The sequence below is a fragment of the Plecotus auritus genome (genome assembly GCF_963455305.1).
Source record: "Plecotus auritus genome assembly, chromosome: 14".
Taxonomy (NCBI): domain Eukaryota; kingdom Metazoa; phylum Chordata; class Mammalia; order Chiroptera; family Vespertilionidae; genus Plecotus; species Plecotus auritus.
In genome coordinates this window covers 16,760,066-16,830,619 of record NC_137780.1, presented here as the reverse complement: position 1 = coordinate 16,830,619, position 70,554 = coordinate 16,760,066, and the positions used below count along the sequence as shown (strand labels likewise).

At 62.8% G+C, this 70,554-nt stretch overlaps 3 gene segments (V, D, J or C); all 3 read left to right on the top strand.

Annotated features, from left to right (window-relative positions):
* Positions 1–28,997, top strand: part of LOC308238770 (immunoglobulin gamma-1 heavy chain-like) — a 143,042-nt gene extending 114,045 nt beyond the window's left edge. The window contains exons 4-7 of the C gene segment in view: positions 27,462–27,746; positions 28,022–28,072; positions 28,166–28,495; positions 28,582–28,997.
* A 13,438-nt stretch (positions 28,998–42,435) lies between these two features.
* On the top strand, positions 42,436–47,467 carry LOC308238752 (immunoglobulin heavy constant epsilon-like). The segment is given in 5 exons: positions 42,436–42,445; positions 43,123–44,301; positions 44,390–44,719; positions 47,129–47,262; positions 47,360–47,467.
* A 2,636-nt stretch (positions 47,468–50,103) lies between these two features.
* Positions 50,104–56,326, top strand: LOC308238751 (Ig alpha-1 chain C region-like). The segment is given in 4 exons: positions 50,104–50,158; positions 54,851–55,153; positions 55,347–55,682; positions 55,873–56,326.
* Positions 56,327–70,554: the final 14,228 nt, after the last annotated feature.

Genomic DNA, 70,554 nt, shown 5'->3' with positions numbered 1-70,554 from the left:
TAAACAACAGAAATTCACTGTCATAGACCTGGAGTCTGGGAGTCGAGGTCAAGGGTCACAGGGCCGGTGAGCCCAGGTTGTAGGGGGATGGCCAGGCCCTCCCCACCGCTGCTCTGGGAGCTGCTGACGCCCTCCACTTGTAGAGCTCCTCTGTGCATGACCCCTCCCTGTGTGTGTCTCTGTGTCCAAGTCCCCCTCCTGTAAAGACAAAGTCCTATGGGGTTTGGAGCCACCTGACTCCAGCAGGACCTCATTACCTTATGGGGAGGGGAGATAGCCCTGCTGAGAAAGCCCAGGAAAAGATGAGAGCAAGGTCACCAGACACTTGGGAGTGCCGTGCAGTGGGCTCTGCCACCAGAGGACTTGCAGAGAGGGCATGGTGCCACTGCCCAGCCAGATGGCTTGCATGCTGGCTGAATCACAGGGACCTGTGGCCCTGTCCCAGCACCAACAGGCAGTATGGGGGCAGGGACATGGGAAGAGGTGAGGGCTTGGAGAAGAGGTGCCATGAGACTAAGATAGAGCAGTGCCCTTAGGGACCCCATATGGGCAAGTCCACTTGGCCACCCGGTCCCCACAGAAAGGATGAGGAAGCTGTGAGTCAACCCACCCGGGACTGCCAGTCCCAGAGCCCGGCGTCCATGAGTGACAGCCCTACAAGCATTCAGACCTGAAGCACTTGCAGGGTGTCATTTGTCTGAACATTGGCTAATGGAGCTGTGTGCCCCCAGATTCCCCCAGGACAGGGCTGGACACCCCCTCTAAGACCAAAGTCACTGACAGGCTGGTCCCAAACAGCAGAGCCCTTGGGAGCAGGAGATGGGTACAGGAAGGGCTGACCTCACTGCTGCTCGGGTGATGACACACAAGTCCAGCCATGCTCTGCCTCACCTGCAGGGCAACTGAGGTCCCAGGCTCATCACCCAGGGCACACCCTGACCTGGGGTATCCCTTCACCTCTCGCGGCTCCATGGGAGGAGTTACAACAGGAGGTGCATAGAGCAAGGGGACCAGGGTTTGTCTGGGCCTCCCCTCCAGAGCTCTGCCAGGCCTCCCAGGACTGGGACCTCTCCTCTCACACTGCCCTGTGCCCTGGGGAGTGCCCGGCCTCAGAAGCACCACCTGTCTGTCTTCCAGGTGTGACTGTGCTCCCCATGGTCAAGGAGTGCAAGGCCCCAAAAGCAGGCGTGTCCGTGATCCTGGCCTGCCTGGTGACAGGGTCCGGCTCAGCCACCTGGCACATAGGGACAGAGAAGCTGCTCGCAAAGGACGTTGTGATTGGGAATTTCAAGCAGAGGGTCACCTACCTCTTCTACCAAACCGTCATCTGGAAGCCTGGTTCACACGGCTGCAGCGCCAATCACACGTCCAAGACCTTCCAGTGGCCAGGTGGGTGGCCTCCAGCATGTCCCAGCATCTTCTAGGGCCTGACCTCAAAGATCAAAGCAGGGACTGGTCCCGATGGGCACCCAGCCACCCCTCAAAGCAGCTTGCTCCTTATCCCCCATTCTGCCCTCAGCCACTCCAGCTCCAGCATTCGAACCCAGTCCCTTCCACCCCTATCCCCAGAGTGCTGGAGGCAGCAGCCCAACCCGGCCCGTCCTCTGCCCCTCCCCTGCCCTACCCATGTCTTCCCGTCCACCCTGCAGCCTGTCCCCGCTGTGTCCACAATGCTCTCTGACCTGGGCTGCCCACTGCCCCTCTGATTTCAGCATCTTGGGAAACCCAGGCCCTCTCAGTGACCCACAGGCCACGTCTCTCAGAGAAACTCACCCCAGCCCTCACCACTGCCAGAGACCCAGGTGAGGAGCCCCTCTGTCAGCATACCCCTGCCCGCCTATCCATGCCTTAGGCTGCCTCCTTCGGCCAGCCCTCCATGATTTCTGGGAGTCTTCAGTCACATTCAGGTCAGGAAGGTCGGGGCCCTGAACTTAAGGCTACTGAACACCTACCATATGCCAGGCCCTGTGTTGAGTGCCACTGGGGCATTTTAGGTGCCAGGGACCCGCCTAGGTCACTCTGCAGAGAGCACGGTGGATGAGGAGGGCCCCAGGCCAGCACCGGGACGCACCTGCCAGTGGGCCTGGCTGAGACATGTGCTTGTTCTGGAGGCTTTTGTGGGGACTCATTGCCAGAGCAGCCAGGAGCGCAGAACCCGCCCCCCTGGCCCTCGCAGAAATACAGGGCGCCTCCTGAAGGCTGGGGTCTTGATATGCCCAGGGTCTGCCACACCAGAAGACGGTGCTCCTGCTTCGAGCAGGTTGCCAGTGCCAGCAGAGGTGTGCTGGGCAGACACAGGGCGTCCCGACCTGCGGTGGCCCCACCAGGTTGCTGGTCCGGACGCCCACACCCTCAGCTGCAGTTGGTGCCTGCTGTCGGGTCCAGAACGCCCTGGGGATGGGCCTTCCAGTGTCAGACGGATGGAGACACATTTACGATGTGTCCTTTCATTTTATCATTTTTTTCGTTGTTGTTGTTAATTCTCACCTGAGGATTTTTTCCATAGATTTTTAGAGAAAGGGAAAGGGAAAAAGAGACAGAGAGAAACATTGATGTGACAGAGACACATCTATTGGTTCCTCCCCCACACACCCAAAACTGTGCCAGGGATCAAGCCTGCAACCGAGGTACATGCCCTTGACTGGAATCGAACCCGGGACCCTTCAGTCTGTGGGCCGACGCTCTATCCACTGAGCTACACCAGCCAGAGCGAGTCCCTTTACAAGTGTGCTGCTCCTGGCCTGCTGTCATTCTGTGGCCCGTTCACCTGCTGGTTGTCCACCAGGCGTCCTCAGACTACGGCCCGCGGGCCACATGCGGCCCGCCGAGGACATTTATCCGGCCCGCCGGGTGCCGCTGCCTGTCCTGCTTAGCAGCCGACTTGCCCCGGGCCCACAGTGCGCATAGGAATTTGTTCATAGTTTTTTTTTAAACTATAGTCCGGCCCTCCAACGGTCTGAGGGACAGTGAACTGGCCCCCTGTTTAAAAAGTTTGAGGACCCCTGCACCATAGAAGATGTTGCCGTACGGATGGTCCTTGAGCACCTGGCAGTCGGTCACTGCTACCAGGCCAACAGGGTCCTGCCAGAACCGGAGGCTCACTCCGGGCACCGACGCAGGGAGGATGTGGCTGGGGTGGGGCTCAGACCTGCACCTCACAGCTGGGCCATGGAGAGGCCACAGCCCCGACCATGGGCGGACCAGGAGGTGACCCCCCCTCACCCACTCACTTCCCCTTCAGGGCCCCCGACGCCCTGAACCCAGGGGTCATGAGGGATCCAGTCACCATGCCCAGACCCCAGCCTGGGTCCCAGCCAGAAGCTGGGGTGCTGGACTCCTTTCTCCGAGGCCAGTCCCTGGGGGCACAGACCAGGAGGAGCAGAGAAGGAACGGGCCCGGGGCCTCCCATGTCCTCTCTCCACAGCCCTCCTGGCCACCTCCGCCCACAAGGACACGCATTCTCCAGAGGCTGCCCGTAGCCCGGGCACCACCGGGCTCCTCCCCGCAGCCGCCACGGCGCCCAGCAGCCTCGCCGTCCGGGTCCTGGCCACGCCGGGCACTCACGCCTCTGCCGGGGAGGCCTCCTGGCTCCTGTGCGAGGTGGCGGGCTTCTCGCCCCCGGAGCTGCTCCTCACCTGGCAGGAGGGCCCGCGCCAGGTGGACGCTTCTTGGTTTGCCATGGCGGCGCCCACCGCCGAGCCCGGAAACAGCACGTTCCGTACCTGGAGCGTCCTGCGGGCCCCGGCCGCGCCCCCGCCCCCCGCCGGCCACCTACACGTGCGAGGCCAGGCACTCGGCCTCGGGGAGGTTGCTCAACGCCAGCTGGAGCCTGGGCACTGCAGGTGAGCCCCCCCGGGCACAGGGCTGGGGGCGGGCACTCGGGGCAGCGGCCGGGGGTCTGTGCCGCCCCCGTGACAGCCCCACCCGGCTGACTGGGTATCTGGAGTTTGCACTCGCTGTCCCCACACTCGGGGATTTGGGTGACCTGACACCTGTCCGTCTCACCCATTCCTGGTGTCCCCACACTGGGTGCTGACCCAGGAGGGCGGGAGTCGGAGCAGCCATTTCCTGTGAAGACACACCCATCGCTGGGCACAGTGCAGGGCCTCCTCCGGGGTGGACATGGGGTGGTCACCGCAGACGGCTCTCCCTCCAGGGATGTCCAAGCCTCTCCAGGCCCCCAGGGTGTCCAGGACCCGTTCCAGCACCTTGGGAGCCGGGTGCACCCAGAAGGGAGGGCTGGACCCCATGCTGACTGTGGAGGGCACAGGGACCCGCAAGGTGGGGCTCACCCTGCCCTCTGAAGCTTCCTGCCAGGCCGCCTGTTGGGCACAGCACCCAGACCCTGCCCCGTCCTCGCCCTCCAGGCCCCAGGAGGACGGGACGGGCACGCTGGGCCAGGCCGCGAGCAGGACACCATCAGGCCGCCCAGTGCTCACCTGTCCACAGCGCCACAGACTGTTCTATCCGGTTCTCTTGCTCTCCCCTCCGCTCCTTTACTTTGAATTTATATTAGTTCACACAAACACTCCATCCATGCTTTTGTTCCGGCCCTCCGGTCCAGTTTAAGAACCCATTGTGGCCCTCGAGTCAAAAAGTTTGCCCACCCCTGCCATAAACAGTTCAGGCTCCTTGAACCTGCCTCCTGTTTCTGTCCCGGCCGTCATGATCCGCCTCTGGCCACGGGACCAGGGTGCTGAGAGCCCGCTCACAGCAGGGCTGCCACGGAGGACCCGGGGGCCCGTCCACGCAGTGGACTGGGCTGGAAAGCCCTATTCCACACTGACCACACACATGCAGGCTCACTCTGCAGGTGCACAGATGTATACGTACACACAATTCTCACAGAAGCAACATGCACAGTGCACACATGCAACATGCCCCTGTACACAGTTCACACACAAATGCATACATGTGCATGTGCACACACGCACAGGCATACATGTGCCAGCCTACAGGCAACATACAGACTTCACACGCACATTCCCGGAACCTGTCAGTCAGGATACTGAGGCGGGAGGGCTCTTCTTGTCGCTGGGCAGCGTCATCACAGAGAGAAGCTGGCACTTATCGCTGCGCAGCCAGCTGCGTGGGGACAGCCATGGGGGCAGCCACAGGGACAGTCATGGGGGACGGCCACAGGGACAGCCATGGGGGACAGCCACAGGGACAGCCACAGAGACAGTCATGGGGGACAGCCACAGGGACAGCCACAGGGAGAGCCACAGGGAGAGCCATGGGGGACGGCCACAGGGACAGCCACAGTCATGGGGGACAGCCACAGGGACAGCCACAGAGACAGCCACAGGGACAGCCATGGGGGACAGCCATGGGGGACGGCCACAGGGACAGCCATGGGAACAGCCACGAGGACAGCCATGGGGGACAGCCACAGGGACAGCCATGGGGGACGGCCACAGGGACAGCCATGGGAACAGCCACAGGGACAGCCATGGGGGACAGCCATGGGGGACGGCCACAGGGACAGCCATGGGGGACGGCCACAGGGACAGCCATGGGGGACGGCCACAGGGACAGCCATGGGAACAGCCACAGAGACAGCCATGGGGGACGGCCACAGGGACAGCATGGGGGACGGCCACAGAGACAGCCATGGGGGACGGCCACAGGGACAGCCATGGGGGACGGCCACAGGGACAGCCATGGGAACAGCCACAGAGACAGCCATGGGGGACGGCCACAGGGACAGCATGAGGGACGGCCACAGGGACAGCCATGGGGGACGGCCACAGAGACAGCCATGAGGGACGGCCACAGGGACAGCCATGGGGGACAGCCATGGGGGACGGCCACAGAGACAGCATGGGGGACGGCCACAGGGACAGCCATGGGGGACGGCCACAGGGACAGCCATGGGAACAGCCACAGGGACAGCCATGGGGGACGGCCACAGGGACAGCCATGGGAACAGCCACAGGGACAGCCATGGGGGACAGCCATGGGGGACGGCCACAGGGACAGCCATGGGGGACGGCCACAGGGACAGCATGGGGGACGGCCACAGAGACAGCCATGGGGGACGGCCACAGAGACAGCCACAGGGACAGCCACAGAGACAGCCATGGGGGACGGCCACAGGGACAGCCACAGAGACAGCCACAGGCACAGCCACAGGGACAGCCTTGGGAACAGCCACAGGGACAGCCATGGGGAACGGCCACAGGGACAGCCATGGGGGACAGCCATGGGGGATGACCACAGGGATAGCCACAGGGGCAACCACTAGGGACAGCCACAGGCACAGCCACAGGGACAGCCATGAGGGACGGCCACAGGGACAGCCATGGGAACAGCCACAGGGACAGCCATGGGGGACGGCCACAGGAACAGCCACGGGGACAGCCATGGGGGACGGCCACAGGGACAGCCATGGGAACAGCCACAGGGACAGCCATGGGGGACGGCCACAGGCACAGCCACAGGGACAGCCATGAGGGACGGCCACAGGGACAGCCATGGGAACAGCCACAGGGACAGCCATGGGGGACGGCCACAGGAACAGCCACGGGGACAGCCATGGGGGACGGCCTCAGGGACAGCCATGGGAACAGCCACAGAGACAGCCATGGGGGACGGCCACAGGAACAGCCATGGGGCACAGCCACAGGAACAGCCATGGGGCACAGCCACAGGGACAGCCATGGGGGACGGCCACAGGGACAGCCATGGGAACAGCCACAGGGACAGCCATGGGGGACGGCCACAGGGACAGCCATGGGGGACGGCCACAGGGACAGCCATGAGGGACGGCCACAGGGACAGCCATGGGGGACAGCCACAGGGACAGCCATGGGGGATGGCCACAGGAACAGCCACGGGGACAGCCATGGGGGACAGCCACAGGGACAGCCATGGGAACAGCCACAGGGACAGCCATGGGGGACGGCCACAGGGACAGCCATGGGGGACAGCCATGGGGGATGACCACAGGGATAGCCACAGGGGCAACCACTAGGGACAGCCACAGGCACAGCCACAGGGACAGCCATGAGGGACGGCCACAGGGACAGCCATGGGAACAGCCACAGGGACAGCCATGGGGGACGGCCACAGGAACAGCCACGGGGACAGCCATGGGGGACGGCCACAGGGACAGCCATGGGAACAGCCACAGGGACAGCCATGGGGGACGGCCACAGGCACAGCCACAGGGACAGCCATGAGGGACGGCCACAGGGACAGCCATGGGAACAGCCACAGGGACAGCCATGGGGGACGGCCACAGGAACAGCCACGGGGACAGCCATGGGGGACGGCCACAGGGACAGCCATGGGAACAGCCACAGAGACAGCCATGGGGGACGGCCACAGGAACAGCCATGGGGCACAGCCACAGGAACAGCCATGGGGCACAGCCACAGGGACAGCCATGGGGGACGGCCACAGGGACAGCCATGGGAACAGCCACAGGGACAGCCATGGGGGACGGCCACAGGGACAGCCATGGGGGACGGCCACAGGGACAGCATGAGGGACGGCCACAGGGACAGCCATGGGGGACGGCCACAGAGACAGCCATGAGGGACGGCCACAGGGACAGCCATGGGGGACAGCCATGGGGGACGGCCACAGAGACAGCATGGGGGACGGCCACAGGGACAGCCATGGGGGACGGTCACAGGGACAGCCATGGGAACAGCCACAGGGACAGCCATGGGGGACGGCCACAGGGACAGCCATGGGAACAGCCACAGGGACAGCCATGGGGGACAGCCATGGGGGACGGCCACAGGGACAGCCATGGGGGACGGCCACAGGGACAGCATGGGGGACGGCCACAGAGACAGCCATGGGGGACGGCCACAGAGACAGCCACAGGGACAGCCACAGAGACAGCCATGGGGGACGGCCACAGGGACAGCCACAGAGACAGCCACAGGCACAGCCACAGGGACAGCCTTGGGAACAGCCACAGGGACAGCCATGGGGAACGGCCACAGGGACAGCCATGGGGGACAGCCATGGGGGATGACCACAGGGATAGCCACAGGGGCAACCACTAGGGACAGCCACAGGCACAGCCACAGGGACAGCCATGAGGGACGGCCACAGGGACAGCCATGGGAACAGCCACAGGGACAGCCATGGGGGACGGCCACAGGAACAGCCACGGGGACAGCCATGGGGGACGGCCACAGGGACAGCCATGGGAACAGCCACAGGGACAGCCATGGGGGACGGCCACAGGCACAGCCACAGGGACAGCCATGAGGGACGGCCACAGGGACAGCCATGGGAACAGCCACAGGGACAGCCATGGGGGACGGCCACAGGAACAGCCACGGGGACAGCCATGGGGGACGGCCACAGGGACAGCCATGGGAACAGCCACAGAGACAGCCATGGGGGACGGCCACAGGAACAGCCATGGGGCACAGCCACAGGAACAGCCATGGGGCACAGCCACAGGGACAGCCATGGGGGACGGCCACAGGGACAGCCATGGGAACAGCCACAGGGACAGCCATGGGGGACGGCCACAGGGACAGCCATGGGGGACGGCCACAGGGACAGCCATGAGGGACGGCCACAGGGACAGCCATGGGGGACAGCCACAGGGACAGCCATGGGGGATGGCCACAGGAACAGCCACGGGGACAGCCATGGGGGACAGCCACAGGGACAGCCATGGGAACAGCCACAGGGACAGCCATGGGGGACGGCCACAGGAACAGCCACGGGGACAGCCATGGGGGACGGCCACAGGGACAGCCATGGGAACAGCCACAGAGACAGCCATGGGGGACGGCCACAGGGACAGCATGGGGGACGGCCACAGAGACAGCCATGGGGGACGGCCACAGGGACAGCCATGGGGGACGGCCACAGGGACAGCCATGGGAACAGCCACAGGGACAGCCATGGGGGACAGCCATGGGGGACGGCCACAGGGACAGCCATGGGAACAGCCACAGAGACAGCCATGGGGGACGGCCACAGGGACAGCATGGGGGACGGCCACAGAGACAGCCATGGGGGACGACCACAGGGACAGCATGGGGGACGGCCACAGAGACAGCCATGGGGGATGGCCACAGAGACAGCCACAGGGACAGCCACAGAGACAGCCATGGGGGACGGCCACAGGGACAGCCACAGGGACAGCCACAGAGACAGCCACAGGCACAGCCACAGGGACAGCCTTGGGAACAGCCACAGGGACAGCCATGGGGAACGGCCACAGGGACAGCCATGGGGGACAGCCATGGGGGATGACCACAGGGATAGCCACAGGGGCAACCACTAGGGACAGCCACAGGCACAGCCACAGGGACAGCCATGAGGGACGGCCACAGGGACAGCCATGGGAACAGCCACAGGGACAGCCATGGGGGACGGCCACAGGAACAGCCACGGGGACAGCCATGGGGGACGGCCACAGGGACAGCCATGGGAACAGCCACAGGGACAGCCATGGGGGACGGCCACAGGCACAGCCACAGGGACAGCCATGAGGGACGGCCACAGGGACAGCCATGGGAACAGCCACAGGGACAGCCATGGGGGACGGCCACAGGAACAGCCACGGGGACAGCCATGGGGGACGGCCACAGGGACAGCCATGGGAACAGCCACAGAGACAGCCATGGGGGACGGCCACAGGGACAGCCATGGGGGACAGCCATGGGGGACGGCCACAGAGACAGCATGGGGGACGGCCACAGGGACAGCCATGGGGGACGGCCACAGGGACAGCCATGGGAACAGCCACAGGGACAGCCATGGGGGACGGCCACAGGGACAGCCATGGGAACAGCCACAGGGACAGCCATGGGGGACAGCCATGGGGGACGGCCACAGGGACAGCCATGGGGGACGGCCACAGGGACAGCATGGGGGACGGCCACAGAGACAGCCATGGGGGACGGCCACAGAGACAGCCACAGGGACAGCCACAGAGACAGCCATGGGGGACGGCCACAGGGACAGCCACAGAGACAGCCACAGGCACAGCCACAGGGACAGCCTTGGGAACAGCCACAGGGACAGCCATGGGGAACGGCCACAGGGACAGCCATGGGGGACAGCCATGGGGGATGACCACAGGGATAGCCACAGGGGCAACCACTAGGGACAGCCACAGGCACAGCCACAGGGACAGCCATGAGGGACGGCCACAGGGACAGCCATGGGAACAGCCACAGGGACAGCCATGGGGGACGGCCACAGGAACAGCCACGGGGACAGCCATGGGGGACGGCCACAGGGACAGCCATGGGAACAGCCACAGGGACAGCCATGGGGGACGGCCACAGGCACAGCCACAGGGACAGCCATGAGGGACGGCCACAGGGACAGCCATGGGAACAGCCACAGGGACAGCCATGGGGGACGGCCACAGGAACAGCCACGGGGACAGCCATGGGGGACGGCCACAGGGACAGCCATGGGAACAGCCACAGAGACAGCCATGGGGGACGGCCACAGGAACAGCCATGGGGCACAGCCACAGGAACAGCCATGGGGCACAGCCACAGGGACAGCCATGGGGGACGGCCACAGGGACAGCCATGGGAACAGCCACAGGGACAGCCATGGGGGACGGCCACAGGGACAGCCATGGGGGACGGCCACAGGGACAGCCATGAGGGACGGCCACAGGGACAGCCATGGGGGACAGCCACAGGGACAGCCATGGGGGATGGCCACAGGAACAGCCACGGGGACAGCCATGGGGGACAGCCACAGGGACAGCCATGGGAACAGCCACAGGGACAGCCATGGGGTACGGCCACAGGAACAGCCACGGGGACAGCCATGGGGGACGGCCACAGGGACAGCCATGGGAACAGCCACAGAGACAGCCATGGGGGACGGCCACAGGGACAGCATGGGGGACGGCCACAGAGACAGCCATGGGGGACGGCCACAGGGACAGCCATGGGGGACGGCCACAGGGACAGCCATGGGAACAACCACAGGGACAGCCATGGGGGACAGCCATGGGGGACGGCCACAGGGACAGCCATGGGAACAGCCACAGAGACAGCCATGGGGGACGGCCACAGGGACAGCATGGGGGACGGCCACAGAGACAGCCATGGGGGACGACCACAGGGACAGCATGGGGGACGGCCACAGAGACAGCCATGGGGGATGGCCACAGGGACAGCCACAGGGACAGCCACAGAGACAGCCATGGGGGACGGCCACAGGGACAGCCACAGGGACAGCCACAGAGACAGCCACAGGCACAGCCACAGGGACAGCCTTGGGAACAGCCACAGGGACAGCCATGGGGAACGGCCACAGGGACAGCCATGGGGGACAGCCATGGGGGATGACCACAGGAACAGCCACAGGGACAGCCATGGGGGACGGCCACAGGCACAGCCACAGGGACAGCCATGAGGGACGGCCACAGGGACAGCCATGGGAACAGCCACAGGGACAGCCATGGGGGACGGCCACAGGAACAGCCATGGGGACAGCCATGGGGGACGGCCACAGGGACAGCCATGGGAACAGCCATGGAGACAGCCATGGGGGACGGCCACAGGGGATAGTCATGGGGGACAGCCAAGAGGGACAGCCACAGGGACAACCACGGGGGACGGCCATGGGAGATGACCACAGGGACAGCCACAGGGGCAACCATTAGGGACAGCCACGAGGACAGCCACAAGGACAGCCACAAGGACAGCCACAGGACAGCCAATGGGGACAGCTGGGAGGGCAGCCAAGAGGGACAGCCATGGGTAGAGCCATGGGGGACAGTCACAGGGGACAGTCATGGGGACAGCCACGGAGGACAGACAAGAGAGACAGCCATGGGGAAGAGCCATGTGGAAAAACATGGGGGGTTATCACAGGGCATGGCCACTGGGGACAGCCACGGGGGCAGCCATGGGGACTGCCAGGGGCCCAGGGGTGTGGGTGCCCCAAAAGTTGGAAAAGGCCAACCGGGTTCTCCCTGGAGCCTGTGGGAGGGGAGAGGGGTGGGCCCAACCACACCGTGAACACTGCCCAGTGAGGCTGGGCAAGGACCCGCTGGGGGCCATTTGCCCCAGCAGCCGAGGAAAGGAGCACACTGCTGCCGCTCCACCCTGTCCCGTTTCGCCAACGCCCCACCTGCTCTCCTCACCTGGCCACGCTGTCTCCCTGCCAGAGGCCCAGGGTCACACCCGCAGAGTCTCCCTGCCCACCCCCGGAGCCCTGTTTCAAGATCTCAGATGAGACCCCAGTTCCCCAGAGTCCAAAAGGCCCTCACATTTTATCAGAAATCAGAATGGGGTCCTTGTAGAGCCTGGCCTGCCCTGGCCTCCTGTCTCTCCATCCCTCTTTGTCCCCTTATAGGCTGTCCCAGGCCATGAGGCTCCCCCTCATCCCCTTCAGCTCTGCGTGAGGTCCCACCACCCTAATGGGAAGCCCAGCCCTCAGACCTCCCACTGAGCCTCCTTCCAGCACCTTCTGTGGCTCACTTATACCTGTTGGTTATTCTCAGCTTCACCTAGAAAGTTGCCTCCAAGAGAACAGAGCTCTCTGCTGCTTCCTCATGACCCCCAGCAGGTAGGACCCTTCAGGCAGGTAGGACCCTCCAGGCAGGTAGGACCCTTCAGGCAGGTAGGACCCAGCAGGCAGGTAGGACCCTCCAGGCAGGGAGGACCAGCAGGCAGGTAGGACCCTTCAGGCAGGTAGGACCAGCAGGCAGGTAGGACCCTCCAGGCAGGGAGGACCAGCAGGCAGGTAGGACCCAGCAGGCAGGTAGGACCCAGCAGGCAGGTAGGACCAGCAGGCAGGGAGGACCAGCAGGCAGGTAGGGCCCTCCAGGCAGGGAGGACCAGCAGGCAGGTAGGACCCAGCAGGCAGGTAGGACCCAGCAGGCAGGGAGGACCAGCAGGCAGGTAGGGCCCTCCAGGCAGGGAGGACCAGCAGGCAGGTAGGATCCAGCAGGCAGGTAGGACCCAGCAGGCAGGTAGGACCCAGCAGGCAGGGAGGACCAGCAGGCAGGTAGGGCCCTCCAGGCAGGGAGGACCAGCAGGCAGGTAGGACCAGCAGGCAGGTAGGACCAGCAGGCAGGGAGGACCAGCAGGCAGGTAGGACCCTTCAGGCAGGTAGGACCCAGCAGGCAGGTAGGACCAGCAGGCAGGGAGGACCAGCAGGCAGGTAGGACCCAGCAGGCAGGTAGGACCAGCAGGCAGGTAAGACCAGCAGGCAGGTAGGACCAGCAGGCAGGTAGGACCCTCCAGGCAGGGAGGACCAGCAGGCAGGTAGGACCCTTCAGGCAGGTAGGACCCAGTAGGCAGGTAGGACCAGCAGGCAGATAAGACCAGCAGGCAGGTAGGACCAGCAGGCAGGTAGGACCCTCCAGGCAGGTAGAAAGCGCTCAGCAAACATGCAGGAGTGGCAGCGTCAGGATGCCTTTGGCTCAGCCACAGCCTGGTGCACCGTCCCTGCATGCTCACCTCGGCTGTCACAGAGGCAGCCACTGTCCTGCTCTCAGGTGATTCCCTCTGAGCCTGCTTGCCCCCTCTGCCATCTCAGCAAATGACCACCTGCCCCATGGACCCCCGGCCCTCCGTCCGCTGCTGTGTGCAGCCAGCCTCCTGCTTCACAGCCACAACACCTGCTGCCCCTCCAGGCTGCCCCCTCCACCCACAGCCAGGGGGGTCTTTTGAACGCTGACTTGTCCTGGCAGCCACGGCTCAAACCCATCATGCCAGCACGAAGTCAGAGCTTACCCAGCCAGCCCACTTCCCACCTCCCCATGGTTCTCTCCATCCAGGGCAGCATAACTTGTGTGTCCCCTATTCCTGCCTCCATGTCCACGCTAAGCTCTGTGGGAGCAGGGACAGGGCACCCCAGCACCCACACCCCCTGAAAGGAGGAACGAAAGAACAAATGAACAAACAAACAAACGAATGAATGAAGAAGGTGGAGGGCGCCGGGCTGGGGGCTGTGGGTCTCAGAGCCTCGAAGGCATCATTGCTGGGCCTTCTACCCCGAGCCCCGCCCTCCAGCCCCACCCCACCCTCAGGAGCCCCCCATTGGATCACAGCTGTTTCCTGGCTGTTCCCAAGGGAGCAGGTCTTGACTTTTCCCTCTGCCCTTGGATTTGCATCCTGGAGCCCTATCCACAGGCCCCTGGGCGGCCAGGAGGGAGTCCAGGCACCACAGTCTGTGGCCCATGCTTCCCGTGAGTGTGTGGGTGCCTGGCTGGGCCAGGAGTCGGTTCTTGGGGTTCATTCTGTCTGGGAAACACATTTATAAAACAGATCCTACCCAGCCGGCGTGGCTCAGTGGGTGAGCGTCGACCTATGAACCAGGAGGTCATGGTTTGATTCCTGGTCAGGGCACATGCCCGGGTTGTGGGCTCCGTCTCCAATGTGGGGTGTGCAGGAAGCAGCACATCTATGATTCTCTCTCATCATCATTGATATTTCTCTGTCTCTCTCCCTCTGCTTTCCTCTCTGAAATCAATAAAAATATTTTTACAAATCAAAACAACCCCTGACACTGGGCGTGAAACACATTGTTATCAACACACACCTGACCTCACAGCTTTCTGGCGCCCCAGCAGGACCCTGCCTGGACCACAGCCCAGCGGCACCAGGAGGCTGTCCAGTGGTTTCCGAGAGCTGGGGCCGCGTCCAGCACGACGTCCCTTTTCGTTCCCAGTGAACAGCTGCTGGCCCTGCCGCTGGGCTGTGGTGGTCTCGTGGGCCCCCATGCCCTGAGATCCCCATCACTATGGCCTCCCCCCGCGGTGCCCCCCCTCTCAGCACAGAAACATCTGTCCCAGCAGTTGTGACAACAGGACACACGCCCTCCACACCTCAATCAGGCCTGACAAGCTGGGTCCGCAGGTCAGTGGCAGCAAGCGTGCTCCTCACCTGGGCCCGGCTTCGCCTTCCAACCCTGAGGACTGCCGCCTCGCTCTGCTTTCCCAACACTGTGTGACTTCCTGTCATGACCACCCTCCTCTGGGGCCTCCCGGGAACAGAGTCCTGAGAAGTGCGGTGAGCGCTTAGCTAAGATGGCAGACCAGACTCACCACAACACCACACACGCTCCTTGGACTCCTGTTCGCAAATAAAGAACAACACGGCCTTCCCCTCCGCAGAGTGAGATGTCTCACAGGCAGCAGAAAAGTGCCAGCCCCCTCTCAGAGGACACGAAGCCAGCACCCCCTTTCCCTGTCCCTGGTGCTGCCCATTTCTGTCCTTGTTGGAAACAGCCAGACCTGGACAGCCGCTTAACCCTGAGCCACGGTAACTCACACAAACGCACCTTACGTTAAATGGTAGCAGAACGGGGGAACGGGAAAGAAAAGAATTGATTAATATATATACGGATTTCATATCAAAACTAGAGGCCCGGTGCACAAAATTCATGCACTGGGGGGGGTGTCCCTCAGCCCAACCTGCACCCTCTCCAATCTGGGATCCCTCAGGGGGTGTCCCTTTCACAATCCGGGACTGCTGGCTCGCTCCCAACTGCTCCCCTGCCTGCCTGATTGCCCCTAACCGCTTCTGCCTGCCAGCCTGATCACCCCCTAACCACTCCCTTGCCAGCTGATAGACGCCTAACTGTTCCCCTGCTGGCCCGATCATCCCCAACTGCCCTCCCCTGACAGCCCAGTCACGCCCAAATGCCCTCCCCTGCATATTCCCTCTTGATTAGATAGGGTTTTTCCTTTAACATATTGGACAGTGTACCTGCCGTGGTCTTGACAAACCAGTAAAAATGTCAACCCAAACTAAAAGTGTCACAAAATAAACTCCTTAAACAGGAATTTCATGAGACCTTGGAAAGGTGATATCATGTGGTTGTTTCTTCCTTTCTTCCTTCTCTTTTTCTTGATGTTTCATCTTTTGTCCTTTCTTTCTTTTGTCCTTTTATTCCTTTTCTGTTCTCTCTTTCTCTTAACGTTTCCGTTGGTAGAATCTTCAGTACTTGAATCTGTCTTGCTTCCAGAAGACGAAGAAGAGGGAAACACACCGTCCTCTGAAGAAAAAGATGATCTATGTGGGGATCGGTGGTGTTTCTGGTTTTGCTCTTTTCCCGGTTTGTCATTTCTGCCGGCCCTGGCATCTTCAGGACTTGTGCGTGGGCACTTCTTATTCATGTCTACGAAACCTCCCTGCCTTGGTGAAAACTGTAGGGGAAAAGGCCTTCCTGGGTGGGCTCAAGCCCTGCCCGAGGTGCTGAGGAGCCAGGGTGGGGAGCACCCGCCACCGCCCTTGCAGAGCCACCCTCCGGACCTCGGGGTGCTCTCCAGTAATGTAACTGCAATGTCCCCGTTTGCCTTCAGAAATTAGTTGTACGTTACTTCTGATGTGAAACCCTACCTCAGACATTTCCTTTGCGGTTTCGAAAGGTTTTAAACAAAAACCATTTACCTCCCTAACCTGGTCAGAAGTTTCTACCTAAGGGGAGAGGTTTGCTTGGCAGCATCGCCCAGATACCCGCCCCCCCATCTCCAATCACTGGGCTGGGGGCAAGGGAAGTTCCAAGGCTATAGGTGTGTTGGGGGGATCACTCCATGGGGGCGCAGGCCCTTTGGAGGCTGATACCCCAGGCTGCCGCTGGGAGGGGATCACTCTGGGGGTCGCAGCTGCCTCCCAGGCCTACACCCCCCAGCACCCTCCAGCTGTGGCTGGGAGCTGATCTCTGGGGGGGGGGGGGGGTGGCACAGGCGCCTCCCAGGCCAACGGCCCAGGCCGCAGCTGGGAGTGGATCGCACTGGGGGGAGGGGGTTGGGCGCCTCCCAGGCCGATGGTCCGGGCCGTGGCTGGGAGCAGATCTCACGGGGGGCCGCGGGCACCTCCCAGCCGACAGGCCAATGGCCCGGGCTGTGGCTGGGAGTGGATCGGGCCGGGGAAGTGTGGGCCCCTCCCAGGCTGACATCCTTGGCCGAGGCTGGGAGCGCATCACGGGGGGGGGGGGGGGGGGGCGCACAGGTGCCTCCCAGGCCGATGGCCCGGGCTGAGGCTGGGAGCAGATCTCACGGGGGGAGGGGGCGGGGGAGGCGCAGGTGCCTCCTAGGCCCACGGCCTGGGCTACAGCTGGGAGCGGATTGCGCCAGGGTGGTGCCGGTTCTCATCGGCAGCCCTCCCTGGGACTGGGGGACTACGGCGGGCCTGAGAGGACTGGGCGCCGCCATCTTGTGTCTATGGGCACCGTCATTTTGTTGCAGAGTGATGGTTAATTTGCATATTACTCTTTTATTGGATAGGATACGATGAGAAACCAGTGTTGCTCAGTGGTTAGAGCCCTGCCCCACACACCAAAGGGTCACACATTCCATTCTCATGGACCTGGGTTGCAGGTTCATGCCCATTCCTGACTCCAGTGGGGGCACGTGCAGGAGGCAATGGATCGCTATGTCTCTCTAACGTCAGTGTTTCTCTCCCGCTCCCTCCCTCCTTTCCACTTTCTCTAAAACTCAATGGAAAAATATCCTCAGGTGAGAATTAACAATAACAAAAAGCCCGGCCAGTGTGGCTCAGTGGTTGAGCATTGCCTATGAACCAGGAGGTCATGGTTCAATTCCTGGTCAGGGCATATGCTCAGGTTGTGGCCTTGCTCCCCTGTGTGGGGTGTGCAGGACGCAGCCCATCGATGATTCTCTTTCATCGTTGATGTTTCTGTCTTCCTCCCCCTGTTTCTTCTTCTCTGAAATCAATAAAAATATAATTGAACAAAAAATGAGAGACCATCTGAGAATTCCACCCACCACACTGCATGCACCCAGTCTTCTCTGTGGGGCACTCATGGGTGATGCATGCATGACTCCTAGACTACACATGGGTGTAGCTGGTGACCTTAAGGTGCATGAGGTCACGGCACAAAGGTGAAGATGCTTTCTTCCTCTGTAAACTCCCGCTGTAGGGCCAGTGCTGTCCCCGGCAGCTGCCTTTCCACAGGAGACAATGGCTATGCGGTTTCTGTCCCCACAGCCTCGGGACCGCTGTCCACGGTGCTGTTTGGCCCGCCTGCTGGGTGAGTCGCTGTCCATGGTGATGCCCAGCCCGCCACCTGGGCGAGTCGCTGTCCGCGGTGCTGTTCTTATTTTTCTGAATGGCATACTCTTTGGGGCGGGTGTGGGAGGGGGGTTAGGTTTACAAATGAGCTAAGCAGGCAGTACAGAGTTTCCATATTACAGTGACCCTCAAACACCACATTTTTACCTATTGTTTTTTGTTTGTTTTTTAAAAAATATATTTGTATTGATTTCAGAGAGGAAGGGAGAGGAAGAGAGAGATAGAAACATCAATGATGAAAGAGCGGGTGCCTATTGTGCATACCACACTGGGGAGCAAGGCCAAAACCTAGGCATGTGTCCTGACCGGGAATCAAACCGTGATCTCCTGGTTCATAGGTCGACACTCAACTACTGAGCCACACTGGCCAGCACATCTTTACCTATTGTAAGTATCTTGCATCAGCATTTAGGAATATCCTCCTATCTAATAAAAGAGTAATATGCAAATTAACCATCACTCTGCTACACCCACAAGCCACACCCACCATCCAATCAGGAGCGGGTATGCAAATTAACCCAACCAAGATGGCTGTGGCCACGGAGCGAGCAGGAGGCTTGAGTTTCCCCGGCAATGGAGGAAGCCAAGCTTTCCGCACACCCTGGCAGGCCCAGGCCTCCACTCAAGGCTACAAAGTTTCAATTATAGAAGATAAATAAATCCCAACAAAAATGGCTGCAATCACAAAGCAGGAGGCTTGGCTCTGCTCAAGGCTACAAAGGTTCAATTATAGAAGATAAATAAATCCCAGAAACCAGGGCCTCCACTTGGGTCACTGGGGGGCATGGCCGGCCTGAAAACCACCACAGGCCCCTCGCCCAGGCCATCCCATGCCCCAAGGGAACCCCCACCCTGATCCAGGACACCCTTCAGGGCAAATCAGCTGGCCCCCACCCATGCACCAGGCCTCTATCCTATCTAATAAAAGAGTAATATGCAGATTGACCATCACTCCAACACACAAGATGGCTGCCCCCATGTGGTCAAAGATGGCTGCCCCCATGTGGACACAAGATGGCTTCCACAAGATGGCCAGCAGGGGAGGGCAGTTGGGAGGGACCAGGCCTGCAAGGGAGGGCAGTTGGGGGCGATCAAGCCTGCAGGGGAGGGCAGTTAGCGGTGACCAAGCTGGCAGAGGAGGGAAGTTGGAGGTGACAGGGCCTGCAGGGGAGGGCAGTTAGGGGCAAACAGGCTGGCAGGTGAGAATTAACAGGGCCTGCAGGGGAGCAGTTAGGCATCAATCAGGCTGGCAGGGGAGTGGTTAGGGCAGGGGTGGGCAAACTTTTTGACTCGAGGGCCACAATGGGTTCTTAAACTGGACCGGAGGGCTGGAACAAAAGCATGGATGGAGTGTTTGTGTGAACTAATATAAATTCAAAGGAAAGGAGTGGAGGGGAGAGCAAGAGAACTGAATAGAACAGCCAGATCCAGCCCGCGGGCCGTAGTTTGCCCAAGGCTGGGTTAGGGGGTGATCAGGCTGGCAGGCAGAAGTGGTTAGGGGCAATCAGGAAGGCAGGCAAGGCAGGCAAGCAGTTGGGAGCCAGCAGTCCTGGATTGTGAGAGGGATGTCCGACTGCCCGTTTAGGCCTATCAGGCCTAAACGGGCAGTCGGACATCCCTCGAGGGGTCCCTGATTGGAGAGGGTGCAGGCTGGGCTGAGGAACACACAACCCCATGCACGAATTTTGTACACCGGGCCTCTAGTATCTAATAAAAAGGGAATATGCTAATTGACCCTCACGCTGTCACAAATATGGAGGTGCCCACAGCCAATAAGGAGGGAATATGCTAATTGACTGCCCTGCCCTCAAAGATGGTGGTGCTCAGTCCCTTCAGCCTCCCAGTCGCCCAGGGCTGGCCTGAGGCACAGGCAAGCCTCAGATGGCGGCTGCCCAGCTTCCCAGGGCCGCCTGAGGCTCAGGTAACCAGGACGGGCCGAGGCTTGCACTGCCGGCAGTGGCAGCAGCAGAGGTGTGATGGGGCGTCACCTTCCCCTGATTGCCTGGTTGCCTCCTGCCCTGAGGGCTCCTGGACTGTGAGAGGGGGCAGGCCGGACTGAGGGATCCCCCCTCCAGTGCATGAATTTTCATGCAGCGGGCCTCTAGTTTGTTATAAACAAAGAACCAATATTAAAACAGTATTGCCCTGGCCGGTTTTCTCAGTGGTTAGAGCGTCACCCCTCGCACAAAATGGTAGCAGTTTCCATTCCCAGTCAAGGGCATATACTTCAATTGTAGGTGTGATCCCCAGCCCCAGTCGGGGCATGTGCAGGAGGCAACCAGTTGATGTGTCTCTCTCACATCAATGTTTCTCTCTCTCTCTCTCTCTCTCTCTCTCTCTCTCTCACTCTTTTTCTCTCTCCCTCTCTCTCTCTCTCTCTCTCTCTCTCTCTCTCTCTCTCTCTCTCTTCCTTCCCTTCCATTTTCTCTAAAAATCAATGAAAAAAATTTCTCAAATGAGGATTGAAAAAATAAAGTAATTTTTTAAAAAATACATTAAAATATATATTTATTATTATTAACTAAAGTCCAAGGTTAAGATTGTGGCTCATGCCTTACATTATACAAATCTATGAGTCTTGTTTTTTTCTTAGTTTAGTTTTTAATTTATCTTTATTGTTGAAAAATTACAGATGTCCCCTTACTTCCACCCATTGACCCCTTCACACCACTCCTGCCCCCTCCTCAGGCCTTCACCGCACTATTGTCTGTGTCCATGGGTTATGCCTATAGGCATATAAATTCTTTTTTAAAATCTTTATTGTTGAGAGTATTACAGATGTCCTCCTTTTATTCCCCCCATATCACCCCTCCACCTGGTTCCTACCCCACCCCAGGCCTTAATATAAAATCCACCCTCTTAACAGATGTTCAGGTGCAGGCACTATGGTGCATAACTGAAATTATACACATTGAACAACGAAGAAATCAAAGGCTATCACCACCAAAAAAAATTAATGAAACACCGAGGAAGACAGCAAGAAAGAAGAGACAGACAGAAAACTAGTAACAAAATGGCCAGAGTAGGCCCTTGCCTATGTACAATTAAATTAAATGTGAATGGACTAAATTGCCCCATCAAAATGTAATATTCCCAGGTGAGGATTAACAAAAATTAAGAATAAATACAAAAAGGAGTCACAGAGACAAAGAGGGCCCTTAGTGATGATGAAAGGATTGATTCCCAAGTGGGGACAGGGCCAGGGAAGGGGCTCCTGTGATGCCCTCAGAGCCCTGAACGGTAGGCACTGGGCCGAGGTCACAAACCAATGACATGAGGCCATAATGTATCAAAAGGATTTGATTCCAGGCACCTGGGTGCAGGCGTCTGAGTCTGGGAAAGAAGTCAGCAGAGACTGAAGGGAGAGTCAGGTTTTTACTAACTTCTGCTGCTGCATGACGCTCTGCTGACGTGAGGGTCCAGTCCGTCCTTGACTCCTCCCAGCGCCAGGTGGCTAGTGGTTATCTGTGCTATGCGGTGCTCAAGGCTGTAAGCTTTCTGCAAGGCATCTGCTAAGCACAATACATTTTTCTCTGCCCCGTTTTATTCTCTTTAACCCTTTCAAGCCTCTCTTTTCTCTTGTTCCTGAAAGCCAGGCCCAGATCCAACACGCCGGCTCACAACCCACTCTAGGCAAACTCAGTGTCATTGACCTATTGATGTAAGAGAGGAAGGGAGAGGGAGAGAGAGGTAGAAACATCAATGATGAGAGAGAATCATGGACTAGCTACCTCCTGCACAACTCACACTGGGGATCGAGCCTGCAACCCAGGCATGTGCCCTGAGCTGGAATCAAACTATGACCTCCTGGTTCATAGGTCAATGCTCAGCCACTGAGCCACAAGCCTTGCTGACTTTCTTATGTGAGAGGATCTGTCTGGAACGAATGGGCCTCGGGAACTGGGATAGGGCAGGTGCCAGGGTCCTGAGGTAGCCCGGTGCGTGAATACATGGGTCACTTTGTCACACCCTCGCCAGCCACCGCCGCCACCCCACGCCCACCCCCGGTCCAAATGGCAGCACCTGTGCCCCAAGAGACAGATCTTCCTGACACCACCCCCACCACTGGGACGGGCACCTCGGCTTCCACACCGGTGACCAGCAGCAGGTGGTCTATGCGATTTGCCAGAAACCTGGGCATACAGGTGGGAGTGGACTCGACAGGCAAACACCCACCAGCCTCAACACTCTCGGGTTTCGCCCAAGTCCACGATGTGGTGAGCCGCCCAGAGATTCAGTCCCTTGTGGTGGGGTCTGGGCCCTCAGAGCGGTGGAGGGGTCACACTTTCTCAGCCAGAGGGGCATTTTTCAGGGCCCAGTGACCACCGTGAACTCTGTCCTCGCACATCTGTCCCCTGGAGTGCTTCTTTGGCAACCGTAAGCAGCGCCCACAGCTCACACAGCTGGGCACTGCAGGCTGGACAGGAGCTCGAGGTGCCTGAGCACTGTGGGGAGGAAGCCAGGTAGAGGGAGCCGGGTTGACCACCAGTTTGCCGTGGGGAGGGACCAGAGGACACGTCCTTCCCCAAGATTGTGGCCTGACATTTTCACAGTGGCCATGGGCTCCTCCTGCCCCGTGCCCTGCCCCGTGCCCTGCCCCGAGCGAGGCGGGGGTCACTTCCTTCCCCAGAACCCAGAGCCCACAGGCTGCCTGACCACCTCCGTGGGGAGCGCCGCAGAAGGACCACCGCTGGGCCTTGAGGGCAGGACCTCAGGAGACATGACCCAGCACCGTGCAGCAGAGAGGGACTCGGAGCCCGCCAGCCCGGCCCTGCACCCCAGGCAGAGCCTTTGAGCCCCTTGCTGAGGCTCCTGTGCACCCCTGGACCAGGATCTGGGACTTGGATGTGAGAGATCACAAACCGTGGGAGATGGTGTGAAGACTGGATGGCAGGACAGGCGGAGGGGCCCAGGAGACTGTTGGCTGACAAACAACAGGATGGGTGCTCCGGGGCACCGGGGCACTGGGCCCTGCAGATGCTCTGCCAGCCTGAAGGGCTCAAGTCCTGCCCATGGACCCCTTGAAAGAAGGGATGCCAGGCCCCTCCCCATGGCCTTGCTGGCCCCCGGCACTTCAGGGGTGGGGACTCTGGTGCCTCCCAGCATCCCCAAGCCAAGGCCAGACCTGGGACTTGCAGGACGACCGAGCCACATGCAGCACAAGATGCAGACACTGAGGGTCCAAGGCCCTTTTGGTGGGTCCGCGCCCTCAGAGCTGTGGAGGGCTGCTCGCGGTCCCAGCCAGAGGGGCCTTTTCGGGCACCAGTGCCCGTTGTGAATTCTGTCCTTGCACATCTGAGCCTGGAGGGCCGCTTCCCTCTGACCGTGGTCAGCACCATGGTCAGTGATCAGGCCACGGATGGAGCCAGAGAGGAAAGGAGGGCAGAGGCAGGGCCCAGAGGACAGCTGGTTCCTGGGAGCCGCCTCAGTGGGTGATGGCAGAGCCTGAGCTGGGCTGCAGACTGTGACCGGATGCCTGTGCCCACACCCACACTGGCCGGGCAGGGGGAGGTGTCAACGAGGCTGGGGAAGCCAGGGGCCTCAGGGAGAGCCTGGCCCCATGGGGTGCAGAGCGCGTGACAGGGGGTTCTCACTCTGTCCCCTGGGCCCTGGATGCTCGTCTCACCCCAATCCACACACCCACATGAGGGGCCCTCAGCTGTGTCTGGACTCCCCCAGGCCCCTTGACAGAGAAACCACCCAGAAAAAAAGAGAACTTCGGGAAGCGAGCCCTGACACTGGTTTCAATCCCATTCTTAGTCTTCGCAGGGCTGGGGGCAGGGGGCGGGGGCAGTTCACGTCTCAGGGGCCCAGCTACCAACTCCTAGGATGTGGGGCTGTGGGCACAGCCATAGCCACCAGGAGCCACATGCACTGGGGCAAGAGCAGGCAGGCCGGGGGCATTGCCTCCACAGCCCCCGCCCATGGTGAGTGTGGTCCCTACAGAGCAGGGCCAAGGGAGGGACAGTGGACTTGGCCCCAGAAGGTGAGGGGAGACCAGGCCCTCAGGGACCCACAGAGTGACAGGAGCAGCTGGGCCAGAATCTGAGAGAAAGGTAGCGAGCGGGAGGGCAGCAGCCCAGGGCTGCCCAGGCCAGAGAGCAGGGCTGGGCAGCCATGGCAAGACCCCGCCCGGATGCACAGTGGTCTGAGCTGGAGACACAGGGAGGTGGCTGGCGTGGGGCAGCAGAGGAAGAGGACCCCCAGGTGGCCTGAGGGCCTGTCCAGGCCAATGGGCTGAGTCAGAGGCCCAGGCCATGGGGCCCAGGGCTGAGGGCAGCCGTGGCGGGGCCCAGCGGGGAGGTGGACCTGGGCTCCTGTGCCCAGAGCGTAGGCTCAGCTGGCAGCTCCATGGGTGGGCAGGTTACAGGGTCCAGGGCTCAGGGCCAGCAGCTGCCGGGCACAAGGCAGCTGACCAACAACTGGAAAGAGCAAAGGTCCAGAGGGGCTCCCAGTGGGGAGTGAGGAATGGTCTGCTCTGGGGGAGGGCAGGGTGGGCAGAGTCTTTAGGAGAGAGGGCGGGCGGCTGGAGGCTCCAGGGAGCAAAGCCCAGTTCAGCAGGGAAGGAATGAGACCAGGAGTGGGGCTACTGGGCTAAGGGCTTTGGGCTTGGCAAGAGGCCCAGTGACAGCTGTGGGGAGACACGCAGGCAGGTGGAGCTCATTGACCTGTAGGGAGGGGATCTTAGGGAAGAAGGGGCAGGAGCTACAGCAGGCCAGGAACTTTATGGACAACAACTGTAGGTGAGCAGGGGCCAGTGGGAGGGCAGGAGCTGCCCAGGAGCTGGGTGGGAGCTGGCAGACTATGCAGGTGAGCAGGAGGCAGGTGGGAGGGCAGGGAGCGGCCCAGGAGCTGGGTGGGAGCTGGCAGAGCTATGCAGGTGAGCAGGAGGCAGGTGGGAGGGCAGGGAGCGGCCCAGGAGCTGGGTGGGAGCTGGCAGAGCTATGCAGGTGAGCAGGAGGCAGGTGGGAGGGCAGGGAGCGGCCCAGGAGCTGGGTGGGAGCTGGCAGACTATACAGGTGAGCAGGGGCAGGTGGCAGGGCAGGGAGCGGCCCAGAAGCTGGGTGGGAGCTGGCAGAGCTATGCAGGTGAGCAGGGGCAGGTGGCAGGGCAGGGAGCGGCCCAGAAGCTGGGTGGGAGCTGGCAGAGCTATGCAGGTGAGCAGGGGCAGGTGGCAGGGCAGGGAGCGGTGCAGGAGCTGGGTGGGAGCTGGCAGAGCTATGCAGGTGAGCAGGGGGCAGGTGGCAGGGCAGGGAGCGGTGCAGGAGCTGGGTGGGAGCTGGCAGACTATGCAGGTGAGCAGGGAGCAGGTGGGAAGGTAGGGAGCTGCCCAGGAGCTGGGTGGGAGCTGGCAGAGCTATGCAGGTGAGCAGGGGCAGGTGGGAGGGCAGGAAGCTGCCCAGAGCTGGGTGGGAGCTGGCAGAGCTATGCAGGTGAGCAGGGAGCAGGTGGGAAGGTAGGGAGCTTCCCAGGAGCTGGGTGGGAGCTGGCAGAGCTATGCAGGTGAGCAGGGAGCAGGTGGGAAGGTAGGGAGCTTCCCAGGAGCTGGGTGGGAGCTGGCAGAGCTATGCAGGTGAGCAGGGAGCAGGTGGGAAGGTAGGGAGCTTCCCAGGAGCTGGATGGGAGCTGGCAGAGCTATGCAGGTGAGCAGGGGGCAGGTGGCAGGGCAGGGAGCGGCCCAGAAGCTGGGTGGGAGCTGGCAGAGCTATGCAGGTGAGCAGGGAGCAGGTGGGAAGGCAGGGAGCTGCCCAGGAGCTGGGTGGGAGCTGGCAGAGCTATGCAGGTGAGCAGGGGCAGGTGGCAGGGCAGGGAGCTGCCCAGAGCTGGGTGGGAGCTGGCAGAGCTATGCAGGTGAGCAGGGGGCAGGTGGCAGGGCAGGGAGCGGTGCAGGAGCTGGGTGGGAGCTGGCAGAGCTATGTAGGTGAGCAGGGGCTGGTGGGAGGGCAAGGAGCTGCCCAGGAGCTGGGTGGGAGCTGGCAGAGCTATGCAGGTGAGCAGGGGGCAGGTGTGAAGGCAGGGAGCTGCCCAGGAGCTGGGTGGGAGCTGGCAGACTATGCAGGTGAGCAGGGGGCAGGTGGGAGGGCAAGGAGCTGCCCAGGAGCCAGGGGACAAAAGGGCTGGGGTGAGCAGGTGGGTAGAGCGGGATCATAGGGCAGTAGGCAGAGGGGGCATTGTTGGCCAAGGGCTCCAGTGAAAAGGGGCAGGGGGCAGGTCAGGGGAGGACACAGCAGCCCTGGGCTGAGCCTAAGGGCCTGAGTGCAGGAAGCCAAGCTCCTGGCCGGGGTCAGTGCTGAGGCCCAGGGCAGGGGGCTGAGGCCCAGGGCAGGGGGCTGAGGCCCAGGGCAGGGGGCTGAGGCCCAGGGCAGGGAGCTGAGGGCCCGGGCAGGGTGCTGGGCTAGAGCTGACAGAAATGGGATTCAGATGGGCAAAGGCAGAGACTGGAGGACAGAGGCCTGAGCTCCTCTGAAGGCCCAGGAAGAGGTTTGGTGGAGGAGTTGGGGGCAGGGAAGGCTTGTGGGGAGCAGCTGGAGGGGGTGAGCCCGCAGGGCACTGAGAGGGAGGGCAGCCTCTGGGCTGGGAGCCCTGAGCAGCAGGCAGTTGTCCAGCTGAGCTGGGAGGGAGCTGGGGGATAAGGCAGGGCCTGAGCTAAAGGAGCCCAGGTGAGGTGGGGGGTGAGCAGGGAGGGGAGGGACAGCGAGCAAGGCCCTGGGGCTGAGCTGATGGGGCCACACAGAGGTCGGGGTCACTGACACCATGCAGAAGGCTGCCAAGGCCAGTGCCAGGCTCCAAGCCATGCTGAGTGGGCTGGACTGAGGAAGGACCCGGCAGGAGGGCTCTGGACAGGCAGGAGCAGGGGCAGCGCGGGGGCAGCACCAGCGCGGGGGCAGCAGTTCAACAGCACCTACCACGTGGGCAAGCATGAGAGACTGCTGGGTGCAGAGGCACAGCCTGGGCTGGGGGCTGCAGGGAGGAGCGGGGGGCCTCCCACGGAGGGGCTCCAGGTGGGGGTGGGGACCAGGCAGTGCCTTGGCTGCAGCGCTGACCCAGAAGGGCAGGGGCTGTGGGCTGTGGACAGAGGCCCACCCGCCTGAGGAAGGGACTCCTCGCCAGGGCAGGGCCAGGCAGGGCAACAGGGCAGTGGGCTCGGGGACCGTGGAAGCCAGGCAGAGCAAGAGCCACCGGTTAGGGCCCCGAGGCTCAGCGAGGACGAGGGGCTGGAGGCGGGGGGCTCCAGCCCAGGCAGCGCTGGCTGAGCTGCTGAGCCTGGCACCCGCGGCTGAGAGGCGCGAGGCCCCGGGTGGCAGAGCAGCACGGGGCAGCCGGTTTGCAGGCTTCTGGGAGCCCATGGGCCACGGGCATGGGGCTCAGCACTGTCCCAGGCCTGGGCCCCCGACGCCCTGCCCAGGCTTCGGTAGGGTGAGACCTGGCAGTCACGTGGGCCCTCTCTTACAGCCTCCACCACAGCCCCGTCAGTCTTCCCGCTGTCCCCCAAATGTGGCACCACATCCGGCTTCCCGCTGTCCCTGGGCTGCCTGGTCTCTGGCTACTTCCCGGAGCCCGTGACTGTGTCCTGGAACTCGGGCGCCCTGACCAGCGGGGTGTACACCTTCCCATCTGTCCTCCGCGCGGGCCTCTACTCTATGAGCAGCATGGTGACGGTGCCCGCCAGCTCGTCCGACCAGACCTTCACCTGCAACGTAGCCCACCCGGCCAGCAGCACCAAGGTGGACAAGATCGGTGAGCACCCAGCCACGGAGAGGCGTCTGCCAGGAGACAAACCACAGAGCAGGGATCGCTGCCCCAGCCCAGGGCAGTGGGGGGAGTGCAGATGGTCTCCCCAAGCTCGGGGAGGGGCCCTCTTGGTATCACCACCAGGCCCAGGACGGGCACAGGCTCTGGAGCCACAGGGTGGGTGCTGGTCTCAGACCTGCCAAACTCTGGCCCTGACCTAAGCCCAACCCCAGGGCCGTGCCCTCCGGGGCCCCGGTAACCCTCAGCCGTTCCCTTTGCAGTGCCCGTAACTGGTGGATCCACACCCACCGTCACCCCCTGCACGTGCCCACGTGAGTAGACCACCCCCAGGAGGAGGCCCATGGGGAGCGCCTGCCCAGGGGAGGCCTGCCCAGGGCTGACCCCTGGCCACTGTCTCCCACCAGCTTGTGAGACCCTGGGAGGGCCCTCGGTCTTCATCTTCCCCCCAAAACCCAAGGACACCCTCATGATCTCCCGGACGCCTGAGGTCACGTGCCTGGTGGTGGACGTGGCCCCGGAAGAGCTGGACGTCGAGTTCACCTGGTACGTGGACGGCAAACAGGTGAGCGCGGAGAAGGTGACGGCGCAGCAGCAGCAGTTCAACAGCACCTACCGCGTGGTCAACTCCCTCGCCATCGCGCACCAAGACTGGCTGAAGGCCAAGGTGTTCAAGTGCAAGGTCAACAACAAGGCCATCCCGGCCCCCATCGAGAGGACCATCTCCAAGGCCAGAGGTGGGGAGCAGACAGGGGGCCCGGGGCCGGGGTTTGGGGGCCAGCCCTCAACCTGGGAGTGACCGTCTGCTGACCCCATCCCACAGGGCAAGTCCGGGAGCCGCAGGTGTACGTCCTGGGCCCACACTCGGACGAGATGGCCAGGGACAAGGTCAGTGTGACCTGCCTGGTCAAGGACTTCTTCCCGCCGGACATCAGCGTGGAGTGGCAGAGCAACGGGCGGCCGGAGCCCGAGACCAAGTACTCCTCGACCCCGCCCCAGAAGGACCAGGAGGGCTCCTTCTTCCTGTACAGCAAGCTCACCGTGGACAAGGCCCGGTGGCAGCGGGGGGACCCCTTCACGTGTGAGGTGATGCACGAAGCCCTGCACAACCACTACACCCAGAAGTCCGTCTCCCGGAGCCCGGGTAAATGAGCAGCGCCCGGCGCCCGGCGCCCCCTGTACATACCCTCGGGCACCCAGCATTCAATAAAGCACCCAGCGCAGCCCTGGGACCCTGCGACACTGTCGTGGTTCTTTCCGGGGCGGAAGGCAGGCCAGCTCGCAGGCTGGTCGGCACCGCTAGGGCGGGACCCAGAGCCGGTGGGCCTGCAGGCACCAGGGCGGGATGGCTTCCCCGGGGAGCCACTCCTCGCCCACACCCCCGGCCTGCAAGGACTCGGTCAGGAGATGTGGACAGGGGCAGGAGATGCCCCTCAGGGACAGAAGGCCCAGGGTGCCCGCCTCTGATCAAGCCCCGCTGTGGGCATTGCCTGGTCTCCAGGGTGTCTTGTCCACTGATCCCCAGGGCTCCCGGACGTGGCTGTGCCCACACAGGAGCACACTGGCCCATGGTGTGGGACTGGCCCTCCGTGCCCTCGAGACCAAGCCTCCCACCCTCCCTCGGGCGAGGGGGCTCTGTGGGCCATGTCCCGCCTGGGGCCAGGCCTGTCCGCTCATGAGGACACCCACCCGATTGCCCCAAAGAGGCAGAGGTGGGCAGCCCTGGGGTCCCGGGCAGGGACTGTCCAGAGGCCACAGGGACACTGAGCCAGACCCGTGGAAAGCAAGGCACTCCCACAGACCAGCACCAGCACACGTGGTCACCTTCACACACACACACACACACACACACACACACACGTGCACGCACACACATGAACACATGCATGCACACGTATGCACACAGAGACAGGCCTTGCACTGCGGGGCCTCCCATGAGGCACCCTGCACAGGCCCAGACCAGAGAACAGAGCGGGTCCTGGGAACCCCCACCACGGACACCAGCCTGGCCCCACTCTCCCCAACGCCCCAGGGGTCACTCAGCAGCTCACCCCCACACTGACCAGCTCAGACGCCCCTCCCCCTTCCCAGGCACCTACACCCTCCCCACACACAGAAGTCCTCCCCACGCACCCACCGGCCTCGGGCCATCCCACTGTTCTGCACTCCCAACTTGGACCTGGCTCGGGCCCTTCCCCAGGCAGGGCCCTCCTGCCCTCTGACCCCAGGGGAAGCAAGCAGAGGGGCTGGTGGACAAGAGAGCAGGCTGGACAGCGGGTCAGCCCACCTTGTCCCCCAGGGACCCGTGTGAGTGGCAGAGAGAAGGGGGCAGCCCAGGCCAGGCTGAGAGCTGGGCCTGAGACGGAGGATGGGGGAGCCGGGCACCATGGGCCCCCGTGGCAGGGGCCCCCCATCACAGGGAGCCCCACACCAGCCCCCACAGCTGCCAGCCCCCGTGGCCCTGCACTGACCCCCCTCCCTGCGCAGAGCTGCTCCTGGACGAGAGCTGTGCCGAGGCCCAGGACGGGGAGCTGGACGGACTGTGGACCACCATCTCCATCTTCATCACCCTCTTCCTGCTCAGCGTGTGCTACAGCGCCACCGTCACGCTCTTCAAGGTGGGCCCCCACATGCCTCACATGCTCCATGCCACGCCCACATACCCCAAGCGCTTCACACGCCCCACACGCCCTACGCACCCCACATGCCCCACGCACCCCACACGCCCCACGTGCCCCACGTGCCCCACACGCCCCATGCCGTCCCCACGCCATCCCCACGCTGTCCCCACTCTGTCCCCACACTGTTCCCACAGTCCCTATACTGTCCCCACGCCATCCTCAAGCGCCCCACGTGCCCACTCACCCCACGCCATGCCCACACTGTGCCCCACACCGTGCCCATGCCATCCCCACATGCTCCATGCACCCCACGCCATCCCCATGCCATGCCCACATCTTCTCCATGAGTCCCACATTGTCCCCACGCTGTCCCCATGTTGTCCCTCACTGTCGTTCACTGTCCCTCACTGTCCCCATATTGTCCCTCACTGTCCCTCACTGTCCCTCACTGTCCCCATATTGTCCCTCACTGTCCCTCACTGTCCCCATATTGTCCCTCACTGTCCCCACATTGTCCCTCACTGTCTCCACATTGTCCCTCACTGTCCCTCACTGTCCCCTCATTGTCTCCACATTGTCCCTCACTGTCCCTCACTGTCCCCATATTGTCCCTCACTGTCCCTCACTGTCCCCATATTGTCCCTCACTGTCCCTCACTGTCCCCATATTGTCATTCACTCTCCCACATTTTCCCTCACTGTCCCCACTTTGTCCCTCACTGCCCCATGCTGCCCCCCGCCAGCCCACCTGGCCCCAGCCCCGCAGAGGCTGACTGGGCCCTTCCCCGCCCCGCCCCCCCCGCAGGTGAAGTGGATCTTCTCCTCAGTGGCCGACCTGAAGAGGACCATCGTCCCCGACTACAGGAACATGATCGGACAAGGGGCTTAGCGTCCCTCCCAGCAAGCGTCCGGCTGCCTCAACCCGCCGAGGCCCCCGCCCGCCAGTTTACCTGCTGCAACGCCTGCTCCTCTGCCCTCTGACCTCGCTGCCCTCTGACCTCTCCACCCTCGAAGCCCAGGCCACCCTGGGCCTGCACCCCGCCCTCTGGCCTCATGGCCATCATAGGCTGCGTCCCACCTGGGACCTGCCCCTTTGGAGAACCGAGTGGACAGCAGGTTCTGTTCCAACCTGAGCTGACGGATGCCCACCAGCCCCTCCACGCAGCTGGGGGTCGTCTGGCCACCAAGGCCTCCGGGTGGCGTGACCCTCCCCAGGACACTGCCTGGGCCACGTGAGAGTCTGTCCTAAAGGACAGAGGCCCGGCGCCCAGTGTGTGGGCAGGAGCAGGAGGCAGGGCTCCCGGGAGGTGCTGAGTCTCCGCCAGGAAGCTCCACGTGGGCCCTGATGGTCACTCAGCCGCCTCCACCAGAGCACACCCTCGGAGCGTGGCCTGGCGGGGCTGCTGCGGGGCCCGGGGGGCAGGATGGTACCACCCAGGGAGGGTGGGCATCGTCCCACAAGCCTCCTGGGGCAGGGCCTGGTGACCAGGTCCCAGCAGGTGGGACCCAGCCTCCCTGGACAGAGGCGGGACGTGGGTGTGGAGGTGCAGCGCGCCCGGAGGGCCCAGGTCGGAGCCCAGGCCTGAGTCCCGCCCCCTCGCCCTCCCAGGTAGCCCCTGCTCCGGGGAGCGGGGCTGAGAGCTGAGAGCACTGGGCGGAGAACGCTGCCTGCCTTGGGGACTGGCAGGTGGACAGACGTCCCAATCATTGGCACGTCCGGACGGGAAGGAGGGAGACACAGACCCCGTGATGCAGAGAGATGATCCCAAGGAAACGCACCTTGTAGCTTGGGCTGCTTTTTGTTTTCTGTTAAATTTTCTGGAGCCCATTCACTGTCTCTGCTGGTGTGCTCGGTGTGTTCTGTGTGTGTGTTTAACGACAATAAAAGCTCCTTAAACATCCATGCCTCACGGGATCTCCCTGTGCTGGTGCCTCGTGAGTCCACAGCCCATGGACGCGTGTGCGGGGAGAGGGGGCACCCTCTCCCAGCACCACGACCTGCCCCCCTCCGCCTTCTCCCGTCCCCCCTTCAGCCAGCATCCAGCCCAGCAGGTGGGAAGGCAGCCCAGAAACCAGGGGGCGCTGGGAGCCACACGGGTGTCCGGGGCTGGGGCAGGACTGGCCGTGGCCAGAAACAAGACACTGTGTGGGGGTCAGTCAGCACCCACAGGAAGCAGAACAGCACCCAGAGACTCTCCCTGTCCTGGAGCCCGAGTCCCAGGGCAGGTGCTGCGGGCTGGCTCCCCCGAGGCCTCTCTCCTGGGCATGTGGACGGCCACTTCCCCGGGGTCCTCACGTGGCCATCCCTCTGCGTGTCTGTGTCCCATCTCCTCTTCTTTCTTCTTCTTCTTCTTCTTTTTTAAAGCTTTTATTATTATTATTGATTTCAGAGAGGGAGAGGGAGAGAGAGATAGAAACATCAATAACAAGAGAAAATCATTGATTGGCTGCATCCTGCACACCCACACACATGCACACACACACAGGACCTCACACACACAGGTCCTCACACACACACACAGGTCCTCACAAACATGCATACACACACAGGACCTCACACACACAGGTCCTCACACACACACACAGGCCCTCACAAACATGCATACACACACAGGACCTCACACACACACACAGGCCCTCACAAACATGCATACACACACAGGACCTCACACACACAGGTCCTCACACACACTAAGGACCTCACATACACACACAGGTCCTCACACACACTAAGGACCTCACATACACACACAGGTCCTCACACACGTGCACACAGACATATAGGTCCTCACACACGTGCACACACACATGTCCTCTACACACACACACACACGCACACACTTGGGCACCTCCCACTGGGGCCCACTGTGTGCCTTGTGCCCGAGCCTTTGCTCAGACCCCTTCTCCGGTGCCCCCTTCTCCGGTGCCCCCTTCTCCGGTGCCCCCTTCTCCGGTGCCCCCTTCTCCGGTGCCCCCTTCTCTGGTGCCCCCTTCTCTGGTGCCTGCCTCCATGCACTCAGCAGCTCCCGCCCTCCTGCTCAGTGCCTCTCCCCTGAGCATCCAGGAGAGCACAGCACACTCCGTCCCACACTCACGCGGCCTCCCACTCAGGAGCCCGTGCGACTGTCTCCCAGGAGCCCGTGCGACTGTCTCCCAGGAGCCCGTGCGACTGTCTCCCAGGAGCCCGTGCGACTGTCTCCCAGGAGCCCGTGCGACTGTCTCCCAGGAGCCCGTGCGACTGTCTCCCAGGAGCCCGTGCGACTGTCTCCCAGGAGCCCGTGCGACTGTCTCCCAGGAGCCCGTGCGACTGTCTCCCAGGAGCCCGTGCGACTGTCTCCCAGGAGCCCGTGTGACTCCGGCAGGGCCAGTCCCGCCCACGTGGATGCCTGCGGACTCCATGGTGAAGGTGTGCAGGACCGGGCCTGGGACAGTGCTACAGGGCGGTGGGCGGCAGGGCAGTGTCACAGCATCAGCATGACTGGTGGCTGCATGACCTCCCACCTTCCCCCATGTTTCTATCAGACTTCCATAGTTTTGTGTGTCTGTCTGTTTTAGACACAATTTCAAAGAATAAGAGCAGGGATGCGAAGCTGTGGGAGACCCCCCAACATGAACATACACACCAAGGTCATGAAGGAGGTGCCTGCGCCCGGCCGGGGGGCGCAGTTAGTTGGAGCGCCATCCCAGGCACCAAGAAGATTGCGGGTCCCATTCCGCCAGGGCACATGCCCAGGTTTCAGGGTCAGCCCCTGGGCGGGGCGACCTCGAGAGGCACCCGATCAATGTTTCTCTCTCACATCCATGTTTCTCTCTCTCCCACCCTCCCTCTTTCTCTACAGTCAATAAAAACGCACCCTCGGTGAGGATTAAAGGTAAAAAGCATGTTGCTTGTGCACAGACCACCAGACCCACACACTCGGCTGCTTACGGGGACTTGGTGGTCAGCGCATGTGGCTTGTCAGGCAGTGGGAACGCGTGGGGAAGTGTGGGGAAGTGTGTGAATGCGTGGGAACGCGTGGGGAAGTGTGGGAATGCGTGGGGAAGCGTGGGGAAGTATGGGGAAGCATGGGGAAGTGTGGGAACGCGTGGGGAAGTGTGGGAATGCGTGGGGAAGCGTGGGGAAGTATGGGGAAGCATGGGGAAGTGTGGGAACGCATGGGGAAGTGTGGGAACGTGTGGGAAGTGTGGGAATGCGTGGGGAAGCGTGGGGAAGTATGGGGAAGCATGGGGAAGTGTGGGAACGCGTGGGGAAGTGTGGGAATGCGTGGGGAAGCGTGGGGAAGTATGGGGAAGCATGGGGAAGTGTGGGAACGCGTGGGGAAGTGTGGGAACGTGTGGGAAGTGTGGGAATGCGTGGGGAAGCATGGAAGGTGGGAAGGAGGCCTGTGACCGGACGCCTAGCTCTTGCCCCATGACAGTGAGCAGCGGGAGCCTGGCGGGACTCCTGCTCACATCCAGGGCTGATGCTGGAGGGAGATGGAGCAGGGGAGCTCATGGCGCCGGCAGCCATCTGCCTGGCTGACTCGTTTGGAAACAGGATCTTTGCGATGGAATTCGGGGCAGGATCTTGAGATCACACTCAATTTGAGGTGGGTCCCAAGTCCCATGACTGTGGCCTCCAAAGACAGCCCTGGCTGGCTTGGCTCTGTGGATAGAGCGCCAGCCCATGGACTGAAAGGTCCCGGGTTGGATTCCAGTCGAGGGCAGGTACCTTGGTTGCAGGCTCAATCCCTGGCCCTGGTCAGGGAGAGTGTGGGAGGCAACCATTCCATGTGTCTCTCTCACACTGATGTTTCTCTCTCTCTCTGTCTCTCCCCCTCCCTTCTACTCTCTCTAAAATTCATGGAAAAAATATCCTCGGGTGAGGATTAACAGCAAACAAACAAACAAACAAGAGGATATGGCACAGAGACGCCGGGCAGGAGGCCGCACGCAGACAGGTGGAAGCTGGGGTGGTGTCCAGCCCCAGACCCCGGAGCCTCCATGGAGCGTGCCCCGCTCACACCTGGCTGACTGCGGCTTCCAGAGTGCACGCAAACTCGCTCCTGCGGTTCATTGTGGCGGGAGCCGCAGGGCACTCGGAGGCTGGCAGCCGAGTTCTCCAGCCTCCGAAGACACAGCCTGAGGGGCGGTGCTGATGGCTCAGCCTTGGAAACCAGGAACGTCTGTTAAATAGCTCAGATCTGGAAACAGCCCAAGTGCCATCAGTAGACAAGTGGATAAAAAGCTGTGGTACATGTATACCATAGAATACTCTGCAGCCATAAAAAGAAGAATCTCTTACCCTTTGAGACGGCATGGAGGGACCTGGAGCATATCATGCAATGTGACATAAGCCAGTCAGAGAAAGACAAGTGTCACATGATCTCACTCATATGTGGAATCTAAGTAACAAAATAAACTGATGAATGGAGTAGATCCAAGACATGGAAGCAGGGAACAGAGTGCAGAGTATCAGAGGGAAGGTGGGGAGGGAGGGTGGGTGGGTGGGTAAGTGGGTGGGAGGTGATCAACCAAAGACCTTGTGTGCATATATGCATAACCCATGGACAGACAGTGCGGGGTGAGGGCCGGGGGCTGGGGTGGGAGTGGTTAGAGGGGGGGGTCAATGGGGGAAAAGGGGACGTATGTAATACTTTCAACAATAAAGATTTTATAAATTAATTAATTAATTAATTTCTGTTAAATGAAGGATGTGATAAGCAACTCAAAGGGATGGGGACTAACGGGGAGACGGTGGTCCCACGTTTAACAGTCACCATGGGTCAGCATTCGGAACGACTGCCCCGTGGATTCCCAAGATCCTGCCAATGAGCTTGCGTGTCTCTTGTGTCATACCTTCTTTGAAGGCCACTGGTCATTGGACTCGGGACACATCCCAAATCAAGTGTGATCTCGAGATCCTGAACCGAATTTCACTGGCAAAGACCCTGTTTCCAAAGGTCAACAGGGCAGATGGCCGCCAGCGCCATCGGCTCCCCTGTTCCATCTCCCCCAGCGCCATCGGCTCCCCTGTTCCATCTCCCCCAGCGCCATCGGCTCCCCTGCTCCATCTCCCCCAGCGCCATCGGCTCCCCTGCTCCATCTCCCCCAGCGCCATCGGCTCCCCTGCTCCATCTCCCCCAGCGCCATGGGCTCCCCTGCTCCATCTCCCCCAGCGCCATGTTCTCCCCTGCTCCCCTGCTCCATCTCCCCCAGCGCCATCGGCTCCCCTGCTCCATCTCCCCCAGCGCCATGTTCTCCCCTGCTCCCCTGCTCCATCTCCCCCAGCGCCATGGGCTCCCCTGTTCCATCTCCCCCAGCGCCCTGGGCTCCCCTGCTCCATCTCCCCCAGCGCCATCGGCTCCCCTGCTCCATCTCCCCCAGCGCCATCAGCTCCCCTGCTCCATCTCCCCCAGCGCCATCAGCTCCCCTGCTCCATCTCCCCCAGCGCCATCGGCTCCCCTGCTCCATCTCCCCCAGCGCCATGTTCTCCCCTGCTCCATCTCCCCCAGCGCCATCGGCTCCCCTGTTCCATCTCCCCCAGCGCCATCGGCTCCCCTGCTCCATCTCCCCCAGCGCCATCGGCTCCCCTGCTCCATCTCCCCCAGCGCCATGTTCTCCCCTGCTCCATCTCCCCCAGCGCCATCGGCTCCCCTGCTCCATCTCCCACCAGAGTCGGTGGCCTCAGGATGTAAAATGCCAAGAACACCTTTAGGAAACAATGTGAGGACCAGCACAGGGAGCTAAGGGGGCGCCCGAGTGCCTGCAGACACGCAAGCTCAGTAGCAATGGGAGCGCGTTCGCAGGGGGAGCGCGTTCGCAGGGGGAGCCCATTAGCAATGGGAGCCCGTTAGCAATGGGACCTCCTTAGCAACGGGAGCATTGATATCAGGACAGGAGGCATGCTGCCCCTCCAGGTGATGCTCTCCCGAGATCCAGACGGGAAGGCAGGGCCCACGTGCAGGGCCACCCTGGGTGCAAAGGAGGGCAGGAAGCCTGGGGTGGCTCTGTCAGTGCCAGGAAGGAGGTGGGCCTGGGGAGACACATGCATGTCACATAGGTGCAGGCACCTGCACACATGTGTACACATGTATGAACACAGAAACATTAACATCATGCAGACACATGCATCCACACGTGTGCACTGAGAGATATGTTCATGTCACACATGTGCACACACATGCACACCTGTATCACACAGCGAGGCACATGCATGTCATACAGATGCTTACACACATGCACGCTGAGAGACACATGTATGCATGCCTCGTAGACACACCCACACATGGTTATATACATGCCCACATACGGAAAGACACATGCATCACACACACATGCACACTTGTGTGCACTGGAGACATGTGTATTGTGCATGTCACACTGATTCACACGCTCACATACATGTGCACAGCTGAGACACAGCTCGTTTAGATGCAGGCTCTGTCCTGAGTCCTGAAGTACAGGACTGGGGCCACAGCAGGGCGGCCGAGGAGGCTGGGGCACATGCCTGCTGCGTATGGGGCACCTAGGCCCAGCCCTGAAGAGAAGGGGTGGCTCAGGGGCGACTCCTCGGGGCTGGGGCAGGGAGACAGCCCCAGGGAGGAAGGAGCAGAGCCAAGTGGGAGATATTCTCCTCCAAGTCCAAGGGCCTGTGGAGGCGGGCGGGGGCCTGTGGAGAATGGAGATGGGCAGGGGCCTGTGGAGGCGGGCGGGGGCCTGTGGAGGCGGGCAGGGGCCTGTGGAGGCGGGCAGGGGACTGCCAGGTTCCCTTGGGTATGGGGGGCTTTCAGGGGGTTCTGAGGACACACAGGCCTGTGGGACACGTCCATGGCGGGAAGGCGCACACCAGAGCGTCGACGATGGGCCCGCCACCCCAGCAAATCAGAGTTGACGCTGTGGGCACCTCCAGGCCATCCTTCCGCCCCACACCCTCGGTGGCCACGCATGGCAAGGAGGTGGCACAGTGCCCTCAGGCTCCAGCGGTTGGAGGGGTCTTGTAGCCAACCTCACAGTCACCACCAGCCTCCTCCAGGCCCCTCCGGCCCCCGCGAGTCAGACCACCGGTCACAGCCCTGACAGGGACTACAGCTCCAGGACATGACATGGGAGCAGCTCATGGGTGATGGTCACCCGCCAGCATTGCCAGGGCCCAGGGAGAGCCAGGGTCTTCCTGTCCTGGGACCTGCACACACACCCCGGAGCCCACTCCTCCAGGGGTGAGACTCATGACGGCAGGCAGCGTGCTGGCAGGAGGTCCTGTCCGCATGTCCGTGCGCGGCCCACCAGGCCTCCACTCTCCACACAAACACTCACAGCCCTTCCCTCCCAGGGAGCAGCAGCGGGCAGCCTGGTGCCGCCCCCTCCTCAGGGCAGCCCAGTGACCCTGCGTGTGCTGACAGCGTCCGAGGAGCAGCCGCACGGGCAGTGGAGGGGACACGGCACAGGCAGGAGAGCACCTGCGTGGGGGCCTCACGGGGGATTGCTCCATCGACTTCCCAAGAACAGAGAGGCAGGAACTGCCAGGGCTGTGGGCCGGGGTTTCCCATTCCATTTTTAGCCGAGAGCGATGAGGCAGAGCTCCCCTCCCCTTGCCCCATTGTCTGAACGTAAAAATACCAACAATGGTTTCTACAGATTCAGCTCTCCGCCTGGGAGCCTTTCCAGGGAGCCACGGGCAATGGGGATGGACCACGCCATCGCCACACCGGTCTCCTAACCAACCAGGCACCTGACCGAGGCCCCGCGCACCAGGTACCAACACTCTGGGGCTGATAAGTGAGGGGCAGGCCGCCCAGGCCACTGCCTGCAAGAGGACACCGGATGGCCACCCAGCCTGGCCCTGGCCTCCTGGGCACTGCTTACCGCTCAGCTGCCCCTCCCCTGAATGGGAACACAGGCAAGCAAGACAGAGACCAGAGCCAACCTGGAGAGGACAGGGAGCCAAGAGCCTCTGGGGAACAGGCTGGGCAGGGCCCCAGGCGAAGGGCAGGGAACACACAGAAGGTAGGACAGTGGGCGGCACAGAGATCAGCCAGGAGGGCTGCCCCATCCCAGGGCCGGGGAAACAGCAGGCAGCCTGGGGCACAGCCTCTGGCCTGGGCTGGGCTGAATAAGAGGTCTGCACTGGGCTAGGCTGGGACAAGGGTGGCGGAAGTGGACAGAGTTGTTTAAAGGGAGATGGGGTATCCTCGGCTTAATTGGGCCAGGTTGGTCAATCTGGGCTGTGCTCAGCCACGCTGGGCTGAGCTGGGCTGGACTGGGCTGTTCCCTGCTGAGCTTAACATAGCTTAGCCGAGCTGAGCTGGGCGGGGTTGGGCTAAGTTGGGCTGAGCTGAGCTAAGCTGGGTGGGGCTGAGGTGGGCTGAGCTGGGTTGGGCTGAGCTGAGCTGGGCTGGGCTGGGCTGGGCTGAGTTGGGTTGGGCTGAGCTGAGCTGGGCTGGGCTGGGCTGGGCTGAGTTGGGTTGGGCTGAGCTGAGCTGAGCTGGGCTGGGCTGGGCTGAGCTGGGCTGAACTGGGCTGAGCTGGCCTGAGCTGGTCTGAGCTGGGCTGGGCTGAGCTGAGCTGAACTGGGCTGGGCTGGGCTGAGCTGAGCTGGGCTGAGCTGGGCTGGGCTGGGCTGGGATGGGCTGAGCTGAGCTGAGCTGGGCTGAGAGAACTGGGCTGAACTGAGTTGGGCTGGGCTGAGCTGAGCTGGGCTGGGCTGGACTGGGCTGAGCAGAGCTGGGCTGAGCTGAGCTGGGCTGGGCTGGGCTGGGCTGGGCTGAGCTGAGCTGGGCTGAGTTGGGCTGAGCTGGGCTGGGCTGAGCTGGGCTGAGCTGGGCTGGGTTGAGCTGAGTTGGGCTGAGCTGGGCTGAGCTGGGCTGAACTGGACTGGGCTGAACTGGGCTGAGCTGAGCTGAGCTGGGCTGAGCTGAGCTGAACTGGGCTGGGCTGAGCTGAGCTGGGCTGGGCTGGGCTGAGCTGGGCTGAGCTGAGCTGGGCTGGGCTGAATTGGGCTGAGCTGGGCTGGGCTGGTCTGAACTGAGCTGAGCTGAGCTGAGCTGAACTGGGCTGGGCTGAGCTGAACTGGGCTGGGCTGGGCTGAGCTGAGCTGGGCTGAGCTGAGCTGGGCTGGGCTGAACTGGGCTGAGCTGGGCTGGGCTGAGCTGGGCTGGCCTGGGCTGAACTGGGCTGAGCTGGGCTGGGCTGAGCTGAGCTGGGCTGGGCTGAACTGGGCTGAGCTGAGTTGGGCTGAGTTGGGCTGAGCTGGGCTGGGCTGAGCTGGGCTGGGCTGGTCTGAACTGAGCTGAGCTGGACTGAGCTGAACTGGGCTGGGCTGAGCTGAGCTGGGCTGGGCTGGGCTGGGCTGAGCTGGGCTGAGCTGGGCTGGGCTGGGCTGAGTTGGGCTGAGCTGGGCTGAGCTGAGCTGAGCTGGGCTGGGCTGGGCTGAGTTGGGCTGAGCTGGGCTGGGCTGAGCTGAGCTGGGCTGGGCTGGGCTGAGCTGAGTTGGGCTGAGCTGGGCTGGGCTGAGCTGAACTGGGCTGAGCTGAGCTGGGCTGAGCTGAGCTGAGCTGGGCTGGGCTGAATTGGGCTGAGCTGGGCTGGGCTGGACTGGGCTGAGCAGAGCTGGGCTGAGCTGAGCTGGGCTGGGCTTGGCTGGGCTGGGCTGAGCTGAGCTGGGCTGGGCTGGGCTGAGCTGGGCTGAGCTGAACTGGGCTGGGCTGAGCTGAGCTGGGCTGGGCTGGGCTGAACTGGGCTGGGCTGAGCTGAGCTGGGCTGGGCTGGGCTGAGCTGGGCTGAGCTGGGCTGAGCTGGGCTGAACTGGGCTGACCTGCGCTGAGCTGGGCTGAGTGAACTGGGCTTAGCTGAGTTGGGCTGGTCTGAGCTGAGCTGGGCTGGGCTGAGCTGAACTGGGCTGAGCTGAGTTGGGCTGGGCTGAACTGGGCTAAGCTGGGCTGAGCCTGACTGAGCTGAGTTGGGCTGAGCTGAACCGGGCTAAGCTGGGCTTAGCTGAGTTGGGCTGAGCTAAGTTGGGCTGAGCTGAGCTGGGCTGAGCTGAGTCGGGCTGAGCTGAGCTGGGCTGAGCTGGGCTGAACTGGGCTGGGCTGAGCTGAGCTGGGCTGAGCTGAACTGGGCTGGGCTGAGCTGAGCTGGGCTGGGCTGGGCTGAGCTGGGCTGAACTGAGCTGAGCTGGGCTGAACTGGACTGGGCTGAACTGGGCTGAGCTGAGCTGAGCTGGGCTGAGTGAACTGGGCTGAGCTGAGTTGGGCTGGGCTGAGCTGAGTTGGGCTGGGCTGAGCTGAGCTGGGCTGAGCTGAGCTGGGCTGGGCTGGGCTGAGTTGGGCTGGGCTGAGCTGAGCTGGGCTGAGCTGAGCTGAACTGGGCTGAGCTGAGTTGGGCTGGGCTGAACTGGGCTAACCTGGGCTGAGCTGGGCTGAGCTGGGCTGGGCTGAGCTGAGCTGGACTAAGCTGAGCTGGGCTGAGCTGGGCTGAGCTGAGTTGGGCTGAGTGAACTGGGCTGAGCTGGGCTGAGCTAAGTTGGGCTGAGCTGGGCTAGGCTGGGCTGGATTGGGTTGGTTTGGGTTGGGCTGAGCTGAACTGGGCTGAGCTGGATTGGGTTGGGTTGGGTTGGGTTGGGCTGTGTTGGGCTGAGCTAAGCTGAGCTGAACTGGGCTGAGCTGGGCTGAGCTGGCTGAACTGGGCTGAGCTGGGCTGAGCTGGGCTGAGCTGGGCTGAACTGGACTGGGCTGGGCTGAACTGGACTGGGCTGGGCTGGGCTGAGCTGTGCTGGGCTGAGCTGGATTGGGTTGGGTTGGGCTGTGTTGGGCTGGGTTAGGTGGGTTGGATTGGGTTGGGCTGGGTTGGGCTGGGCTGGGCTGGACTGGACTCTGCCTGGTCCAGCAAGGTTGGCCTGTTTCCTGAGATCCACTTGACTTGGCTCAGTTGTGCTAAATGGAGCCCCACCCCTGAGGAAGGTTGTCCTTGGCTGGTGGGTTGAGCTGGGCTGAGATAGAGGGCCCTTGGTGTAACTTGTAGACTGGGGTAAGATAAGCTTCATGGCTTGAAATGTTCTGTTCTGGGCTGACCTGGGCCAAGATGGACCCAGGTGGGCTCTCTGGAGCTGAGCTGGACTGGGCTGAGCTGGGCTGGCTGCACAGAACTGGGCCCAGGTCCGATGAGCTGAGGTCTGGGGTTCCCAGGCCAGGGGTTTCACCTGCTGGGGGCGGGCCTGTAGCGGGCTCCCTGGGGCGGTCAGCAGGGAAGCCTGGCTGGTCAGAGAGGTGAGGTGAAGGGGCACCCTCAGCTGCAGAGAGTCCAGCCCAGTGAGCAGGAGGTGGGGGTGGGATGGGCCACACTCGTGATTCCAAGGGATTGGGGCCTCTGGACCCCAGGCCTTGATGGGGGCGCTGAAGGTGGGGGCAGAGGAGACATCTTGCTGATACCTGGGCGTCTTGGGGTCCCTACTCTGCAGTTGCGGGGGGTGGGGGACGATGGCTCTGAGCCTCTGCTGCTTGAGGCGCAGAAAGCTTCCCCGTGGGTGGGTGGCATGTGCTGCCACTCAGGACCGAGGGGTCCGACCAGGGGCGGGGACAGCAGTCTCGGGTGGCACAGGCTTCATCACTGGCGTCTGGGAGGAACCGGGATGAGCCCCAAACGAGCCTGGGCGGCTCCGTGCCCCGGGCTGGAACGAGGGCCCATTCTCCCTCCCAGACTCCCGGGGCCCTGGAGCGGCTGCCCAAGTCCAAGGCTGCCAGCGCTGACGGCCCCGGTTCCATCCCACAGCCTCCATGCAGGGCCCATCCGTCTTCCCCTTGGCCCCCTGCTCCAAAGGCCCCACCGGGGGCGCCGCCTCCGTGACGCTGGGCTGCCTGGTCAGGGACTACTTCCCAGAGCCCGTGACCGTGACCTGGGACGCAGGGTCCCTGACAACAAGAGTCGTGACCCTCCCCACCGCCTTCAACCCGACCTCCGGCTGGTACACCACCAGCAGCCAGGTGACCGCCTCTGGCGAGTGGGCCAAACAGCCGTTCACCTGCAGCGTGGTGCACGCCGGGTCCGCACCCATCAACCAGACCGTATACCATGCACCAGGTAGGCCCATGCCAGCGGGCGAGGGGCAGGCCAGGCAGGAGGGCGGCGGAGGGGGGCTTTCTGGAGCGCCTGGGGCCCTGGGCCGGGAGGGTGCTCAGAGGCCCAGAGAGGCCTTCGTGGGGCCGCCGCCTCTGTCCCCAGCGTGCTCCACGAACGTCACCCAGCCCACGGTGAGGCTCTACCACTCGTCCTGCGACCCCAGCGGCAACACCCACACCCCCATCCAGCTGCTGTGCCTCATCACCGACTTCACCCCGGGCGACCTCAAGGTCACCTGGCTGGTGGATGAGCAGAGGGACAAGAACCTGCTCCCGACCACCGACCCCGCCAAGCTCGAGGGCGGGCTGGCCTCCACCATCAGCTGGCTCAACATCAGCCAGAGCGAGTGGCTGTCCCAGAGAACCTACACCTGCCAGGCCAACCTTCATGGCTGCATGGTTGAGGCCCACACCCGCACCTGCCCAGGTACAGCCCTCCCCGCACCCACACCTGCCTCTCAGGGCCGGCGGGGCCGGGCGCGGCCTCACGCAGCCCCTCCGCACCCACCAGAGTTCGAGCCCCGCGGCATGAGCGTCTACGTGATCCCGCCCAGCCCCCTGGACCTGTACGTCCACAAGTCGCCCAAGGTCACCTGCCTGGTGGTGGACCTGGCCAGCCTGGAGGGCATGAGCCTGCAGTGGTCCCGGGAGGGCGGGAGCCTCCTGACCGGGGCCACCCAGAGCAGCAAGCGCCACTTCAACATGACCTACTCCGTCACGTCCACCTTGCCCGTGGACGCCGGCGACTGGATCGAGGGCGAGACCTACAAGTGCAGGCTGAGCCACCCAGACCTGCCCCAGGACATCGTGCGCACCATCGCCAAGGCCCCGGGTGAGCGGCTGGGCGAGGGGAGGCGGGCGGGCCCCCTGCCGGAGCCGGGGCCGGAGCTGGAGCCGGCAGACCCCACGCCCGTCCACAGGCAAGCGCGCTGCCCCCGAGGTCTTCGTGTTCCCGCCGCCCAAGGAGCAGGGAGCGGAGGACACGCTCACCCTCACCTGCCTGATCCAGAGCTTCTTCCCCACCGACATCTCGGTGCAGTGGCTGCGGGACCACATCCTGGTCCCCAGCGACCAGCACGCCACCACGCTGCCCCTCAGGGACCCGGGCGCCAGCCCCGCCTTCTTCGTCGTCAGCCGCCTGGGGGTCAGCCGGACCGACTGGGAGAAGAGGAGCAACTTCACCTGCCGAGTGACCCACGAGGCTCTGCCCGACTCACGGACCCTCCAGCATTCGGTGTCCAAAGGCCCTGGTAACTAAGGCCCTGCCTCCTGCCCCCTCCTGGGACAGAAGCAGGGCCTGCCGCCCCTGCCCCCTGCTGTCAATAAACTCGGTGCCAGCTCAGAGCCAGGTGCGCTCGTTCTTGGGGACGGGCGGAGGGACAGGGGTGTCTGGCACAGAGGAAAGGACTCTGAGAGGGGACGGGATGGTTGGGCGGGGCTGAGCGGGGTGCTGTCCACCATCCTCCCGCCAACCCCCATGCATCCTGCCCACTCCAAGGATCCTGGGGACCAGAGGGTGGGCCCAGGGGAGGACCCTGGGGACCCGGCTCAGCCCACAGCCCCTGCCTCTCCGGAGGCCCTGGGCTCCACCCCGGCTCCTGCTGGCCCCTCTGGACACAGACAAGCTCCCCCAAGTGCAGCTGCACACACAGGCCCTCTGGGTGGAGGGACAGGCTGAGTGCGAAGCCCACACAGGCGCCCACACGCAGGGAGCCAGACTGCCCCCTGTCAGTCCCACGGCCATCCCGAGCACCATGGGCAGGGACAGGCCCAACCCCACGTGGCCCAGGGCCGAGCCCACCGCACCCTGACCCTCACTTCACTCCACCCAGACTGTCCCGGGGACAGGCAGGCCCTCACAAGCACACCCCGTGGGCCTCACACACAGTCACGCCTGCCGTGCCAGCCCTGCCCCCACACAGCCTGCAGTGACCCAACAGCACCACCCACCGCCAGCCTCGGTGCTCCGTGTGGGCAAACGCTTCGCACGTGCGCTCCTTGTTGGCCTTCCTTGGCCTACCCCTTACCCAGGCCACCCCGAACCCTTGCTCCCCATCACGCCTGGGCCACAGGACCCAACACGAGCATGGAGAGGACCCCCCCTGGCTGGGAGCCCAGCAGGCCTCCCCCCAAACCCTCCCTGCAACCTGCATCCACAGACAGACAGACACATACATGGACACACACACTGATGCACAGGACACAGACACAGACACACACATGGACACACACAGACACACAGAGATACACATAGACCAATGCACAGACACACACTGACATACTAACACAGAGAGACACACGTGGACACACACATGGATACATACACTGACACACAGGGGCACGCACGCACCCGGGAAGTGGGCTCCATCCCACAGCCCAGAGCAGGCTGCTGGCCCCGTCCCAGGGCCTGGAGGCTGCAGGGATCAGAGTCAGGGACCAAGCCCACCCCTACCCCAAGCTCGAGTGCACGTCTAACAGCCCAGACCCCCCACTCCGTCCTGTGCATGCACACGCACACACGCACACATACATGCACACACACGCGCGCACACACGCACATGCACGCCCCAGCTGGAAGCACCTATGAGCTTGGAAAGCAGCGAACACCCAAGGACGTAGTCCAGAGGGACCGGCTGGTGTGCTGCCCCCAAGCCTGGGGCCTGCACGTGGGCACACCTCACTCCTCAAAGCAGGAGGCCGAGGGACAGCGGTGACCGCACAGGGTCAGAGGCAGCTTGGGCCCCACGTGTCCAGGTCAGCCCCTCAGAGTGATGGCCCAGGCTGTGGGACTCAGACCCCCCAGCGGGCTCAGGGCAGCGGACTGTGCACATTTTAGAGGGTCTCCAGGCCGCAAGCGAGAAGCTGAGCAAGCACGGGGCTAGGTGGGCGCCATCCTCCCGGGTAGGGGTGGGCAGAGCAGGAGCTGAGGTGAGGGCCAGAGGCCTGGCGAGGGAGACCAGGGGTCCAGATGCAGCTTGAGGGATGGAGGGAGAGAAAAGGCGTCACTGGGGTGGGGCAGCGGGCAGCGGGCTGCAGCCCTCCCACCGGCCACCCTGGGCCAGGCCAGGCAGGGCCTCAGACCCCAGCCCTCCAGGTGGGCCAGCTGCTCTGGGAAGAGGCCACGGGGGCTGGACAGGGACTGCCTGAGCCCAAGCATCAGGGACCAGGCTGCAGGGCCCCATGCTGCCCACACTCAGGCTGGGGGCTGACTGACCCCCACACCCAGGCTGGGGGCTGACTGACCCCCACACCCAGGCTGGGGGCTGACTGACCCCCACACCCAGGCTGGGGGCTGACTGACCCCCACACCGAGGTTGGGCTGACTGACCCCCCACACCCAGGCTGGGGGCTGACTGACCCCCCACACCCAGGCTGGGGGCTGACTGACGCCCCACACCCAGGCTGGGGGCTGACTGACCCCCCACACCCAGGCTGGGGGCTGACTGACCCCCACACCCAGGCTGGGGACTGACTGACCCCCACACCAAGGTTGGGGTGACTGACCACCACACCGAGGTTGGGGTGACTGACCCCCACACCGAGGTTGGGGTAACTGACCCCCACACCGAGGTTGGGGTGACTGACTGACCCCCACACCGAGGTTGGGGTGACTGACTGACCCCCACACCGAGGTTGGGGTGACTGACCTGCGCCCGCAGAGCTGGACCTGCAGGACGTGTGCGTGGGGGCGGCCGAGGCTGAGGATCTGGACGGGCTGTGGCGCAGCCTCTTTGTCTTCATCGCGCTCTTCCTGCTCAGCGTGACGTATGGCGCCTCCGTCACCCTATTCAAGGTGGGACGCTGCCCGCCACACAAAGGCCGGGGAGGGCGGGACACCCAGCAAGGTGAACAGGGATGGGGCAGGGCCCTCACGCACGCCCTCCTCGCAGGTGCAGTGGGTCTTGGACGCCGTCCTGCAGGGGCCGCCCCGGGCCACCCACGACTACGAGAACGTCGAGGACACCGCGTGGCCGGAGGCCTGGGCACGGAGCAGCTGAGGGCCTCGCTGCCTTCGTCCCCGGCCTGAGCGACCCTGAGGCCACCGCTCTGCCCCAGGCTGACGGGAGCAGACACACCTCCAAAGGGGCCCGGGTCTGGGACCCATCCACAGCTCACGGGCATCCGGAAGGTTCCTGCTCAGGCCCAAGGCCCAGACACCCAGGGGACCTGCCAATCACGGCCCTACTCCCACCCCATCTGCCTTCCCCAAGTGACCCGGGCTGCACCCATGGGGCCAGCCACTCTGGGCTCCCCCCAGGCCCTTGAGGTTGGGGCCACTCCCATTCTTACTGGACAACTCCTGGACCACAGTAAGGCCTAGAGCAGCCGTGGGCAAACTACGGCCCGCGGGCCAGATCTGGCTGTTCTATCCGGTTCTCTTGCTTTCCCCTCCGCTCCTTTACTTTGAATTTATATTAGTTCACACAAACACTCCATCCATGCTTTTGTTCCCGCCCTCCGGTCCAGTTTAAGAACGCATTGTGGCCCTCGAGTCAAAAAGTTTGCCCACCCCTGGCCTAGAGCCACGGCCTGGGCCACCGCCCGTGTCCAGAGCCAAACCAGCCTGGTCCAGGGTCCAAGCCCAACACCCCGAGTCCGGAGCCAAGCCCAGGACTTAGAGTCCTGCCCAGCCCGATGTCTCCCTCCCCAACCTCCCTCCCAGGTCTGAGGGCCCTGCCCCTGGGGCCCTGGGCCCTCTGCTCACCCTTCCTGCATCCACCCCACCCCGTCCCTGCAGGATGTGGAGGCAGAGAAGCCCTTCTAGGGAGAGGCCTTGACTGTGTGGGCTGTGGGCAGTGCCCCACGGGTGGAGAAGGGGTCTCACAGGTGGAGAAGGGGTCCCATGGGTGGAGAAGGGGTCTCACAGGGTCCACACAGCAGCCACTCAGTGCAGCAGCCCCAACCCCACCCACCAGGCCTCGTCCCACCTCCCACTCCCGCTTGGCAGTTCGGCTTCCTTCCCTTTGGGTTTCTTAGTAAAGTTATTTTTTTACAAATTCTATGTCCCCTGAGTGTACTTTGGGGTTGGTACCTATGGTCCCATGGGGTGGTCAGACGAGGGGCACAGGGCACTTCTGGGGCTGCAAGGACCCTTCGACACCCCCAGAAACACCCCGCCTGGCCCCATCACCCCCTTGCTGGTCTGCAGCCCTGGCTCGCTGCTCCTTCCCACACTGACACAGAAGCCAGCACCCCGCACTGACCCCCATGGTCATTGCAGGCCACAGGGACGCAGCTCCCATCACCAGGTGGGGCCAGGGTCAGCCTCCCTAGCCACCCTCCTGCTAAGCACACATACGGGCCAGTCCTTGGCCCCTGTTCTCCCCGGGCCAGTCTGGGTGACCTGGTGAGCTGTGTGGGTCTGGCCGCCATCTGCTCGAGAAGAAACCAGGTGAGCCCAAGAGACAGGGCTCCCATGAGATGGCCAGAGGGCCAAGGGCAGTGGGGCATGAGGCCGTGCCTCCCCAGGTAAAGAGGCGGTGCCCTGGTTGGGGGACGTGCCTATGAGGGTCTCTGTGCAGCTGCTGGAAATGGCGGAGAATGCGTGAACACACATGACGAAGGGCAGGGTTCTCTCACATACAAAGAGCACTTGGGAGCCAATAAAAAGAGGGCTGTGAGCAGGGGGTCCTTCAGAGCAAGAAAAACCAAGTGGCCGAACGGGAAGAGCATCTTCAGTAACGAGAAAAGGTGCCACGGGAGGAACGGGGGTCTGCCTGCTCAGGGTCTCACCCCTCTGTGGCGTGGACAGTGTTAAGGCCTCTCTGCAGGCCCACGGGCCGCCTTGCCAGCGTCCAAATGCCCAGGCCCCCTGGACGGGAGACTCCAGCCTCCCGGTGGCCCTTCCGAGAGCCTGGCTCCATGGGGGGCCTGCGTCACACAGCCGATGCGGACGAGGATAGAAACGACAGCGCGCAGCCTGCCAGGCTCAGACCTGGGCACCCGAGCCCATTGGAGTAGAGAGGCCACATCCGGGCAACTCTGAGGCCTGTCCAGAGACGCGGAGGACTCGCCAAGTAGGGCACCAGGGGCCTTCAGGCTGCGGCCCGCCCTGCTGTGCACTCACACAGACTCACTGACACACACACTCGGGACACACACTCACAGACACACCCTGTCACACACTCAGGGACACACACACTCACACTCACACACAGATGCACACACAGCTGCAGGGAGCAAGGCCCACCCCACCCCCTCGCACGGGCTGTCCTGCGGAGCCTGGTGCCCTCAGCTCAGCGTCCCTGCTCTCTGACTTGCAGCCCAGATCATGAGACGCCCCACAGACCCCAGAGCGAGGACAAGGGCTCAGCTCACACACGGTGAACTGCGTCTCTGCCAAGCCCAGGAAGGAGGAGTGGGGGTCACCCCACCTGCAGGCCACCCCACTGGGCACCCCCCACCTGGGCCCCAGCATGGCAGGGAGAGGACAGGACCACGCCCAGGCCTCAGGCCCTGCCATCCGCCTCCCAGCTCTCCCAGCAGCAAGAGGCTGCCTCCCGGGCCCCCCCACCACCACTCCCTCCCCCTGTGAACCTCCTACAGTGGCCTGAAGGCTAACCCCAAAGCTGGGTCCACATCCCTCCTGGAACCTGTGCCTGGAACCGTATTTGGAAAAAGTGTTGTTGCAGACATGACTGAAGTTGAGGATCTTAAGATGAGAGCATCCCGTGGCCCCCGGCCCGCTGGTGAGCGTTGTCACGCGAGAGAAGAGGAGATGCAGACACAGAGGAGACTGGGGCGCTGAATCCACCGGCTGAGGGACGCGCGGAGCCTGGAGGCTGGGAGCGGGGCCTCCGGAGGGCGCGCTGCCCTGTCCACATTTGAATGGCTTCTGGCCTCCAGACTGTGAGAATGAATTTCTGTTGTTTAAAGCACTTAGCCTGTGTCCTTTGTCATGGGCGCCTCACAAGCCGGCAAGGCTTGGCCACGCAGAGGCCCCCCTCCTTCCAAAGAAGCCCCTGAGGACCAGTCCCCAGCTCTCCCCTCCCGGCGGGACCCTCGAGCAGCCTGACACCCGGGCCGTGCAGAGCCCAGGTCAGCTCAGGCCTCCTCCAGCTGCCGTGGCCCACCCTCACGACCCGAGGGCACATCCACGGCCCCAATGGACGCCTCCTCTTCTGCCCCAAGTCACACGCCCATCTGCACCCACGGTGGGGCTGTGCCATCCCTATGTGAGCCTGGCCGAGTCCCCCCACAACCCCCACAGCCCTCCTTGGTTTCGTCCATGCCAGGCACTGTGCCAGCCATGAGGCCCCATCACGCGTCCCTTGCTGGCGGCCCCTGCCCCCTGGGGCTGGGCTTTGGACCCCCTGGAGGGGCATGGCCTGGGGGTTCCCAGGCAGGCAAGAAGGCCTAGCCAGCCCTAGCTGGTTTGGCTCAGTGGATAGAGCATCAGCCTGTGGACTAAAGGGTCCCGGGTTCAATTCTGGTCAAGGGCACGTACCTGGGTTGCAGGCTTCTCCCCAGCCCAGGCCCAGCTATGTGTTTCTCTCACATCAGTGTTCCTCTCTGTCTCTCCCTCTTTCTTCCACTTTCCCTAAAACTCAATGGAAAAATATCCCAGGGTGACGGTTAACAACAAAAGAAAGAAGGCAGAGCTGCCAGGCCTTCATCCCCACGCAGACAGCGCTGGTGCCAGAGGCTGTGCAGGCGGCATTGGGTCAAAACCCAGGCGGCCTGGGACCCTGGGGTCCTGGGGGCCCAGAGGTTCTGAGGTGCCCCAGGCTCCCCGCCTCTGTCCACCCGCTGCCTCCAGCTCTGGCTGCCCTGGCCCCTGACCCCTGTGAGGAGCTGACCTCCCTGGGGCCAGTGTCACTAAACCACAGGTGTACTTTCTGGAGGGGACAGTCAGCACCTTCTGTGAAGAAATGACTGATGGGTAAACACAGGTGCAAGCCAGGCCCAGCTGCCCTTGTGTGTCCAGGCCGGGCCACCTCCTGGGAATGGGGGTCACCAGTGGGGCCCATGGGGCCCATGGGAAAGCCCTGGAGGGGAAAATGGGCAGATGTGGGCCGAGGCAGCATGTGGCTACCCCAACCTTCAGGGGGGGTCTCACGCGCACCCTGGCTTCAGTCTGGGCCCCAGATACTCACAGGTATGCCAGGCCAGAGTGGCTCTGCCTTTTTGCCCACCCTGTAGCCTGCTCACCAGGGGTCACTCAGGGCCAGCCCTGTGCCCGGGACCCCTGCCCCGCGGCCCTCACAGACTCCCCGCTGGGGCCACCTCAGTCTGTCCCTCGGCTCCCACTATACTGCCTCGGCCTCTGCGTCCCTGCAGCTCAGCCCCTGGCCCAGCCCCATGAGCAGCCACCCGGAGCCAGGACCCACCACCACAGGCCCAGGCTCCTGGGGGTCACAGCCCAGGCCACACACACCTGGCCTTGCCACAGCCAGACCACAGACCAGACATGATGTGCAGACGGGCAGCTGAGACTGGTGGGACAGGAAGTGGTGAGTGACCCCATCTAGGGTCATGACACGGTCTGAAGCCCCTCCCCAGGCTGGCCCTCAGCATCAGCCTTCCGCAGAGCGAGCAAGGGCCAGCAGGGGCAGGGGTCTCTGCGCCACACAGCCTCGGGCAGGGCCCGCTGGCCAGGGGGCCTGGGGCTCTCTTCCTCAGACCCTCCAGCAGCCTCGAGCAGGTGGGTCCTGGGTGCTGCCCCATCTCCTCCTCATCAGGCACTCTGAGCAGTCCTGGGACCAGGGATGTGGAAAACAGGCACCAAGACAGAGGAGAGAGAAACAGCAAACAGGACCAAGAGCCAAGAGGACCACAGGGCAGGATGCTCCACCCTCACGGGAAAAGTGCTGGGATAGTGTGGCCAGGGCTGAGCTGGGCTGAACTGGGCTGAGCTGAGCTGGGCTGGGTAGGGCAGGGCTGGGCTGGACTGGGCTGGGCTGGGCTGGGCTGAGCTGAGCTAGGCTGAGCTGAGCTGGGCTGGGCTGAGTTTGGCTGAGCTGGGCTGGGCTGAACTGGGCTGAGCTGGGCTGAACTGGGCTGAGCTGAGCTGGGCTGGGTAGGGCTGGGCTGAGCTGGGCTGAGTTTGGCTGAGCTGGGCTGGGCTGGGCTGGGCTGGGCTGAGCTGAGCTAGGCTGAGCTGAGCTGGGCTGGGCTGAGTTTGGCTGAGCTGGGCTGGGCTGAACTGGGCTGAGCTGGACTGAACAGGGCTGAGCTGAGCTGGGCTGGGTAGGGCTGGGCTGAGCTGGGCTGGGTAGGGCTGGGCTGGGCTTAACTGGGCTGGGCTGGGCTGAACTGGGCTGAGCTGGGCAGAACTGGGCTGAACTGGGCTGAGCTGAGCTGGGCTGGGTAGGGCAGGGCTGGGCTGGACTGGGCTGGGCTGGGCTGAGCTGAGCTGGGCTGGGCTGGGCTGGGCTGGGCTGAGCTGAGCTAGGCTGAGCTGAGCTGGGCTGGGCTGAGTTTGGCTGAGCTGGGCTGGGCTGAACTGGGCTGAGCTGAGCTGGGCTGGGTAGGGCTGGGCTGAGCTTGGCTGGGTAGGGCTGGGCTGGGCTGAACTGGGCTGGGCTGGGCTGAACTGGGCTGAGCTGGGCTGAGCTGGGCTGAGCTGGGCAGAACTGGGCTGAACTGGGCTGAGCTGAGCTGGGCTGGGTAGGGCAGGGCTGGGCTGGACTGGGCTGGGCTGGACTGGGCTGGGCTGGGCTGGGCTGAGCTGAGCTGGGCTGGGCTGGGCTGAGTTTGGCTGAGCTGGGCTGGGCTGGGCTGGGCTGAGCTGAGCTGGGCTGGGCTGGGCTGAGCTGGGCTGAGCTGAGCTGGGCTGGGATGGGCTGGGCTGGGCTGGGCTGGGCTGAGTGAACTGAGCTGAGCTGGGCTGGGCTGAGTTTGGCTGAGCTGGGCTGAGTTGAGCTGAACTGGGCTGAACTGGGCTGAGCTGAGTTGAGCTGAGCTGGGCTGGGTTGGGCTGGGTTGAGCTGGGCTGAGCTGGGTTGAGCTGGGCTGAGCTGGGCTGAGCTGGGCTGAGCTGGGCTGAGCTGAGCTAAACTGGGCTGAGCTGAACTGGGCTGACCTGGACTGAGCTGGGCTGAGCTGAGTGAACTGGGCTGAGCTGAGTGAACTGGGCTGAGCTGAGCTGAACTGGGCTGAGCTGAGCTGAGCTGAACTGGGCTGAGCTGGGCTGAGCTGGGCTGGGCTGAGCTTAACTGGGCTGAGCTGGGCTGAGCTGAGTGAACTGGGCTGAGCTGAGTGAACTGGGCTGAGCTAAGCTGAACTGGGCTGAGCTGAGCTGAACTGGGCTGAGCTGGGCTGAGCTGGGCTGGGCTGAGCTGAACTGGGCTGAGCTGAGCTGGGCTTACCTGGGCTGAGCTGGGCTTACCTGGGCTGAGCTGGGCTGAGCTGAGTGAACTGGGCTGAGCTGAGCTGAGCTGAGCTGGGCTGTGCTGAACTGGGCTGAGCTGGGCTGAGCTGAGTTGAACTGGGCTGAGCTGGGCTGAGCTGGCCTGGGCTGAACTGGGCTGAGCTGGGTGAACTGGGCTGAGTGAACTGGGCTGAGCTGGGTGTACTGCTGATAGTGACCGAGCTGAGCTGGCTTCCAGTTGGCGAATGGGAGGAGGTGGGTTCAGTAGGGATCACCTGCAGAGCCAGTTCCTCACCAGGTGCCCCTGTGTTTCCCGGGCACATGAGGGCTGTGCCGTCTCAGAGGTGCCTGTCCCCTCTCTGCTCCCACCAATGTCCCTGAGGGAATCGGGACAGACAAGGGGTGGCCTGTGTGCCCAGCCTGTCTGGGAGGGACACCTCACAGGGCTGGTTTGGTTGAGTCTCTAGTCTGAGAGCTTCGTAGGCCCTGGGGTGGGGGGGGGGGCATCTGCTTGCTGGGGGCTATGGTGGTTTGCAGAGGGGGGTGGCTAGACTTGGACTCCCACCAGGGAAGTCTGAGTGGCCCATGGAGGCTCAAGCCCCTCTCCTCTGCGTGTGCCCTCCAGCGCAGCAAGGCTGGCCCTCAGGGCAGGCCAGTTGCAGGGCCAGACCCCTCGGTGCTCACCTGTGACCCCTCTGGGCCCACTTTTCATGACCCCCAAACTCTGAGAGACATGGCCACGCCCACTGCACAGAGGGAGAGGAGGCCCCGGTGGGGCCCACAGACTCAGGTGGTCCATGGAGAGCCGTGTGGGTGACGTGGCTCCATCCACACGTGGCCTGTGTAAGGAGCGTGTCCCGGTCCACGTGCTGGAGCTCTGAGCAGTGTGTCCAGAAACAGTGCGGCTGGACTCGGCGGCCAGTCCCCGCCCCGGGTGCCTGGCCTTCAGGCTGAGTGACCGGGGCCGTCACTCGCCCTCTCGGGCCTGTTTGCCCAGGGCAGAAGGCCGTGGGCATCGTCCCATCCGCGTGGGGCTGTCCGGGGTCTCACAGCGTGTCCTGTGTTGCAGCGAATCCCACCAGCCCCACACTCTTCCCACTGAGCCTCCGGAGCACCGACCCAGCTGGTCACGTGGTCATCGGCTGCCTGGTCCAGGACTTCTTCCCACCGGAGCCCATGAAGGTGACCTGGGGCAGCAGCGGGCCGGGCACCTCCATCAGGAACTTCGTCCCCGTGCTAAACTCCCGGGGCCTGTACACCATGGTCAGCCAGCTGACCCTGCCGGCAGACCAGTGCCCAGAGAGCGCGACCCAGAAGTGCCACGTGCAGCACAACTCCAGCCCCAGCCAGACCAAGGATGTGCCCTGCAAAGGTCAGAGGTCAGGCCAGGGCGGGGTGGGGCCCATCAGGTCCCACAGTGGAACCACCACGCCCACCTGGGCTCCCCTCAGACAGCAGTGGGCTCAGGCGGAGCCCCAGCAGAGGCCGGGCGAGGGCGGGGCTGGAGCAGGAGGAGGGAAAGGGATGTGGGCTCAGGGGCACTGAGGGCTCTGCCTCCCTCTCAGTTACACCGAATCCGAAGCCGACATGCTCATGCTGCCAGCCCCGCCTGACCCTGCACCCGCCGGCCCTCGAGGACCTGCTGCTGGGCTCCGATGCCAACCTCACTTGCACGCTGAGTGGCCTGAAAGAGCCCCAGGGTGCCAGCTTCACCTGGCAGCCCACGGGAGGGAAGGAGGCCATCCAGGAGGCCCCGCAACGTGACGCCTGCGGCTGTCACAGTGTGTCCAGCGTCCTGCCGGGCTGCGCCGAGCTGTGGAACCGCGGGCAGAGGTTCTCCTGCACCGCCACCCACCCTGAGGCCAAGAGCGCGCACACCGCCACCATCGCCAGAGCCTCAGGTGGGCCAGGCCCCGCCCCAGGGGCACCCCAGCACCCCACGGTGGGCCAGGCATCCGCCTAAGCCTGCCTGCCCCCACCCCTGGTGCCCCACTCATATTCTACAGATGGAAATTGGGCACAGGGTACCCAGAGGGCAGAAGGGCTCTCTCCTCCCTGCCCAGACCCCTGACTGGCTCCTCTGCCCCCCAGGGAGCACCTTCTCACCCCAGGTCCACCTGCTGCCGCCGCCCTCGGAGGAGCTGGCCCTCAACGAGCTGGTGACACTGACGTGTGTGGTGCGGGGCTTCTACCCCCGCGACGTGCTGGTGCGGTGGCTGCACGAGAGCCAGGAGCTGCCCCGAGAGAAGTACCAGACGTGGAGCCCCCTGCCCGAGGCCGGCCAGGGCAGCACCACGTTCGCCACGACCAGCGTGCTGCGCGTGGACACCGAGGCGTGGAAGAATGGGGACAACTACTCCTGCATGGTGGGCCACGAGGCCCTGCCCCTGAGCTTCACGCAGAAGACCATCAACCGCCTGGCGGGTAAACCCACCCACGTCAACGTGTCCGTGGTCATGTCAGAGGTGGACGGCATCTGCTACTGAGCCACCCACCGGCCCACCCCGCCCTTGAATAAACTCTGTGCTCGCCCAAAGCAGCCACCATCCTTCCAGCGCCTGTCTTGATCCTCTCAGCTGAGTACCTCAAGGTGCCCTCACATATGTGCGCTTGTATGTGTGTGTGAGTGTGAGTGTGAGCACATGGTGCACAGTGGTTGAGGCCAAGCTGGAGTGAAGCCAGAGGCTGGCAGAACCATGGGAAGCAGACACGGCTCAGTGAGCCCTGAGGGCATGGATACCATGGGACGGTCCCGCTTGTCTCAGAAGCCAGCCTGAGGACTAGCGGGATGGAAAGAGGTGGAAGGGAGCAGGGCAGCCAGGGCAGGGTCTGCACCACCTTGTGGGGGCCAGAGCATGAGGGGAATGGCAAGGAAGGAGGGCTGGATTCCAGGGCCCCTTACCCCTGGTAGGCACCACACAGAGATTCAGGCCAGCTGCAGGCCAGCCCACTGACTCACAAAGAAAGGAGACCACACGCCAGGGGTGCACATGGGTGTGCACACATGTTCTCCATGTGCTCACACTCACATGGGTGCACATACATTCTCCATGTGTGGGTGCTCACATGAGTGCACATACATTCTCCATGTGTGCGTGCTCACATGTGTGCGCACACACATTCTCCACATGCACATGCTCACATGGGTGCACACACACATTCTCCATGTGCTCACACTCTCATGGGTACACACACACACACACACACACACACACACACACACACTGAGCCTTGCAGGTGCAGGAAGTTCATGGTACAGTCCCCACTCCAGGAAGGCAAGGGGAGTCCCCATCCAAGCCCCCAGCGGGTTTTCCCCAGGCCCAGCTCACTGTCCCAGGTCCCTCCTGGCCCAAACCACAGGCCGGGGGCAGGTGTGGGTAGGGGCCAGACAGATAGCTTCCACCAGGACCCCTCTCAGCTTCTGTGTGGGGCTTCTGGCAGAGGAGAGGGGCTGGGGGGAACAGAATGGAAAGGGCAGTCTCATGACCACCTGGGACACCGGGCATCAGGGCCCCAAAAGGGGGCAGTAAGGGCCCTGCTCTTGTCTTAGAGACCTTCTGGGCCTCCCCAGGGGACCTAACCTTCGGGCTACCTCCCTCTGTTCCCAGGGCCAAGGTGGGGTGAGAACTCCTAACGACCCTGCCCACTGATCCCCTCTCAAAGGTCCAGTCACCCAAGGGCAGTGGGAAGAGCAAGGTGTTGACTGGGGAAATGCTGCCATAGTGAAGGTGCCCCAGTCACCAGGGACCCAGGACCTGCCCAAGGAGGAGCTTCTTAAGGAGACAGGGAAAGGAGGAGAAATCAATAGATGAGGGGCTGAACCAGCAGATGGACAGAGGGCAGATAGGTGGATGGACCATAGGACATATGATGGATGAAACAATGGACAGATGGATGGAGGATGGGTGGATGGAGGATGGATGGACGGATGGATGAATGAATGGATGGATGATGGATGGATGAGTGAATGGATGATGGCTGGCTGGCTGGCTGGCTGGATGGATGGATGGATGGATGGATGGATGAGTGGGTGGATGAGTGGGTGGATGAGTGGGTGGATGGGTGGGTAGATGGATGATCCATGGGTGAGTAAATGGATGGATGGATGGATGGATGATGGATGGAGAATGGATGGATGGATAGATGGCTGAAAGGATGAGTAATTAGATGTATCAGCATATGATAAGGTCCAAATTCCATTTAGCATGGCAGTCTATGCCCTAGGATCCTGAAGCCAGCAGGGCTGCCTGGCCTTCACCGGGCCTCTTTCATGCTCCTGTAGCTCATCAGGGAGGGCAACAGAGGGCCCTGGTCACACCCATCCAGCCCTCAGCATATGAACCACAACCCCAGATTTACGCCTCAAAGTGGGGCAGCTGGAAGGTGGGCTCATCCATCCTCTCCGGCCCCTTCAGGGCCCAGGCCCGCTCAGCCCAAGAGCAGGGGCGTGGCAAGGACACAGATAGGCCTTGGGCTTGAGCCTCCTTGGAGCAGCAAAGACAGTGCTCACCCTCCTGCCCTGCCAGCTCTCTCTCCCTAAGGCGGGCCAAGACCCTCCCAGACAGAGGCCCTGTGGGCATCTCCAGAGTCGCAATGGCCCCAGCCCCTTCCCCAGGGACCTGCCACCTCCTCTCCAAGGCTGCCTCGCCTGTGAGATAAGGAACCATACTGCTGTGCCCCGACCTCAGGGGTGCGGGGAGGGGAGGGCGATGGCTCGGCCCACACCCACGCAGGTGCATGCCTCGCAGGCTCTCTGTGTCTTGCAGGTTGCCAGGAGCTGCTTCCCTGGGTGATGATAGACCTGCCACAGGAGAACCTGGAGGAGGACGCCCCGGGAGCCAGCCTGTGGCCCACCACGGTCACCCTGCTCACCCTCTTCCTGCTCAGCCTCTTCTACAGCACAGCACTGACCATGACAAGCATCTGGGGCCCATCCAGCAGCAGGGAGGGCCCCCCGTTCTGAGCAGGAGCCAGCCAGGTGGGGAGCAAGGAGACAGCGTGGTGGGCTAAGGTGGCATGGGGCACCTGGCTAGCAGGGAAGCATATGCCACAGGGGGTCTGGAATCTGAGGGAGGTCGCCCCTCACAGACATCGAGGACATGGGCAGGCAGGGGCCCAGAGCACAGATGTCCCCCCTACAGGGTCAGGGAATCTGCTTCCCACCCAGTGCATTTGCTGCAGGTTCCATCCAGTCTGCCCTGAGCCAGCCCGGGGCTGGAGGTGGAGCATTGGCAAGGACCCTGCCCCCTCAGGAGCAGCCCCAGACCTGACCCTCCTGTGTTTGCTGGAAGGAGCATGGAAGAGCCTCCCAGAGCCCAAGCGGACACCAGAGCCAAGCCCTGCTTGGAAGCACCCGCCCCTCCCCACACGGCCTTCCTGGCACAATAAACCTGTGACAAACACAGAGGCTCTCCGACTCTGAATGAGGGGAGGGGGCAGGGGCAGGGGGAGGCTTCGGGGACAAGGGTACCAACCTCATGACCCAAGGCAGGTTCACAGTGAACATGGAAATGGGGCCCCCTGCCAAGGCCTCAAGACCAGTTCCCGCATAAGACGCAGGTGTGAGCAAAAGCAGGTCTCACCAAGGGGAGTATAAACAAGATCCTCACAGGATGTGGGCCCGGCTCCCTGGTCCTTGTCACTGGGCACTGGGACTGATCACTGGGCCCCGGTCCTTGTCTCTGGGCCCCGTCCTAATCCCTGAGCCCAGGTCCTGATCCCTGAGCTCCAGTCCTAGTCACTGGTTCCTGGTGCTGGTCACTGACACCCAGTCTGATCCCTGGGCCCCGGTCCTGATCCCTGGGCCCTGGTCCTGATCACTGGGCCCTGGTCCTGATCCCTGGGCCCTGGTCCTGATCCCTGAGCCCCGGGCCTGATCCCTGAGCCCCAGTCCTGATCCCTGGGCCCTGGTCCTGATCCCTGGGCCCTGGTCCTGATCCCTGAGCCCTGGTCCTGATCCGTGGGCCCTGATCCTGATCCCTGGACCCTGGTCCTGATCACTGGACCCTGGTCCTGATCCCTGAGCCCTGGTCCTGATCCCTGGACCCTGGTCCTGATCCCTGAGCCCTGGTCCTGATCCCTGGGCCCCGGTCCTGATCCCTGGGCCCCGGTCCTGATCCCTGAGCCCCAGTCCTGATCCCTGGGCCCCGGTCCTGATCCCTGGGCCCTGGTCCTGATCCCTGGGCCCCGGTCCTGATCCCTGGGCCCTGGTCCTGATCCCTGGGCCCCGGTCCTGATCCCTGGGCCCTGGTCCTGATCCCTGGGCCCTGGTCCTGATCTCTGAAACCTGGTCCTGATCCCTGAGCCCTGTCCTGATCCCTGGATCCTGGTCTTGATCTCTGAGCCCCGGTCCTGATCCCTGTGCCCCGGTCCTGGTCCCTGAGCCCCGGTCCTGATCACTGGGCCCTGGTCCTAGTCACTGGGCCCTGGTCCTGGTCATGGAGCCCTTGACCTGGTCACGGAGCCCCGGTCCTGGTCACTGGGACCCGGTCCTGGTCACTGGACCCCGGTCCTGATCACTGGGCCCTGGTCCTGATCCCTGAGCCCCGGTCCTGATCCCTGAGCCCCGGTCCTGGTCACTGGCCCCTGGTCCTGGTCACTGGGCCCAGGTCCTGGTCACTGAGCCCCGGTCCTGGTCACTGGGCTCCGGTCCTGATCCCTGAGCCCCGGTCCTGGTCACTGGGCCCCGGTCTTGGTCACTGGGCCCCGGTCCTGGTCACTGGGCCCCGGTCCTGGTCACTGGGCCCCGGTCCTGGTCACTGGGCCCCGGTCCTGGTCACTGGGCCCTGGTCCTGATCCCTGAGCCCCAGTCCTGATCCCTGGGCCCCGGTCCTGATCCCTGAGCCCCGGGCCTGATCCCTGGGCCTTGGTCCTGATCCCTGGGCCCCGGTCCTGCTCACTGGGCCCCGGTCCTGGTCACTGGGCCCTGGTCCTGATCCCTGAGCCCTGGTCCTAGTCACTGGGCCCTGGTTCTGATCACTGGGCCCCGGTCCTGGTCACGGAGCCCCAGTCCTGGTCACTGGGCCCTGGTCCTGGTCACTGGGCCCTGGTCCTGGTCACTGGGCCCTGGTCCTAGTCACTGGGCCCTGGTCCTAGTCACTGGGCCCCAGTCCTGGTCATGGAGCCCCAGTCCTGGTCACTGGGCCCCGGTCCTGGTCACTGGGCCCTGGTCCTGGTCACTGGGCCCTGGTCCTGATCCCTGGGCCCTGGTCCTGATCCCTGAACCCTGGTCCTGATCATTGGGCCCTGGTTCTGATCCCTGAGCCATGGTCCTGATCACTGGGCTCTGGTCCTCATTACTGGACCAGGTCTAGGTCTTATTTCCACCTACTCTGCCTCTGAATCCCTATTGTCATCCTGCATCACTTTATCTCAGATATTGAGTCCGGCCACCCTGCCCTGGGTCCGAGCACTGACCCTCTGTAGAAAGTGACCCACATGGAGCATGGGAGGCTCTCAGAGGATCTTTCAGCCTCTTGGTCTGGGCACTGGACGGAGGATGAAGGAATGACCCACCACCTGGCCTCATCCTCTCCAGGTTTCAGAGGGCTGTGTGGGTGCCAGGCCCAGGCGGCCTGAGCCAGTCCCTATCCCTGAGGGCCTCTGGGCACAGAGGTTACCGGGGTGGGGCAGGAGGGAGGGCACTGGTGTTTGTGTTCTCTTGCTTTTCTTGTTTTTCTCAAGGCTCCGGTGCCATATCACCTGCTGAAACTTCCAAAATTACCCCTCAGGCAGCTGAGTCATTGTGAGCCCGCCATCCAGGTGTCCCAGCCAGAGCCCCCTGAGGTCTCTCCCCGAACCGAGAGCTGGCCAGGTGGCCAGGCCTGGGCAATGGGCCAGAGCCTAGAGCAGGAGGCCCCCATGGCCTGCAGAATGCCCCCACCCACAACAGCTCCCACAGAACAGGGTCAGCCGGGCTCACCCAGACCAACCAATGTCAGCCTACATCAGCCAGGTCAGCCAGGGTCAGGCCTCAGAGAGGCCAAGGTTATCCAGAGTCATCCAGGGTCTGCCAGGGTCAGCCGGGGTCAAGCAGGTCAGCTCAGGGTCAGCCAGGGTCAGCCTGAACGGTACCCGGATGTGGATAGACCAGCTGGCCAGGGAAACACCAGGGTGTCCCAACACCAGGCCCACTGGCCTTGGCCATCGTGTTATGAGGGTCAGGATGGCCCCATTCCCTTCATTCCTTCCTCACATGTCACCTGGGAACCTTCCTGAAGGAGCAGTCTCCTCGTCACCATCTGGTGATTGTAGAGCCATGACCGGGCCTTACAGAGACCAAGGTCAGCCAGGATCAGTAAAGGTCAGCCAGGCCCGGCTGGTGTGGTTCAGTGGTTGACCGTTGACCCAGGAACCAAGAGGTCGCCATTCTATTCCCGGTCAGGGCCCAGGCCCAGGTTGCGGGCTTGATCCCCAGTGGGGAGCATGCCCGAGGCAGCCGATCAGTGAGGTTCCTCTCTCATCGATGTTTCTATCTCTCTATTTCTCTCCTTTCCTTTCTGTCTAAAAATCAATAAAAACATATTTAAAAAAAAGAAACACAGAACGAGAGAGAGAGACAGAGAAAGAGAGAGAGAAAGAAAGCAAAGGTCAGCCAGGACCTGTGAGCTCAGCCAGGGAGCCCCCACACCTGTTGTTCCAACATCACCGTTCGGCCAGGTTCTTGGGCGGCTAACTGGCTACTGGACTCTTCAGCCTACAGCCTCCTGAGCCTGTAGCCACGACACTGCCAGGCCAGGGTGGCATTGCCCGCTGCCGGGTCCTACACCCCACACATCCCTCCCTCCTGCTTCCCCTGTGTTGGGCCCCACAGCCAGGGACAGAGCATGGGCACAGCCCTGGGACCCCAGCAGACATCCCTGTGGGCCTCTGGGCAGGACAGGCATGACCCACAGGCTCATGGCAGGGCCCACAGCCACACCCAGGGACACTGCACCAAAGTCAGAGACAGAGACAAAGACAGAGGCAGAGACAGACAGGGACAGGGACAGAGAGAGACAGGAAGAGGAACAGGGAGAGAGACAGAGACAGACAGGGACAGACAGAGACACAGAGAGAGAGAGACAGGGACAGAGAGAGACAGTGACAGAGAGAGACAGAGACAGACAGAGACATAGAGAGAGACAGGAACAGAGAGACAGAGACAGGGACAGAGAGAGACAGAGATGGACAGAGACAGAGACACAACAGGGACAGCATGAAAGACAGAGAGAAACAGGGACAGGGACAGAGACAGAGAGATACAGGGACAGGGAGGCAGAGGTGGCAAACACAGAGCCAGGCCAGGCCAGGAGGACCCAGGGGATAAACAGACACAGAGAGAAAGGCGCAGTAAAGGGAGGAGCAGCCGGCCCAGGTGCCAGGAGTGGGCCCCTCACACACACACACACACACACACACACACACACACACACCACATGCACACTCAGCCACACTCTGCCCTGCACACACAGAACATTTACAAGGGCCCCAAGCACTGCCTGGCCTCTTCACACTCAAGTCACACATTTCACTCACATCCAGAGATGGACAGACACACACTCACACTCACACATTTACTTATGGGCACACACTCACACACTCAGCTCATCTATCACACTCACACACTCACAGTCACACATGATCTCACACTCTCACACACAAACTCACAGTTATACTCTCACAGTCACAGTCACACTCTCACAGACACCACTCTCAGTCACTCTCTCTCACACACTCTCACAGTCACACACTTTCTCACACTCACACACTCACAGTCACACACTTTCTCACACACACACTCTCACAATCACACATGATCTCACACAGTCACACTCACACAGTCACACATTCACACTCTCTCACATACTCACTCTCAGTCACTCTCTCTCACACTCTCACACTCACACACTCACAGTCACACACTTTCTCACACTCACACACTCACAGTCACACATTCTTTCACACACGCTTGTACACCCACAGGCTCACTCAGAGTCCCTCCATGCACAGTCCTCCCTTTGGGCTAAGGGAGACCCAATGAGGCTCACTCAGGCCTAGCTGCTCCCTGTGGGGGAGAACATGCCGAGTGTGGGGGTCCACCAGCCCGACGGCTCACTCCCCAAGTGCCCGGTCCTGCCTGGGGGTCTCCTTTGTGAGGGGCATGAGCTCTGTGCTGGGGGAAGGCCCCAAGCACGGGCGGAGTGGGGGCCGTGGGGGAGGTCAGCAGAGCTGGGAGCAGCCGAGCGAGGCAGAGCCAGGCCTGTGTGTGTGTGTGTGGCGGGGGCAGAGCAGGTCGGGCCCACCTGCAGCTCCAGGTCTGGCCCCCGAGGTTGCTGGGATGCCCACGAGGCCTCTGCCCTGTGCAGGTCGTTGTGCTGGTGAGGCAGCCTCCGGGCCTCGGGGAAAACCAGGCCTGCCTGGGCCCGGACATGGGGCTGGGAGGGGGCCTTGGGGCCACGGCACCAGGGGACGCAGGAGACCTGGGACAAGCGCTCCCGGACCCCAGCCTGGGGGCCTGGGCTTGGGACTGGGGCTGGGGCTGGGACAGGACCCCCATGAGGTGCTGACAGCCGGGGGCTCTATCACAGAGCTGGACACCAGCCAGCACCACCTGACAGTGATGGGCGCTGCCAGGAGTCCCAGAGTGGAGGGAGGGCCTGGTGGGGCTGCCTGTGGCGCTGGGGGTTAAGGGGGCAGGTTTATCCTGGGGGCCAGTGAGCAGCTGCAGCGGGCAGGCTAGGTGGACAGATAGGACGAAAGGCCAGGTCACCAGGCCTGAGGGTGACTGAGCCCAGGCACAGGTGAGGCCCTGCACCGACCGCCCCCTGGCCGCCTCGAAGACAAGAGGAGAGGGAGGCGGGAGCCTGGGGGTGGCCGTCATGCACAGGGTCAGGGTGGCCCCACTCCTTCCTCCCATGTCGGTGGGAAGCTGTGGAAAGCCCTCGTCAGTGTCTGGTGTTTATGGCACATGGATCATTCTGGAAAGAACAGGGGGGCCTGGCCCTCCCTAGAGTCTCCTGTTTCCAGAATAACGAGCGTTTCCCAGAGTCTAGGGCACTTAGTGGGCTCCCTGCCCATGCCCACGGCGCCCTCAGCCCAGCCGCCATCCCCCAGGCCTGTCACCCCCACAGGCCGCCCCCCCGGGCCTGTCACCCCCACAAGTAACCCCCGGGCCTATCACCCCCACAGGCAGCCCCCAGGCCTGTCACCCCCACAGGCCTGTCACCCCCACTGGCAGCCCCCCACCTGTTACCCTCACGGGCAGCCCCCCGGACCTCCTCCAGGGCCACTCCTCTCGGGACCTCCCAACGTTGGCAGTGACACCCCGTCTGCCAGGGGCACCGGCCTGGTTGGCATCCATGACACCAGTGGTAGGGCCTGCCCAGCCCACGCTCAGCAGTGCTCCCCAGCACCCTCACTGGTCACTGGTGTGCACCCCCCACAGCACCCAGAGCTCTGGGTCGAGGGAGTCTCACTGTCACTCCCCCACTGCCCAGCCTGGTCTCGGGCCACGTCCTGGCTGCCAAGGGTACGCTGAGCCCTGGCTCCTCATGGCCCAGCCTCAGCCCCAGCTACATGGCTCCTGTTCTCGTCTGCGGGGGGGGGGACCTTCCCAGAGGGCATGGGGGACCCCCGGGGCTCCGTCGGGGCAGTGGGGGGCGATGCTTGGTGCTAAGCCACACCATGGGGGTTGGGGGCTGGGGGCTGCACTGTCGGGGTCTCTGGGCCCCATGCCAGGCTCTGGGCCCACAGGGCCCACTCCTGCCCCCCCCCATGCAACCCCCTCCCAAGGCAGGTGCGAGGGGCTCCTCTCAGTTTCTCCCCCAGTGACTCATTCAGGGCAAATGCAGCCCCTGAGGGCACATGCAAATGAGTGTTTGTTCCAAACGGAAAACTTCTTTCTCACCCACAGAGGCTGTTTCCAGAAATAGCTAGGCCAGTTCCCCACCTGCAGCCGCCCCCCCTCCCTTCATGGCCAGGCCACCGGCCTCAGGGCTCAGCGACCCTCCCCCCAGGGCAGAGTCCCCCCCAACCCACCAGGCCCTGTCAGTGGCAGCGACCCCCTGGCATGGTGATTGCAGTGAATGAACGGCTCTGAGCTGGTTTCCGTCCCTGTGACCCAGGCAGGCCCAAGCGCTGCTGGAGGGCATCCAGGGGGCAGAGGACGAGCTGCTGAGACCACCCAAGGACCCTGCCTGTCCCATCCACAGGCCGCGGGCTCAGCAGGGGGCTGTCCCGAGGTCTCCCGCGATGGGCACGGTGGGCTCAGGCGGTGGTCAGAGCCTGAGCCCTCGTCACCTGTCGCCTCCTGGGCCCGGCCTGCCCTGGGCTCTCCTCCTCCTCACTCTGCCCCGGCCCTGGCCCTAGACACACTCATCCCCATCTGAACCTCTGGTTCCATCTCCCCGACCCTCTCCTCATCTCCGTCCCTTGCCAGTCTCGTCTCTCCCTGTCTCTGTCTCTCTCTGCTTCCCTCTGGCTCCCTGGATCTCTCTGTCTCTGTCTCTCTCCATTTATCTGTCTCTCTGGCTCTATGTAGCTCTGTGTGTCCCTGTGTCTCTGTCTGTCTCTCCCTCTCTGTCTGTCTGCCTCTCCCTCTCTGTCTGTCTGTCTGTCTCCCTCTCTGTCTGTCTGTCTCTTCCTCTCTGACTGTCTGTCTGTCTCCCTCTCTGTCTGTCTCCCTCTCTGTCTGTCTGTCCCTCTCCACTGCGTCTCTCCTTGTCTTAACCTGGAGAATCAGGGAGGGCCAGGCTTCTCTGCCCTTTCCAGGATGATCCATGCTCCAAACCACCAGAAGATTCCCAGCTGCCCCGTGAGGAAGGAGTGAGAGGAATGGGGCCTATCCCGACCCTCCATGACAGGGTGGCCAAGGCCAGTGGTCCTGGCGCTGGGACACCCTGGAGTCTCCCGGGCCGACTGGTGCACCCACATCCGGGCACCGTTCAGAGCCCTCCTGTGGGTGACTCTGGGGCCACCACTGGGCAGCCATGGACAGCGGCTGCCCACACCCACACTTACAGCTCTGTGAGCTCCACAGAGAGACCCTTGTGCCGGGGGCCAGAGGAGCTGGGGCTGCCCTGGTGCCTACCTCCCCGTCCAGGACTGCAGGGCAGGGCGGGCAGCAGGGCACACACCCCAGGGCGAGGTGGCGGGGAGCAGGGCGCGCACCCCAGGGCGAGGTGGCGGGAGCGCCGGCGGGCCTGTGTGAACAGGTGCTGTTACTCCCCAGGAGATGGCTGTGCCAGGCTCCTGCCTCAGATGCCGGCCGTGGGCTGCAGGCGAGGCCCGGGGCTCTGAGCTGCTGGGGCCAGCGGGCACGCTGGGCACCCCACCCAGGCCTCCGCGGCAAGTGTTTTTAGATGGGCCCTCAACGTGCCCGGCCAACACGGAGGAGGGCCCGGCGGGACACGGACATGCGTGACATTGACACACCAGCCATGGGAGGCGGACTCTGTGCTGAGGAAGGCCAACACTCCCCACCTCCACCTGGCCCCCAGGCAGCTGGGCTCAGTCAGGGCAAAGCCAACGTCCCCCCCGCCCAGGTGCCCACCGGCCCTGTCGCCTCTTCTCACGGCCTCTGCCCTCACCCAGCCTGCCCGCTCCAGCTGCTCACAGGCCCCTCAGGATAAGCCTGCCCTCCGGCCCCCCAAAACGCCCCAGCCCCACACGCAGCCCCGCCAGGCCCTCCCTCCACTCTGGGAATCCTGGCAGTTTCTATCACTGTCAGACGGTGCTGACTGGTGTCCTAGGCACCATCCCCAGGGGCAGCCCTGCTGCCAGCACCTCGTGGGATCCTGTCCCAGCCCCAGCCCCAGCCCCAGTCCCAAGCCCAGGCCCCCAGGCTGGGGTCCGGGAGCACTTGTCCCAGGTCTCCTGCGTCCCCTGGTTGCCGTGGCCCCAAGGCCCCCTCCCAGCCCCATGTCCGGGCCCAGGCAGGCCTGGTTTTCCCCGAGGCCCGGAGGCTGCCTCACCAGCACAACGACCTGCACAGGGCAGAGGCCTCGTGGGCATCCCAGCAACCTCGGGGGCCAGACCTGGAGCTGCAGGTGGGCCCGACCTGCTCTGCCCCCGCCACACACACACACACAGGCCTGGCTCTGCCTCGCTCAGCTGCTCCCAGCTCTGCTGACCTCCCCCACGGCCCCCACTCCGCTCGTGCTTGGGGCCTTCCCCCAGCACAGAGCTCATGCCCCTCACAAAGGAGACCCCCAGGCAGGACCGGGCACTTGGGGAGTGAGCCGTCGGGCTGGTGGAACCCCACACTCGGCATGTTCTCCCCCACAGGGAGCAGCCAGGCCTGAGTGAGCCTCATTGGGTCTCCCTTAGCCCAAAGGGAGGACTGTGCATGGAGGGACTCTGAGTGAGCCTGTGGGTGTACAAGCGTGTGTGAAAGAATGTGTGACTGTGAGTGTGTGAGTGTGAGAAAGTGTGTGACTGCGAGTGTGTGAGTGTGAGAAAGTGTGTGACTGTGAGAGAGTGACTGAGAGTGGTGTCTGTGAGAGAGTGTGACTGTGACTGTGAGAGTGTAACTGAGTTTGTGTGTGAGTGTGAGATCATGTGTGACTGTGGGAGTGTGAGAGTGTGATAGATGAGCTGAGTGTGTGACTGTCAGAGTGTGTGAGAGAGAGTGACTGAGAGTATGTGAGAGAGTGTGAGTGTGAGAGTGTGACTGTGTAAGTGTGACTGTGTGAGATCATGTGTGACTGTGAGAGTGTGTGTGTGAGTGTGAAGTATGGGAGTGAACATGTGTGTGGGTCTCTATGTTCATCTGTGTGGTTCTGAGTGTGTCAGTATGTTATGAGCGTGTGGAGGGGTGAGTGTGAATCCGGGTGACTTGTGTGACTGTGTTTGTGTTGTGTATAGGGGGGTGTGGTGGTGTGTTTCTCTCATGTCTGTGAGTGTGGCTGTGCTGGGAGTGGGAGTGGGTCTGTGTGAGTCTGGGCCTCTGCCTCTGTCCAGTTTGGGACACCTGCACTGAGGCCCAGCTGCCTCCGAGGTGAGTCCCGTCCCGTCCCAGCCCCTCCCCACACACCAGCCCCACCCCCGGGCTCCTCAGCCCCCTGCATGTACAGCAGACATGACTGTGTGCAAACACGTGTGGAGTCACTCAGGCATGGACACATGCATGCACACAGAGACACATGTGCATATACACAAACGCATGGGCACGCACACTCAGAGAGGTGCATACACCAACATGCACTCACAGACACACACACACACACACACACACACACACACACGGGCCTGAGAGGGGGCTGCACACACCTCACTTGGGGATGCCCTCCCAGCCACCATGCACCATGGTGCATTGGTGCCCCTGTGCTGGGGGCAGGGCCGCCCCTCCAGCCCTGTCACTGCCCAGGGGTTGGGGTCACTGCTGCAGAGCCAGGAGGCTGGGGGCATGGATGGGGCCTTGTCCTGGGGTGATGACAGCCAGCCTAGGGGTGGAAGGAGCTGCGGGGTCTCCTGGGAGCCCCACTATCCACCTTACACACCCCTACACACCACACACTACACACTACACCAGCCGTGGGCAAACTACAGCCCGCGGGCCGGATCCGGCTGTTCTATCCGGTTCTCTTGCTCTCCCCTCCGCTCCTTTACTTTGAATTTATATTAGTTCACACAAACACTCCATCCATGCTTTTGTTCCGGCCCTCCGGTCCAGTTTAAGAACCCATTGTGGCCCTCGAGTCAAAAAGTTTGCCCACCCCTGCACTACACACTACACATTCTTATGCACACACCTGTACACACACATACACTGCCTGTGCACACACCTGTACACACATCTACACACTCCACACACACCTACATGCCACACATACATACACTCACTACACATGCCTATGCACACATCTGTACACACATACACACTACACACACCTGTGCACACCTCTGTACATGGACCTACACTCACTATACACATCCATACACAACTGTACACACACCTACACCCACCACACACACATGCGCACCCATCTGTACACACACCTATACACCATGGACCATGCTCCCTCCACTGGCCTCTGCATTCTCGCATGCTCACACGCATGGTCACGCCCACATGCGCAGCGGGCAGTGTGGGGTCCGAGCTCCTGACTTGGGTCAGGGAAGTCCAGGGGGCATGTCTGTGCCCAGAGCCGAGGGCAGAGCCGTGAGGTCACGGTGTCAGGGCTGCGGCCACACAGAGCACAGGAGGGTCAGCTCCTGCCCCTGGGCAGCCAGTGCTGGGCCACAGCATGTGCACACCTGTGTGTGTGTGTGTGTGTGTGCACCCACGAGTGTGACTATGGAGCAGGTCCCACTTTCCATCTGCCTCCTAGCACAGCGACTGTGGTTCTGGAAGTTTCTATGGAGCAGGGCAGGGGACCACACTCAGGGCCTCCTGCAAGGGCATGGCCAGGCTGGGAGTCCACGCACTGACCAGGGTGGGGTTGCATACCTGGACCCTCGCTGCGCCCACGGGGAAGGCTGGACCCCACTCCCCTCCCCCACGCCCCATCTGAAAAACAAGCCACGGGCCAGCTCGTTCCCACCCCCACCCTCTCCACAGGCACAAACGCACACACGCAAATATTTCTAAATACACCAAGGCCGGGAACCGCAGAGCAGGTGGGCCCGGGTGGAAATCCCCGTGCATTTGCCCCTGAGACCACAGCAGCTGAGCCAACCTGGCATTTGCATGGGTGGGGGAGGGGCGGGCAGCTGTTTGGGAGGATTCCTGACTATTCTCCCCCTACCATGCCCCCCAGCTGCTCAGGCCTGTGTGGTGGCCAGGCCCTGAGT